Source organism: Rhinoraja longicauda, chromosome 34 (assembly GCF_053455715.1).
Source record: "Rhinoraja longicauda isolate Sanriku21f chromosome 34, sRhiLon1.1, whole genome shotgun sequence".
Classification (NCBI taxonomy): domain Eukaryota; kingdom Metazoa; phylum Chordata; class Chondrichthyes; order Rajiformes; family Arhynchobatidae; genus Rhinoraja; species Rhinoraja longicauda.
Genome location: NC_135986.1, coordinates 11,960,496 through 12,032,584, shown reverse-complemented (window position 1 = coordinate 12,032,584; position 72,089 = coordinate 11,960,496). Strand labels below are relative to the sequence as shown.

The 72,089-nt window shown below is 48.1% G+C and overlaps 1 protein-coding gene across 1 annotated transcript; it reads right to left on the bottom strand.

Moving 5' to 3' along the window:
- Positions 1–26,696: 26,696 nt before the first annotated feature.
- Positions 26,697–66,735, bottom strand: cldn15a (claudin 15a). Its single transcript, XM_078427977.1, has 5 exons — positions 66,427–66,735; positions 41,071–41,235; positions 39,746–39,827; positions 34,344–34,451; positions 26,697–31,321 (listed from the first exon to the last, which is right to left on the bottom strand). Exons 1-5 carry the CDS (start codon positions 66,638–66,640, stop codon positions 31,210–31,212), a joined length of 681 nt encoding a protein of 226 aa, XP_078284103.1. The 5' UTR covers positions 66,641–66,735; the 3' UTR covers positions 26,697–31,209.
- Positions 66,736–72,089: the final 5,354 nt, after the last annotated feature.

Here is a 72,089-nt window from a genome sequence, read left to right as displayed (position 1 = left end):
CAACTCTACCGCTGCGCCACTGTGCCGCCCTTCAGCTTAAATGGGGCTGAAGTGCTTGTTGCTGTGCCGTAAGACTATTAACGTCCACGAGACTAACACAGAATGATTATTCCGAAAGAGGCAGGGACGTTACTGCCATGCACTTCAGCCGAGACTATCTGAATTGCCAATAAATGGATGGTAGCTGCCAGTAATTCACAGCACAGTGTCACAATGCTCCCCCCCCCCCAGTTCTGCTTATCTGGACAACACTCAAAAAGTTCTTCCGAAAGTGCTCCGTAAAGTCTGTTCAAACTATGCTTGTACTCTGTACTCTTCTTAATCACAGTTGATTCAGGAAAATTAATAAAACTGTAATCAACAATTTTCCAATGCCATAAATTCGCAGAAGATTACTTTGATCACAGGGAATCAATGATTTGTAACACACAGCAATGAACAACACAGCGTGTCCGAAGGAACTGCAGATGCTGGTTTAAACCGAAGAGAGACACAAAAAGCTGGAGTAACTCAGCGGGTCAGGTAGCATCATAAACTGAGATGAGGAAAACCTTTTTCACCTAGAGAGTTGTGAATCTGTGGAATTCTCTGCCACAGAAGGCAGTGGAGGTTAATTCACTGAATGTACTCAATAGAGAGTTAGATATAGCTCAGGGCTAACGGAATCAAGGGATGTGGTGGGAAAGCAGGAACAGGGTACTGATTTTGGATAATCAGCCATGATCACATTGAATGGCGGTGCCGCTTCAAAGGGCCGAATGGCCTCCTCCTGCACCTATTTCCCATGTTTCTATGTTAAACAGCTCGGGTAACTCAGCGGGTCAGGCGGCATCACGAAAACCTGGAGTAACTAACTCAGCTAGTCAGACGGCACAATAGAGCGCAGGAACAGGTCTACTTTGATATCACTGGAGAGACTTGAATCAATGATTTGAAACACGCAATATTGAACAGTATAGTACAGGAAGAGGCCCTTCGGCCCGCAATGTCTGTGCCGAACCTGATGCAAAGTTAAACTCATTCCTTCTGCCTACACATGATCCATATCTTTCGTCCCTCTATCTATCAATGTTCCTATCTGAAGGTCTCTTAAACACCACTATCGTATCGGTCTCCAACACCTCCCCTGACAACGAGTTCCAGGCTCCCACTACATTCTTGACCCTCATTCACAATGCCCTCCAGTCTTGATATTTCCAGTCTGGCGAGAAAGGTTCTGACTGTCTACCCTATCTACGCCTCCCGTAATTTTATATCCACCTATCTACGCCTCCCGTAATATAATACCGGGCGGTACGGTGGTGCAGCGGTACAGTCACTGCCTGGTTCGATCCTGATGACGTAGCATTGTCGCACACCAGCTCCAGAGGCAAAGCTCATTGTGCGCATTGGGGTAATGGTGAACCGGACAGTACCCTGCATATGCATGCGCCTCTCCAAAGGACTCTTAAATGCCACGGTCATAGCTGCCCACACCACCAGCCCCAGCAACCCGTTCCAGACACTCACCGCCCTTTGTGTAAAAGAAACTGGTCTCATACATGGGGTTGCACAGTGGCGCAGCGGTAGAGTTGCTGCCTTACGGATTTTACAGCGCCAGAGACCAGGGTTCGATCCTGGCTACAGGTGCTTATCTGTACGAAGTTTGTACGTTCTCCCCGTGAAGTTCTCCCCGTGACCGCGTGGGTTTTCTCTCTTGCGTTTCCGCCCACGTACAGGTTTGTAGGTTAATTGACTTGGTATAAATGTAAATTGTCCATAGTGTGTGTTGGATAGTGTTAATGTGCGGGGATTGCTGGTTGGTGTGGACTCGAAACTAAAAACTAAACCAGCAATCTCCATTGCTCCAGGGAAAACAATCCAAGGTTGTCCGACCTATTCTATAGCTGATACCCTCTAATCCAGACAGTTTCGTGGCAAACATCTTCTGACCCCTCTCCAAAAAAAACACTTATTTCCTGTTGTAGGGCAATCAGAACTCCACACAATACTCCAAGTACGGTCTAACCAAAAAAATGTAAAGCTGCAACATGACTTCATATCTCTTACATCGAATGCCCAATTGGTGAAGGCAAGCACACAATTCGCCTTCTTTACTATCTATTTCCTTTGCTAATTTCGGGGAACTGTGGACTTGGACCCCATGATCCCTCTGTACATCAATGCTCTTAAGGAATCTGTATAATTCCTCCATCAAAATAATTGCACCTTTATAATTTTTGTGCTCTACCCAATTTGCCTCACAGATTAACCCTCCAGAATGCCCTCTCTGACTGCCTCCGATACATTTTCACTGATTAATAGAGCAACTCCTCCCTCCATTTGTTTCATTTTTGGAACTCAAACCAGGGAAGGACCTACATAGTGAATGGCGGGACTCTGGGGAGTGTTGTCGAGCAGAGGGATCGAGCAGTTCAGGGCCTTAAAAGTGCCATCACAGGCAGATAGGATCAGAAGGCGTTTGCCACATTGGCCTTATCAGTCAGACGACTGAGTAAAGAAGTTGGGAGATGATGTTAGGGTTGCATAATACATTGATGAGGTCACATTCAGAATATTGTGTTCAGTTTTGGCCACCCTGTAATAGGAAAGGTGTTGTTAAGCAGGAAAGGTTACAGAGATTTACGAGGATGTTGCCAGGACTCCAGAGAGCGAGAGATTGGATCGGCTACGACTTTATTCCTATGAGTGCTGCAGGAAGAGGGTGATCCTATAAGGGTGTGTAAGATCATCAGAGGAATAGCTCATGTAAATGCACAGTCTTTTACCCAGAGCAGGGGAATCAAGAACCAGGGGATGTAGGTTTAAGGTGAGGGTGGAAGGATTTAATAAGAACGTGAGGGGCAACAATTTTACACAAAGTATGGTCGGTATATGGAACGAGTTGCCGAAGGAGATAGTTAAAGCTGGTGCCATCACGATGTGTAAGAAACATTTGGACAGTTACATGGATAGGATAGTTTTGGAGGGATATGGGCCAAATACTAGTAGGTGGGACTAGTGTAGGTGGGGCATGTTGGTTGGTGTGGGCAAGTTGGGCTGAAGGGCCTGCATCCATGCTGTATGACTCTGTTTATTATTATTATTAGCCAAGTATGTTTTACAACATAGAAACATAGAAACATAGAAAATAGGTGCAGGAGTAGGTCATTGGGGCCTTCGAGCCTGCACCTCCATTCAATATGATCATGGCTGATCATCCAGCTCAGTAACCTGTACCTGCCTTCTCTCCATACCCCCTGATCCTTTTAGCCACAAGGGCCACATCTAACTCCCTCTTAAATATAGCCAATGAACTGGCCTCAACTACCTTCTGTGGCAGAGAATTCCACAGACTCACAGAAGAAATGTTTTCTCATCTCGGTCCTAAAAGACTTCCCCCTTATCCTTAAGCTGTGACCCCTGGTTCTGGACTTCCCCAACATCGGGAACAATCTTCCCGCATCTAGCCTCTCCAACCCCTTAACATACGAGGAATTTCATTTGCCATGCATCCATACCAATAAAAAGCAGCAGGACACACAAAATACATTTTTACATGAACATCCACCACAGTGATTCCTCCATATTCCTCACTGTGATGGAAGGCGAGAAGAAGTTCAATCTCTTCCCTTCTTTGTTCTCCCGCGGTCGGAGGCCTCGAGCCTTCCGTTGACGGGGCGATCTTACTCCCGTAGCTGGAGGTGTTTGGGCCTGCGCGTCGGAGCGATCAAGCTCTTGCCTCCCCAGCAATCTCAGCTCCCCCACCCCGGGCGATCAGACCCCTAGTCGGGGCTAGTCGAAACCTTCTGCGATTTGGAGCTTCCAGACATCGGTCTCTACCCGAGACCAAGAGATCCTCGATGGTGAAGTCTACAGGCCGCGGTTGGAGCGTCAATCCCAGGCAAGGGATCGCAGGTTCCGATGGTCACTCCATGCCCCGCGGTGGGGATCAAGGTCAGTCCCAAGCAAGGCCGCCAGTTCCACGATGTTAGGCCGCAGAGCGACCGGAGATATGATCCGGAAAACAATCACATCTCCTGCGAGGTAAGAGATTAAAAAACAGTTTCCCCCGACCCCCGCCCATCCCCCACATAAAACAAAGCAGTGAACATGAACACATACTTTTAAAACACACTAGAAAAACAAAAAAAAGACGAAAAGACAGACAAACTGTTGGCAAGGCTGCCATCAGTGGAACCTTAGGCCTCGATGCCCCTCTACGCCTCTATGCCACTATAACCTCTTTCACCACTCTCTCTATGAAGTCTGAAACATTGAAACCAAAGATACTAGAGGAGCAAGATGAACCACTCCGTTGAAATCGCCTGTGCTGAAGTGTAGTACATAGAGGAGCCATTTTAGTAAGCAAAACCCGCCGTCCGCTCTGCTCTCGGAGTGTAATCAGTGTTGTGGGGGAACAGTATGTGTGATGATACCATTAAAATGCAGAATATATCTCATCTATCAATTCGCAGATTTGTGTTATTTTTCTTTTAAAATGTTTCTGCAAGTTTCTGCCCACTAAAATAGCACCGTGATATACTAAGGTTTTTAGGGCCCACTGGTCTATCTTGCTCCTCTCGTATCTTTGATTGAAACCGTGGAACTTTGAGCTGCCAGTCATCTCCCTCTCACAACTAAGTCTCCGTAATGGCCACAACTTCAGAGTCGTAAAAGGACACAAAGTGCTGGAGTAACTCAGCGCGTCAGGCAACATCCCTGGAGAACATGGATAATCATAATAATCGTAATTTATTAGCCAAATATGTTTTGCAACAGGCGAGGAATTTGGTTTGCCACACAGTCGTGCCAAAAAAAACAACAAGACACACAACTGCATAAGATGTTGACATAAACATCCACCACACGGCTCCACCGCATTCCCCACTGTGATGGAAGGCAATAAAGTCTTATCATCTTTCCTCCTTTCCTCGCGCGGTCGGAAGAGTCGAACTATCGACAGTCGGGGCGATTAAAGGGCCTGTCCCACTTAGGCGATCTTTTTGGCGACTGCCGGCGACTGTCAAAGTCGTATCAGATCGCCGAACTTTTCTTTTACCCGACGACAATGACCACGACAATGCGGAGTCAGGTCGAGATTACACCGTCTTCTGAAACATCGCGAAAATTCCCACGCTCTCAATGCTTCTCCGGCGTCCTGGTTTTCGCTGAAATCACTGACAAGTCGGTAAGTACTTGAGAGTTTTGAACTATAACAGCTTGCATGGGTTACTTAAAAAACAAGCTACACTGTAACAAGGAATAAACTGGATTTACTTCCAGTTTACTAATAGCTGTATTTTTTTTTTTTTTATTAAAAAGTGATTCAGTGGATGTTTTTTTGGGAAAAGTGTGTGGGCATTCGTTGAAAATGTAAGGGAGATGCATATCTGGTTTCTGGGTTGCATATCTGGGTTGGGAGCTTACTTTAAATGTAATGGCTGAGGCCAAAAAACATCGAGAAAATTCCCACGCTTACCTGACCGTCAAACTGTCACCTCCAATCTACCTGTCAAATATCCTGACGGTAAATAATTTGGTTAAACACAAGCATTTTATGGTATTTTGAAATGACTTTACTTATTTTAATATTACATGCTTCTAAATGTATCTTAAGAGAACCTAGCGGTTTGAAAGGAAGGACAGGTAGCGAGAAGCTAATGGATCGCTACCTGTCCTTCCTTTCAAACCTATTGATCATAATCTCTACCTTCCTATCAATAACAATTATATGGATAGGACACGTTTAGAGGGATATGGAGCAAATGCGGGCAGGTGAGACTAGTGTAGCTGAGACACGTTGATCAGAGTGGGCAAGATGGGCCGAAGGGCCTGTTTCCACGCTGTGTCACTCGATGATACAATGATTCCATGACTTCGCTTGTTGACCGAATGCTCTAGATTCCCCCCCTCCCCCAACAACACATTGGTTGATACCCTACCACATAGCACCCACAAACCTCCCTGCCAGGATACTGATTCCTCACGCCCACCATCCTCATCTTTGGACACCCTGTGCGTAGGGGAGAGGGTAGGGTTGGAGATGTCCTGGTTGGGTTGCATCCTGGGCCAGGCCAAGCTGGACATCCACGGGTCATGGCACCAGGTGGAAGAGGGCTCTGCCCGAGCCGGCTGCCTGCCCCTTTTCCGGGGTCACGTCCGGGCCCGGGTGGCACCAGACAGGGTCTACGCACTGTCCACGGGCACCCTGAGGGATTTCCGGGACCGCTGGGCACCGCTGGGGTGAAATGCATCCTGGACAAGGATGGGGAAATAGTTGTTTAATGGTCTATTTGATCTTGAAGAATATTTGTTTGACTTCTATTTTGGTGGTGGGTTTTCATTTAGAAACATAGAAACATAGAAAATAGGTGCAGGAGGAGGCCATTCGGCCCTTCGAGCCTGCACCGCCATTTATTGTGATCATGGCTGATCATCCACAATCGGTAACCTGTGCCCAACTTCTCCCCCTATCCCTTGATTCCACTATTTCGTATTATTTCGTATTGTACATATTATTGTAAATAATTGAATAAATTATGTTTGGTTATTAAAAAAAGGATGCTGGTTCCCCTGCAGTTTAGGTGCACCCCGTCCCTCTTATACCAGCCCTACCTTCCATGGAAGAGGGTCCAATGATCCATATATCTGAAGACCTCCTTCCTACACCAGCTTCATAGCCATTTACCGAATGTCGGCACAGTGGCTGGTTCCATGCTGTGTGAGTCTGTGACTCTATCAACTGCTGTCTGTGTGAGCTGAATGTTAGTAAATGAGATGTTCAGTGGTCAATGTTTGCAAGGCACAGCTTGTGCTGCCCTGAAGTGTCTACTTCCTACCCAAGTGCAGGCTGTCTACCCAATGAGCCCCAGTGGTGCCCACTGTCCGAAGCCGCCAATGATTCACCCACGTCCTGCACTCATCAAGCGATCGTCAGCCTGAAACAGCCTTGAAGAAGGGTCTCGACACGAAACGTCACCCATTCCTTCTCTCCCGAGATGCTGCCTGACCTGCTGAGTTACTCCAGCATTTTGTGAATAAATACCTTGACAAGTACTTGATCAGTACGGGTGGCAAATGTTCCGGGGAGAAGGCAGTTCATTGGGGTTTCACAGGCAAAGATAGATCAGCCATGACTGAATGGCGGAGTAGACTCGCTGGGCCAAATGGCCTAATTCTGCTCCTATGTCTTATGAACTTATCAATGTTCACTCTGGTTCCCTTGTCTCAACATGCTGCCTGAATTTTTCGTTTAGTTTAGAAATACAGCGTGCAAACATGCCCTTCGGCCCACCGAGTCTGTAGCACCAAGCTGTGTTGCTTGGGAAGTAGTGTGTGGGGATTGTGTGGGGATTGTGTGGGGATTGTGTGGGGATTGTGTGGGGATTGTGTGGGGATTGTGTGGGGATTGTGTGGGGATTGTGTGGGGATTGTGTGGGGATTGTGTGGGGATTGTGTGGGGATTGTGTGGGGATTGTGTGGGGATTGTAAGGAGTAAGACCTGTGTGATCTCCCGGACTAGTTTCGATCGCCTAGCTTGGGGTCGGAGAGGAATTTCCCGGATTTTTTCCCAAATTGGCCAGGGTTTTTTATCCGGTTTTTCGCCTCTCCCAGGAGATCACTCAGTTCTTTTGGGTGGGCGGTTGGAGCGGTTGGAGTAGCGGCCGGGCGGTAGGTTTAGTAACTGAGCGCGGGGCTTTGTTTGGAGAGTATGAGTGCCAGGGCAGTTTTGTGTTCTGGGTGTCAGATGTGGGGAATCTGGGAGTCTGATAGTCTTCCAGACATCCACATCTGTGCCAGGTGTGACGAGATGGGGCTCCTAAGGGACCGTATTAGGAACCTGGAGCGGCAGATTGATGACCTCCGTCTGATCAGGGAGAGTGAGGAGGTTATAGATAGGAGTTACAGGGAGGTGGTCACTCCTAGACCACGGGAGGTAGACAAGTGGGTCACTGTTAGGGGAGGCAAGGAACAGAGGCAGGGACTAGGGAGTACCCCGGTGGCTGTACCCCTTGGAAATAAGTACTCCTGTTTAAGTACTGTTGGGGGGGACAGCCTACCTGGGGGCAGCGACGGTGCCCGGGCCTCTGGCAAGGAGTCCGTCCCTGTTGCTCAGAAGGGTAGGGAAAGGAAGAGGAGAGCAGTAGTAATAGGGGACTCTATAGTGAGGGGGTCAGATAGGCGTTTCTGTGGACGCAGTCGGGAGACCCGGATGGTGGTTTGCCTCCCTGGTGCCGGTGTCCGGGATGTGTCTGAGCGTGTCCAGGATATCCTGAAAGGGGAGGGAGAGGAGCCAGAGGTCGTGGTACATATAGGTACCAACAATATAGGTAGGATAAGGGAAGAGGTCCTGAAAGGAGAATTCAGGGGGCTAGGAAGAGAGTTAAAAAAAAAGGACTTCCAAAGTAATAATCTCAGGCTTACTGCCTGTGCCACGCGATAGTGAGAATAGGAATGGAGTGAGGTGGAGGATAAATACGTGGCTGAGGAACTGGTGCAGGGAGCAGGGTTTCAAGTTTCTGGATCATTGGGACCTCTTCTGGGGGAAGTATGACCTGTACAAAAAGGACGGGTTGCATCTGAACCCGAGGGGAACCAATATCCTGGCGGGGAGATTTGCTAAAATAACTGCGGAGACTTTAAACTAGTACGGTTGGGGGGAGGGACTCAAACACAGATAGCTAATAGGCAGTGTGTGAGGCAGGAGGCAGAAAAGGGAAACACTCAGACCCAATATGTAGGAGAGAAAGAAGGGAAAAGAAATAAACTGAGAATAAGAAATGATGGGTCCCTTAAATGTGTATATTTTAATGCTAGGAGCATTGTAAGAAAGGTGGATGAGCTTAGAGCCTGGATTGACATCTGGAAGTATGATGTTGTGGCGATCAGTGAAATATGGTTGCAGGAGGGTTGCGATTGGCAATTCCAGGATTTCATTGTTTCAGATGTGATAGAATCGGAGGGGCAAGAGGTGGGGGTGTTGCATTGCTTGTCAGGGAGGATATCACAGCAGTGCTTTGGCAGGACAGACTAGAAGGCTCGATTAAGGAGGCTGTTTGGGTGGAACTCAGAAATGAGAAAGGTTTAGCAACACTTATAGGGGTGTATTATAGACCGCCAAATAGGGAACGAGAATTGGAAGAGCAAATATGTAAGGAGATAGCAGATATTAGTAGTAAGCACAGAGTGGTGATTGTGGGTGATTTCAATTTTCCGTATATAGACTGGGAATCACATTCTGTTAAAGGGCTGGATGGTTTGGAGTTTGTAAAATGTGTGCAGGATAGTTTTTTGCAGCAATACGTAGAGGTGCCTACCAGAGAAGGGGCAGTGTTGGACCTCCTGTTAGGAAATGAGATGGGTCAGGTGACGGAGGTATGTGTTGAGGAGCACTTTGGGTCTAGTGATCATAATGCCATTAGTTTCAATATCATTATGGAGAAGGTCAAATCTGGACCAAGGGTTGAGATTTTGGATTGGAGAAAGGCTAATTTTGAGGAGATGAGAAAGGATTTAAAAGGAGTGAAATGGAAATTGTTGTTTTATGAAAAGGATATAATAGAGAAATGGAGGATATTTAAAGGTGAAATTTTGAGAGTACAGAGTCTTTATGTCCCTGTTCGGTGGAAAGGAAAGAATAATAATTTGAAAGAGCCGTGGTTTTCCAGGGAAATTGGACACTTGGTTTGGAAAAAGAGTCAGATATACAATAAATATAAGCGGCAGGGAGTAAATGAGGTTTTTGAGGAATATAAAGAATGTAAAAGGAATCTTAAAAAGGAAATTAGAAAAGCGAAAAAAAGATATGAGGCTGCTTTGGCAAGTAATGTAAAAGTAAACCCCAAGGGGTTCTACAGATATGTAATAATAATAATAATAATAATATTCATTTATTGTCATTGCAACGAGTACAACGAAATTAAAAAATAGCCAATCCTGACGGTGCGTACAAACATATATGCAATAAATGCAAAAACAAATAAATACATAAATACAATTAAATACAATTATATTAAGTACAAGATTTTTTAACGGTGTTGCCTAGTGCAAAGTTCTCGTATGGCCCTGGGGTAAAAACTGTTCTTAAGTCTGTTTGTTCGGGATTTGATCGACCTGAAACGTCGACCAGAGGGCAGATGAACAAACAGACGGTGGCCGGGGTGGGATGGATCTTTTATTATTTTGCCTGCTCTACTGAGGCAGCGTAGTCTGAACAGGTGCTCCAGGGAGGGCAGTGAGCAGCCGATGATCTTCTGGGCCGTCGTGATGACCCTCTGAAGGGCCTTCCTGTCCTTTTCTGAGCAGCTGGCATACCATGTGGTTATACAGTATGCCAGCACACTCTCGATGGAGCAGCGATAGAAGGACAACATGAGCTTCTCCTGCAGGTTGGTTTTCCTGAGGATCCTCAGGAAGTGGAGTCTCTGCTGTGCCTTCTTTACTGTGGTGATGGTGTTGGTAGACCAGGTAAGATCCTCTGCGATGTGCGTACCCAGGAACCTGAAAGCTGGTACCCTTTCCACACAGACCCCATTGATGTAGAGTGGGTCGTAATCTCCACTGGTTTTTCTAAAGTCAATTATAAGTTCCTTTGTTTTGGAGGAGTTCAGGACCAGATTGTTCACTGAACACCATGCTGCCAGCCTTTGGATTTCATCCCTATAGGCTGTCTCATCTCCTTCTGAGATGAGTCCAACCACAGTCGTGTCATCCGCGAACTTGATGATGGTGTTGGTGGGATGGGTGGGGGCGCAGTCGTGAGTGTAGAGGGAGTAAAGGATGGGGCTCAACACACAGCCCTGTGGTGAGCCGGTGCTCAGTGTAATGGTGGAGGAGAGGTGAGGGCCTATTTTGACGGTCTGGGGGCGGTTGGTCAGGAAGTCCTTGATCCATTGGCAGATGGTTTGGGAAAATCCAAGGTCGGAAAGTTTGGTGACCAGTCTGCTCGGGATGACCGTGTTAAAGGCAGAGCTGAAGTCGAGGAAGAGCATCCTCACATAGCTCCCCTGGTGTTCAAGGTGGGTCAGTGCAGTGTGAAGAGCAGTGTCGATGGCATCCCCTGTAGACCTATTTGCTCTGTAGGCAAACTGGTGTGGGTCGAAGGTGGGTGGGAGGCTGGCTTTGATGTGCTGCAGGACCAGTCTCTCGAAGCACTTTGTGATGACCGGTGTGAGTGCTACCGGACGGTAGTCGTTAAGACCGCTGATGACAGACTTTTTCGGCAGTGGGATGATTGTGGCGGACTTCAGGCAGGGAGGGATGGTGGATTTTAAAAGGGACAGGTTGAAGATTTTTGTGAAGACCTCAGATAATTGGTCTGCACATTCCCTCAGCACTCTGCCCGTCACACCATCGGGGCCTGCAGCTTTCCTGGGATTCACTGCTCTGAGCACGCGCTTAACATCATACTCCTGCACAGTGAAGGTGTTGCTGTCAGGTGCTGGAGAGGGTGTTATGTCTGCCACTGTAGCTTTCACCTCGAAACGAGCAAAGAAACAGTTAAGTTCCTCTGCCAGCGAGGCGTCGCCGTCGGCAGTCGTGCGGTTGCTGGTCTTGTAGTTGGTGATGTGCTGGATGCCTTGCCATACCCGCCGTGGGTCATTGTTGGAAAAGTGGTCCTCAATCTTCCTCTTGTAGGACGCTTTGGCATCCTTGATGCCTCTCTTCAGGTTGGTTCTAGCAGCACTGTATAGAGCTCTATCACTAGACCTGAAGGCGGTGTTACGGTCCTTGAGGAGAGACCTGACATCCTTTGTCATCCAGGGTTTTTGATTGGGATACAACCGGATGCGTTTGTCGACGGTGACATTGTCAACACAGTTTTTGATGTAGCAAAGTACAGTTGATGTGTACTCCTCCAAGTCATGATCCTCAAAAATATCCCAGTTGGTCCTTTCGAAGCAATCCTGCAGCTGCGAGGAAGCTCCTTCAGGCCATGTCTTAACAGTCTTTATGGTGACTGGAGCTTTCCTCCTGAGTGGGGTGTATGCTGGAGTTAGGAATATGGACAGGTGATCTGACTGCCCCAGGTGTGGTAGTGGTGCTGACCTGAAACCCTTCTTAATATTTGAGTAAACCTTGTCTAGTGTGTTTTTCCCCCTGGTAGCACATCTTATGTGTTGTTCAAGTTTCGGGAGAACTGACTTTAGGTCTGCATGGTTGAAGTCCCCGGCTATGATGTGGGCTGCTTCTGGATATGTGCTCTGTTGTGAGTTTATTGCACCGAGCAGGTAGCCTAAAGCTGTGCTAGCGTTAGCATTCGGTGGGATGTAGACTGCTGTTACTATAACCCCTGTAAATTCGCGAGGAAGGTAAAAAGGCCTGCATTTAACTGTTAGGGACTCCAGATCAGGAGAACAGTGGCTATCTATGATTTGGATGTTAGTGCACCAGCTGTTGTGCACGTAAATGCATAACCCCCCCCCCCCCCCTTGCTTTTACCGGAGTCGATGTTTCTGTCCCAACGAAACGCTGTACGCCCGGCTAGCTCAATGGCTCCGTCTGGGATAAGTGGATGAAGCCATGTCTCTGTTACTAAGAGAATGCAACAGTCCTCCACGAGTTTGTTTGCTGATATCTGTAGTTTTAGTTCGTCCATTTTGTTGATGATGGATCTGGCGTTGGTGAGAAACATGCTGGGTAGCGGTGGTTTGTGTGGCTGTCTCTTTAGCTTGGCAAGTATACCGGACCGGCATCCTCGCTTTTGCTTCCTGTTTCTCCTCCGCCTGCGACGCCTGTTCGTGCCGACAACTATCCACGGAGCGCCCGGTGTCCTGGCTATCTCTTCCGGTCAATAGCAAAAGGATAGTGAGGGATAAAATTGGTCCATTAGAGAGTCAGAGTGGACAGCTATGTGCTGAGCCGGAAGAAATGGGGGAGATATTAAACAATTTCTTTTCTTCGGTATTTACCGAGAAGAAGGATATTGAATTATGTGAGGTAAGCGAAACAAGTAGAGTAGTGATGGAAATTAGGAGGATTAAAGAAGAGGAGGTACGGACACTTTTGAAGAATATAAAAGTGGATAAGTCTCCAGGTCCTGATAGGATATTCCCTAGGACATTGAGGGAAGTTAGTGCAGAAATAGCAGGGGCTATGACGGAAATATTTCAAACGTCATTAGAAACAGGGATGGTGCCGGAAGATTGGCGCATTGCGCATGTTGTGCCTTTGTTTAAAAAAGGTTCTAAAAGTAAACCTAGCAATTATAGACCTATTAGTTTGACGTCTGTGGTGGGAAAATTAATGGAAAAGATACTTAGGGACAATATATATAATTATTTGGATAATCAAGGCCTGATTAGAAACAGTCAACATGGATTTGTGCCTGGAAGGTCATGTTTGACTAATCTTCTTGAATTTTTTGAAGAGGTTACCAGGGAAATTGATAAGGGCAAGGCTGTGGATGTTGCCTATATGGACTTCAGTAAGGCATTTGACAAGGTTCCACATGGAAGGTTGATTAAGAAGGTTAAATCGTTGGGTATTAATAGTGAGGTTGCAAGATGGATTCAACAATGGCTGAATGGGAGATACCAGAGGGTAATGGTTGACAATTGTATGTCAGGTTGGAGGCCAGTGTCTAGTGGAGTGCCCCAAGGATCTGTGTTGGGTCCACTGTTGTTTGTCATTTACATTAATGATCTGGATGATGGTGTGGCAAATTGGATTAGTAAATATGCAGATGATACTAAGATAGGTGGAGTAGTTGATAGTGAGGTAGATTTTCAAAGTCTACAGAGAGACTTGGGCCTTTTGGAAGGGTGGGCTGAAAGATGGCAGATGGAGTTTAATGCCGATAAGTGTGAGGTGCTGCATTTTGGTAGGACAAATCAAAATAGGACGTACAGGGTAAATGGTAGGGAATTGAGGAATGCAATGGAACAGAGGGATCTGGGAATAACTGTGCATTGTTCCCTGAAGGTGGAATCTCATGTGGATAGGGTGGTGAAGAAGGCGTTTGGTATGCTTGCCTTTATAAATCAGAGCATCGAGTATAGAAGTTGGGATGTAATGTTGAAATTGTACAGGGCATTGGTGAGGCCGAATCTGGAGTATGGTGTGCAGTTCTGGTCGCCAAATTATAGGAAGGATGTCGACAAAATGGAGAGGGTACAGAGGAGATTTACTAGAATGTTGCCTGGGTTTCAGCACTTAGGCTACAGAGAGAGGTTGAATAGGTTGGGTCTTTATTCTTTGGAGCGTAGAAGGTTGAGGGGGGACTTGATAGAGGTTTTTAAAATTTTGAGAGGGACGGACAGAGTTGACGTGGGTAGGCTTTTCCCTTTGAGAGTGGGGAAGATTCCAACAAGGGGACATAGCTTCAGAATTGAGGGACAAAGGTTTAGGGGTAACATGAGGGGGAACTTCTTTACTCAGAGGGTTGTGGCTGTATGGAATGGGCTTCCGGTGGAAGTGGTGGAGGCTGGCTCGATTTTATTATTTAAGAGTAAATTGGATAGGTATATGGATAGGAGGGGATTGGAGGGTTATGGTCTGAGTGCAGGTAGATGAGACTAGGTCAGGGAGAATGGTCGGCGTGGACTGGTAGGGCCGGACAGGCCTGTTTCCATGCTGTAGTTATATGTTATATGTTATGTTATGAGTCCGCACCTAACAGTGATCCCCACACATTGTATCTTGTATCATGTGGTCATCCCTTCTGAAGGGTCCACCATGGTCTATACTGGAAGTATCCTACACCTACTAAGGATAATTTTTAACACTATCCTACACCCACTGGGGACAATAGACAATAGACAATATACAATAGGTGCAGGAGTAGGCCATTCAGCCCTTCGAGCCAGCACCACCATTCAATGCGATCATGGCTGATCACTCTCAATCAGTACCCCGTTCCTGCCTTCTCCCCATACCCCCTCACTCCGCTATCCTTAAGAGCTCTATCCAGCTCTCTCTTGAAAGCATCCAACGAACTGGCCTCCACTGCCTTCTGAGGCAGAGAATTCCACACTTTCACCACTCTCTGACTGAAAAAGTTCTTCCTCACCTCCGTTCTAAATGGCCTACCCCTTATTCTTAAACTGTGGCCCCTTGTTCTGGACTCCCCCAACATTGGGAACATGTTTTCTGCCTCTAATGTGTCCAATCCCCTAATTATCTTATACGTTTCAATAAGATCCCCCCTCATCCTTCTAAATTCCAGTGCATACAAGCCTAATTGCTCCAGCCTTTCAACATACGACAGTCCCGCCATTCCGGGAATCAACCTAGTGAACCTATGCTGCACGCCCTCAATAGCAAGAATATCCTTCCTCAAATTTGGAGACCAAAACTGCACACAGTACTCCAGGTGCGGTCTCACCAGGGCCCGGTACAACTGTAGAAGGACCTCTTTGCTCCTATACTCAACTCCTCTTGTTATGAAGGCCAACATTCCATTGGCTTTCTTCACTGCCTGCTGTACCTGCATGCTTCCTTTCAGTGACTGATGCACTAGGACACCCAGATCTCGTTGAACATCCCCTCTTCCTAACATGACACCATTCAGATAATAATCTGCCTTTCTATTCTTACTTCCAAAGTGAATAACCTCACACTTATCTACATTAAACTGCATCTGCCATGTATCCGCCCACTCACACAACCTGTCCAAGTCACCCTGCAGCCTTATTGCATCTTTGCAATTTACATTTACCAAGCCGATTAACCTACAAACCTATAAGAAAATAACTGCAGATGCTGGTACGAATCAAAGGTATTTATTCACAAAATGCTGGAGTAACTCAGCAGGTCAGGCAGCATCTCAGGAGTGAAGGAATGGGTGACGTTTCGGGCCGAGACCCTTCTTCAGACTGAGATGCTGCCTGACCTGCTGAGTTACTCCAGCATTTTGTGAATAAATACTGCAACCTACAACCTACAAACCTGCACGTCTTTGGAGTGTGGGATGAAACCGAAGGTCTCGGAGAGAACGCACGCAGGTCACGGGGAGAACGTACAAACTCCATACAGCCTGAACCCGTAGTCAGGATCGAACCCGGGTCTCCGGCGCTGCATTCGCTGTAAGGCAGCACATGTACCACTGTGCCACCGTGACCACCCTATTAACACTAACACTCTCCCACACACACTCGGGACAATTTATAAATTTACCAAGCCACATAGCCTACAAACCTGTACGTCTGGACTTGTTGAATGTTTTCCTTTCGCTTCCGCTGCATTTCAATGAAACTTTGCTCCATTCCCTCCATTCAGCGGTGACCCGCTGTTGACCCCTAGGAGCACCAGATTATTTTATCTCCGTAATTCCACGTAAGCTCAACCTTTTCCTATCGAAACCATCTGCTGGCCCACTTGGACCTCGGGCTGGTTACATCTACTCAGTCTTGTCAGCTAATGAGTCGCTAGGCCCAGAAGTTAAAAGCATGGCAGAACATCGAACAGTACAGCACAGGAACAGGCCCACAATGTCCAAACATGACTCCAAGACAAACTAATCTCATCCCCCTGCACCTGATCCATATTCCTCCACTCCCTGCATAAACATGCGTCTATCTAGAAGCCTCGGAAACACCACTCCCATATCCGCCTCCACTACCACCACCTCCCAGCATATTCCAGACACCCACCAAACTCTGTGCATCATATCTTTTGCCCCGCACAACTCTTTCAAATTTGTCCTTCTTACATTAAAGCTAAAGAAACAAAGAAACATAGAAAATAGGTCCAGGAATAGGGCATTCGGCCCTTCGAGCCAGCAATGCCATCTAATATGATGTGTAAGAAAATAACTGCAGATGCTGGTACAAATCGAAGGTATTTATTCACAAAATGCTGGAATAACTCAGCAAGTCCGGTAGCATCTCAGGAGAGAAGGAATGGGTGACGTTTCGGGTCGAGACCCTTCTTTAGTCTGAAGTAGGGTCTCGACCCGAAATGTCACCCATTCCTTCTCTCCTGAGATGCTGCCTGACCTGCTGAGTTACTCCAACATTTTGTGAATAAATACTATCTAATATGATCATCGCTGGTCATCCAGAATCAATATTCTGTTCCTGCTTTCTACCCATATCCCTTGATTCTGTTAGCCCTAAGAGCTATATCTAACTCTCTCTGGAGTACATCCAGAGAATTGGTCTCCACTGCCTTCTGTGGCAGAGAATTCCACAGATTCACAACTCTCTCCCCCCAGGGTTGCGTCCTTAGCCCCCTACTGTACTCCCTGTACACACATGACTCTGGGGCCAGGTTCAGCTCAAACTCCATCATCAAGTTTGCTGATGACACTGTGGTGGTGGGCCGGATCTCCAACAACGATGAGAAGGCCTACCGGGAGGAGGTGGCTGATCTGGCACTCTGGTGTCAGGACAATAGCCTCCTCTTGAATGTCACTAAAACGAAGGAGCTGATTGTGGACTTCAGAAGGGCTAAACATCCAAGGAGGTACACGGCACTGGAGATAAATGGGTCTACAGTGGATAGGGTGAGCAGTTTTAAATACTTGGGAGTCTGCATCGCAGAGGATCTGACGTGGGCAACGCACATTGCCGCACTGGTGGGTAAGGCAAAGCAGCGCCTTTACCATCTCAGACAACTGAGGAAATTCAGAGTGTCTCTGAGGATCCTTCATTGCTTCTACTCTGGGGCTGTAGAGAGCATCCTGTCCGGCAACATTACAGTCTGGTTTGGGAACAGCTCTGCCCAGGACAGGATGGCCCTGCAGAGAGTAGTGCGTTCGGCAGAACGCACCATAGGAACTACACTCGTCCCCCTGCAGGACCTATACATCAGGAGGTGCAGATCCAGAGCCAGCAAGATCATGAGGGACCCCTGCCACCCCAGTAACGGACTGTTCCAGATGCTACGATCAGGCAAACGCCTCTGCTGTCACGCTGTGAAAACGGAGAGGATGAGACGGAGTTTCTTCCCACAGCCCGTCAGGACTGTCAACTTTTATAACTCCAGAGACTAAATTTTTGTCTACACTATTTATTTTTAGTAACTTATTAACTTATTATATGCTGTAACTGTAATTATTTTGTGCACAATCCGCAGGCACTGCCACTTTCATTTCACTGCACATCGTGTATGTGTATGTGACAAATAAATTTGACTCGACTTGACTTGACTCTTTGGGTGAAAAAGTTTATCCTCATCACAGCCCAAAATGAGGTCTGTGCACTCTAGTCTTTGGCATTTCCACCCTGGGGATTATGAAATGCCTATCCGTGCCTCTCATAATTTCATATACTTCTATCAGTTCTCCTTTCGAACTCTGGCTTTCATGAGAAAACAATCCGGGTTTGTCCAACCTCTCCTGAAAGCATTGTGTAGGAAGGAACTGCAGATGCTGGTTTAAACCAAAGATAGACACAAAAAGCTGGAGTAACTCAGCGGGACAGACAGAATCTCTGGAGAGAAAGAATGGGTACATATGATTTGTACCAGCATCTGCAGTTATTTTCTTATGTCCCTATAGCAACACATCGCTGGCGAGGCCAAAACCCATGGAAAATTATCAGAGTGAACTTTAACAGTGATATTTATGGCTCCGGGTGCAATTATTAATTATGGCTTATTGATTGGCTTTAAGTGATTACCACTGAGGTGAGCGCAGAGTTCAAGGACACAAACTGGGAAATATTTGCACACTCGCGACAACAGTTTGAACAAACATTTGGGCAATGTCATGAAAGGCAAAGAGACCAGTGTTGATCTGAACCGTCCTTCCGCGGGGAATATCGGAGAAGCCAGGCTGGGACTCTGTCGGGGGTGAGAATGGTTCTGCCTGCTGTTCAGATTACTGATAAGCTATCACTTCAGCCGCACTCATTTGTCAAAGAGACAGATTGTCAAGATTGAAGTACAGGGCCAAATTTATATGGGCTTAAAAAACAACAATAATTCATTGCTATCGCTGCGTAACACAGGTAGTCAATAAGCTCAGGGTCTGATAACGCTTGATCTCTCCGCCACCATTAGGCAACCATCGACAACAAGGACGTTCCTACTATTTACAATCAGGCATTTGCAAAAGGCAAGCATGTATTTTGTTGGAGGCAGTATCGGGAGAACCGTGCACCTGGTCTCCGTACCCGAGAAAGAACCACGAGACCATCAGGAATGTTTAATTGCCATGTGCCATGTCCCAAAATAATGAGCACACCAACGCCTCTCCTTCCTTGGAAGGCTTAGGAAGTTCGGCATGTCCCCCACAACTCTCACCAACTCCTACAGAAGCACCACAGAAAGCATTATGTCACGATGCATCACAGCTTAGATCGACACAAAATGCTGGAGTAACTCAGCGGGACAGGCAGCATGTCTGGAGAAAAGAAATGGGCGACGTTTCGGGTCGAGATCCTTCTTCAGACTGCATCACAGTATGGTTTGGGAACAGCTCCACCCAAGACTTCAAGAAATTGTAGACACAGCCTTCTATTGACTGCATTTGGACCTCACACTGCATCGGCGGGACTGTCGTATGTTGAAAGGCTGGAGCGATTGGGCTTGTATACACTGGAATTTAGAAGGATGAGGGAGGATCTTATTGAAACATATAAGATAATTAGGGGATTGGACACATTAGAGGCAGGAAACATGTTCCCAATGTTGGGGGAGTCCAGAACAAGGGGCCACAGTTTAAGAATAAGAGGTAGGCCATTTAGAACGGAGATGAGGAAGAACTTTTTCAGTCAGAGAGTGGTGAAGGTGTGGAATTCTCTGCCTCAGAGGGCAGTGGAGGTCAATTCTCTGAATGCACTCAAGAGAGAGCTGGATAGAGCTCTTAAGGATAGCGGAGTCAGGGGGGATGGAGAGAAGGCAGGAACGGGGTACTGATTGAGAGTGATCAGCCATGATCGCATTGAATGGCGGTGCTGACTCGAAGGGCTGAATGGCCTATTCTTGCACCTATTGTCTATTGTCTATTGTCTATTGGCAAGGCCAGCACCATAATTAAGGACGAGGTGAACCCTGGCCACCTCCTCTTCTCCCCTCTCCCACCAGGCAAAAGGTATAGAAGTGTGAAAAAGCACACCTCCAGATTCAGGGACAATCTCTTCCCAGCTGTTATCAGGCAACTGAATCATCCCACCACAGCCAGAGAACAGTGCTGAACTACTATCTACCTCTTGGATGATCCTCGGACTATTCTCGATCGGACTTTGTTGGTTTTGCCTTGCACTGAACGTTATTCGCTTATCACTTTACACTGTAAATGAATCGATTGTAATCACATATTGTCTTTCTGCTGACTGGTGAGCAGGCAACAAAAGCTTTTCACTGTACCTCGGTACACGTGACAATAAACTAAACTAAACTAAACAAAACAGCTTTACGAGAACATTAAACGCAACAACACAAGAAGTAAATATACAATTCTTCTTTCGTCTTCATCACCCATGTTTCAATGTTACATCACTGTCATCGTCCGTCCTGAAAAGGGCGCAAACTTCCGGCGACAATCAGTGGGAGCCATCACTTGTACAATAGACGATGGTGGTAGCAGAATTAGCTCAGGACACTTCCAGTTTCCAGCCCCGCGACGTGGGTGCTTCTGCTATGTCCCAGTGCCAACAAACGCTCATCGCAGGTTAACCTACTCATTCCTGGGATCATTCTGTCCAAATTGTCTTCTGTTTTTGGTACCTGTCCAAATGTCTTCTCGATATTTGTAATGCTGCTGGTCAAGTCCTAGAGTCATACAACGTGAAAATAGGCCCTTCGACCCAACTGTCCAACATCAACCAACTCTCTCTCCATCCCTCCCCTACCCAAATCGCACTAGCTTCTCATTCTCACCTGGCAAACAGCAAACAATGGCCTGTTTCCTTTATCATCGTTGCTTTGTTGCGTAACTTTCATTCATTTGTTCTATATCTGTCTACATCACCATCTCTATCTCTCGTTTCCCTTTCCCCTGAATCTGGTCTGAAGAAGGATTTCGACCTGAAACATCACCCATTCCTTCTCTCCAGAGATGGTGCCTGTCCCGCTGAGTAGGAACACGCCAGCATTTTGTGTCTGTCTTCAGTTTAAACCAGCGCACAGCATCTGCAGTTCCTTCCTATGCATGCCCCATACCACCTCTGGCAACACATTCCGTACACCCTTCACTCTCTCTGTGAAAATGTTGCCCCTTCAGGTTCGTATTAAATCATTATTCTCTCGCCTTCAACATTTGCCTTGTTCTTGATTCCCCAAATCTGGGAAAATTCACCTTATCTACTTCCCTCATGATTGTACATATCTCTGTAAGATCTGCACAAAACCTCCTGCACTCCAAGGAATGTAGTCCCACCCTGCTTAACCTCGCCTGTGACTCAGGCAGTTTGAGTCCGGGCAACATCCTCGTCAAGGTACTCTGGGTATTCTGGTCACTGGGGCCATTGCCACCGCTGTTGCCGACCTTCACTGTCTCTCTGGGGCCACCGATACTGCTGCTGCCGAACCATATCTCCACTCCAGCCCCCCATGAGCCCCCCCCCCCTAACGACTCCGCCGACCCTCGCCTCTCCACCGCCCACCAGCCTCACCCCAGTTCCAGGCTCAGCATCAGGCCCACCAGCCTCACCCCAGTTCCAGGCTCAGCATCAGGCCCACAGCCTCCACAATGCCGACTCCGACAGCACTGTTCTGACTCTGCTGGGTCCTACTGCTCCCACAGAGAATCCCACAAATTCACAACTCTCTGTGTGAAAAAGCTTTTCCTCACCTCAGTTCTAAATGGCCATTTTTGCCTTCCTAATTTCCTTCCTAAGTGTATTCCAAATCCCTTAAATTCTCAAGGGACTTGCATGTTCCCAGCTGCGTATACCTGATCTATGTCTCTGTGATATGCTTCAACATCCTCATCAACCTGATTCTTCCATCCTTGTCTTCACTCTCACAGGAGATACAGTGAAGAAACAGGCCCTTCGGCCCACCGAGTCCACGCCGACCAGCAATTCCCGCGCATTAACACTATCCCACACACAGCGGGGACAATTTACAATTTACCAAGCCAATTGACCTAAAAAACCTGTATGTCTTTGGAGTGTGGGAGATCCCGGAGAAAATCCACACATGTCACGGGGAGACGATACAAACTCCATATAGACAGCACCCAAGCACAAGAGTTGGACGTCCTATTACACCTGTACAAGATGTTGATGAGATCACACCTGGAATATTGTATACATAGAAACTTAGAAACAGAAAATAGGTGCAGGAGTACGCCATTCGACCCTTTGAGCCAGCACCGCCATTCAATATGATCATGGCTGATCATCCAAAGTCAGTACCCCGTTCCTGCTTTTCCCCCATATCCCTTAATTCTGTTAGCCCGAAGAGCTAAATCTAACTCTCTCTTGAAAACATCCTGTGACTGTGATAATCAGCCATGATCACATTGAATGGCGGTGCTGGCTCGAAGGGCCGAATGGCCTACTGCACCTATTGTCTATTGTCTATGGTGTATTGACTTGGCCTCCACTGCCTTCTGTGGCAGAGAATTCCACAGATTCACAACTATCTGGGTGAAAAGGTGTTTCCTCATCTCAGTCCTAAATGGCCTACCCCTTATTCTTAAACTGTGATCCCTGGTTCTGGACTCCCCCAACATGGGGAACATTGTTCCTGCATCTAGCCTGTCCAATCCCTTAAGAATTTTACATGTTTCTAAAAAGATCCCCTCTCATCCTTCTAAATCTCAGCCCATTCTTTCGTCATATGTCAGTCCCGCCATCCCTGGAATTAACCTGATGAACCTACGTTGCACTCCCTCAATAGCAAGAATGTCCTTCCTCAAATTAGGAGACCAAAACTGCACACAATACTACAGGTGTGATCTCACTAGGGCCCTGAACAACTGCAGTAGGACCTCCTTGCTCCGAAATCCTCTGTACAGTTCTGTGTTGAAGCCAGAGAGGATATAGAAGAGATTCACAAATATTTTGCTGGTACTGAGGGCTTAATCTATAAAGAGAGATTGGATAGGCTGGGACTTCTGCTGCTGGAGCAAAGAAAATGACCTGATACAGGTGTATAAAATCATGCTGGGCATAAAATCATGTGAGCAGCACATTGGCACAGCAGCAGAGTTGCTGTCTCACAGTGCCAGAGACCCGGGTTTGACCCTGACTACAGGTGCTGCCTGCATGGAGTTTGCACGTTCGCCCAGTGACCGTGTGGGTTTTCACCGGGTGCTCCGGTTTCTTCCAGCATTCCAAAGACGTGCAGGTTTGCAGGTTAATTGGTGTAATGTCAGGGTTAAACAGACTACGAGCTAAAATGTAGTTGTCAGCTAAATTAACAGCACCGCACTTAGAATCCTGCTTGGGATCACGAGGAGACCTGCGAGGTCACTGAGATAAGCTTTGCCTTCCCAGAGACATCCGAAACTAGCTCAGTGTCTGACAAGACACATAACTCACGCCATTATGGTACCAAGGAGTACAGCTAGCTTGACACATCACCCGTTCTTCATAGAGATAACGTTATTATATAAACACGTGCTTCTACCATGAGAGCATGAGCTTCATCTTCGGGGAGAGAAAAGAGCTTCGCCAAGAAGAGAGAGGGAGAGAGAGGAAGAGCTTGGACCATGCTGTGTGCCGCTGCCAGCCAGTGCATTTAGGAGACACAAATATGCAGAGGAGCGTACGTAGGGTTGCCAACTGTCCCGTGTTAGCCGGGACATCCCATATTTTGGGTCTTATTGATTTGTCCCGTACGGTACAGCCCTTGTCCCATATTAGGCCAGGACGGCGAAGTAGGCCTGGATATTGTAGGCATGGACACTGTAGGCCCGGACATTGTAGGCCGAGACACTGTAGGCACGGACACTGTAGGCCGGGGGCTACAGTGTAGGCTACACTGTAGGCTACAGTAGCCCGGGGGCCGCTGTAGTCCCGGACAGTGTAGGCCTGGACACTCTAGGCCAGGACACTGTAGGCCCAGACACTGTAGGCCCGGACACTGTAGGCCCGGACATTATAGGCCCGGACACTGTATATATTATAGGCCCGGACACTGTAGGCCCGGACACTGTAGGCCTGGACACTGTAGGCCCGGACACTGTAGGCCCAGACACTGTAGGCACGGACACTGTAGGCCCGGACACTGTAGGCCCGGACACTGTAGGCCCGGACACTGTAGGACAGACACTGTAGGCCCGGGCACTGTAGGCACGGACACTGTAGGCACGGACACTGTAGACCCGGACACTGTAGGCCCGGACACTGTAGGACGGACACTGTAGGCCCGGGCACTGTAGGCACGGACACTGTAGGCACGGACACTGTAGACCCGGACACTGTAGGCCCGGACATTATAGGCCCGGACACTGTATGTATTTTAGGCCCGGACACTGTAGGCCAGGACGCTGTAGGCCCGGACACTGTAGGCACGAACACTATCGGCCCGGACATTTAGGCACGGATATTGTAGGCCTGGACACTGTAGGTCCGGGTATTGTAGCAAGGGGGCCGCTGTAGTCAATGGAATGTTGGCCTTCATAACAAGAGGAGTTGAGTATAAGAGCAAAGAGGTCCTTCTGCAGTTGTACAGGGCCCTAGTGAGACCGCACCTGGAGTACTGTGTGCAGGTTTGGTCTCCAAATTTGAGGAAGGATATTCTTGCTTTTGAGGGCGTGCAGCATAGGTTCACTAGGTTAATTCCTGGAATGACGGGACTGTCGTATGTTGAAAGACTGGAGCGACTAGGCTTGTATACACTGGAATTTAGAAGGACGAGAGGGGATCTTATTGAAACGTATAAGATTATTAAGGGATTGGACACGTTAGAGGCAGGAATCATGTTCCCAATGTTGGGGGAGTCCAGTACCAGGGGCCACAGTTTAAGAATAAGGGGTAGGCCGTTTAGAACAGAGATGAGAAAAAACTTTTTCAGTCAGAGAGTTGTAAATCTATGGAATTCTCTGCCTCAGAAGGCAGTGGAGGCTAATTCTCTGGATGCTTTCAAGAGAGCTCTTAAAGATAGCGGAGTCAGGGGGTTTGGGGAGAAGGCAGGAACGGGGTACTGATTGTGAACGATCAGCTATGATCACATTGAATGGTGGTGCTGGCTCAAAGGGCCGAATGGCCTACTCCTGCACCTAGGGGGAGTTCAACGAGATCTGGGTGTCCTAGTGCATCAGTCAATGAAAGGAAGCATGCAGGTTCAGCAGGCAGTGAAGAAAGCCAATGGAATGTTGGCCTTCGTAACAAGAGGAGTTGAGTATAGGAGCAAAGAGGTCCTTCTACAGTTGTACCGGGCCCTGGTGAGACCGCACCTGGAGTACTGTGTGCAGTTTTGGTCTCCAAATTTGAGGAAGGATATTCTTGCTATGGAGGGCGTGCAGCGTAGGTTCACTAGATTAATTCCCGGAATGGCGGGACTGTCGTATGTTGAAAGGCTGGAGCGATTGGGCTTGTATACACTGGAATTTAGAAGGATGAGGGGGGATCTTATTGAAACATATAAGATAATTAGGGGATTGGACACATTAGAGGCAGATAACATGTTCCCAATGTTGGGGGAGTCCAGAACAAGGGGCCACAGTTTGAGAATAAGGGGTAGGCCATTTAGAACGGAGATGAGGAAGAACTTTTTCAGTCAGAGGGTGGTGAAGGTGTGGAATTCTCTGCCTCAGAAGGCAGTGGAGGCCAGTTCGTTGGATGCTTTCAAGAGAGAGCTGGATAGAGCTCTTAAGGATAGCGGAGTGAGGGGGTATGGGGAGAAGGCAGGAACGGGGTACTGATTGATAGTGATCAGCCATGATCGCATTGAATGGCGGTGCTGGCTCGAAGGGCTGAATGGCCTACTCCTGCACCTATTGTCTATTGTCTATTGTTTATTGTCTATTGTCTATTGTCTATTGTCTAGCTAGGCAATTTAGGCCCAGAGGCCCAGGCGCCACCTAACTGAGGTTGCCTTGCAATCCGCCTCCCAGCCCTGGCGGCCACCATTGGTGGAGCGGGAGCACGTGGCCATTGGCTGGGTGAGGTCACGTGGTGACGTTACCTTGTCCTATATTTGGGAGTGAGGAAGTTGGCAACCCTAGGTGTAAGAGTTATTTTGTATTGTTTCTTTGTTGATAGTTGATAGATTTTCTGTGTGTCTCTTGGGTTTGCTTGAATAAATAGTTATTTGTGCTCTTCGCCATGTGCTTCCTCCATTCATTGATCCGAATCCTTGAATCCTGTATATAATTTATTACAATAGGTTTCTGCAAATTGTACCTTTGTGTGCAGGATAGGACTAATGTGAACTCGGTGGGCCGAAGGCCCTGTTTCCACGCTACATCTCGAAACTAAACGGTCACAGTCTTTATCCCAAGTTAGTGGAGTCTAAAACTAGATCCCGTAGATGGAAGGAGAAAAGAGGATGGATTTAAAGGGATTCTTAGGAACATTTTTCTCACATGAAGGATGGTGCACATGTAGGATAAGAGGAAGTGATAGAGGTGAGTACACTCACAACGTTTGAAAGACATGTACAGGTTCATGGCGAGGAAAGATTCAGAAAAATCTGGCCCAAACACAGACTCATGTCGGCACCTTGGTCAATATGGACAAGTTGGGCTGAAGGGTCTGTTTCCATGTTGTATGACTCAATTACTTTATAACTTATTCACGCAGAAGGCAAACCTCCAGGAAGGTGCATAATCTGAAGCTGAAGCTCAACTATCATGCCTTGGCCAAAGTCCAGCTTCTTACAATGAAAATAAACGTTCACATGAGGTGTGTAATAATTTAAACCAAGTTTAATTGTTGCTGTAACTTAGACATACGGCCCTGTTGATCCACAATAGCCAGCCTCACAGGGAAGACAGTCACAGCCTCTTCCCCATTGTGAACATGTCAAAGATACAAGCAGTACGGTGGCGCAGCGGTAGAGTTGCTGCCTCACAGTCCCAGAGACCCGGGTTCGATCCTGATTACAGGTGCTGTCAGTACGAAGTTTGTACGTTCTCCCCAGGACCTGTGTGGGTTTCCCACACTCCAAAGACGTACAGGTTTATAGGCTAACTGGCTTTGGTAAACATTGTAAATTGTCCCTGGTGTGTGTAGGTTTAGCGTTAGTGTGCGGGGATCGCTGGTCGGCGCGGACTCGGTGGGCCGAAGGGCCTGTTTCCTCCTTGTATCTCTAAACTAAAACTAAATTAGAGGGCATAGCTTTAAGGTTTGAAGTTTAAATGAGATGTGACGGGTATGTTTTTTACACAGAGAGTGGTGGGAGCCTGGAAGAGGTAGTAGTGGAAACAGATATGATAGTGGCATTTCAGAGGCTTTTAGATACCCACATGGATGGAGGGTCATACATATAAACATGGATCTAAGAACAATAAAACACAAGAACAGGCCCTTCCACCCACAATGTCTGTGCCGAACATGTGCCAAGGCCATTACTTATCCACCTGCACAGAACCCATAACCCTCCATTCCTTGCCAATCCATATTCCTTTTACGCAAAAAGGTGGTGGGTGTATGGAACAAGCTGCCAGTTGAGGCAGGGACTATCCCAATGTTTAAGAAACAGTTAGACAGGTACATGGATAGGACGGATTTGGAGGGATATTGGCCAAACGTGGGCAGGTGGTACTAATGTAGATGGGACGTTGACAGGAGTGGGCAAGTTAGGCCGAAGGGCCTGCTTCCACGCTGTATCACTCTATGACTCTGCCCAAAAGTCTTTTAAATACCACTATCATCTCTGCTTCAACCACCACCCATGGCACTCACCAACATCCTCTGTGTAAAACCCTTGCCTCCGCACATCTCCTTGAAACCTTGCCCCTCTCGCTTAAAGCTGTGCCCTCTAGTATTAGATTTTCCCACCCTGGATAGAGTAGATATGGGGAGGATGTTTCCACTAGGACTAGGGGTCATAGGCTCAGAATTAAAGGACGTTCCTTTAGGAAGGAGACGAGGAGGAATTTCTTTAGTCAGAGTGTGATGAATCTGTGGAATTCTTTGCCACAGACGGCTCTGGAGGCCGTCAGTGAATATTTGTAAGGCAGCGATAGATAGATTCCTGATTAGTACATGTGTCATAGGTTATGGGGCGAAGGCAGGAGAATGAGGTTAGAATGGCAGAGTAGACTTGATGGGCCGAATGGCCTAATTCTACTCCTATTCCTTGTGACCCTCATGACATTATGAGATGGGCCTGGTGAAGGCGGTGGAGAGATGGTTCTGGTGAATGCGGTGTTGAGACGGCAATGAATGCCTGGAGTGCTGAGATGGTGATGGACGTCTGGGGTGGAGAGATGGTCCTGGGGAATATCATATCATATCATATATATACAGCCGGAAACAGGCCTTTTCGGCCCTCCAAGTCCGTGCCGCCCAGCGATCCCCGTACATTAACACTATCCTACACCCACTAGGGACAATTTTTCACATTTACCCAGCCAATTAATCTACATACCTGTACGTCTTTGGAGTGTGGGAGGAAACCGAAGATCTCGGAGAAAACCCACGCAGGTCACGGGGAGAACGTACAAACTCCTTACAGTGCAGCACCCGTAGTCAGGATCAGGATTAACCAGGTGAACTCACTGCCTCAATAGCAAGGATGCCCTTCCTCAAATTAGGAGACTAAAACTGCATACAATATTCCAGATGTGGTCTCACCAGGGCCCTGTAGAGCTGCAGAAGGACCTCTTAACTCCTATACTCAAATCCTCTTGTTATGAAGGTCAACATGCCATTAGCATGCCCTTAGTTGGAATGGTGAGATGGTTCTAGGCTGGAGAGATGTGTTTGAGATTGGGATGTTGAGGTGTTCGGGTGGTTGGGGTGGTGAGATGGTCTCAGATGGTGAGATAGTTGGGGGCTAGGACGATGAAAATGCTAGGAGTTGGAATTGTGATATGGTTCTGGTGGGGACTAGGCTGGAGAGATGTGCTTGAGGTATAGGAAAAAACTGCAGATGCTGGTTTAAATCGAAGGTAGGCACAAAATGCTGGAGTAACTCAGCCAGCATCTCTAGAGAGAAGGAATGGGTGATGTTTTGGGTTGAGACCCGAAACGTCATCCATTCTTTCTCTCCAGTGATGCTGCCTTACCCGCTGAGTTACTCCTGCATTTTGTGTCTACCGAGATGTGCTTGAGATTGGGATGTTGAGGTGTTCGGGGGATTGGGGTGGTGAGATGGTCTGGGATGGTGAGATGGTGTTCGGGGTTAAGATGATGAGATGGTGCTATGAATTGGAATGGTGAGATGATGCTGGGGACTGGGATAGTGAGATGGTGATCAGGTTAGCATGGGAAAATGGTGCTGGGGGTTAGCGTGGGGAGATATTGCTGGGGGTAAACATGGGCAGATGGTGCTGCGGGGGTGGGAAGATGGTGCTGGGGTTGGGGTGGGATTAATGTGCTGGGGTTAGGGTTGTGAGGGGGTTTGGGGTTGGGGTTGTGAGATGGTCTCAGGTCTGGGACGGTGTGATGCTGGGGGTTAGGATGATGAGATAGGGCTAGGAATTGGAATGGTGAGATGGTGCTGGGGGTTGAGATGGTGAGATGGTGCTGGGGTTGAGATGGTGCTGTGATGGTGACATGGTCCTGGAGATTGGGGTGGTGAGGTGGTCTGAGGGTTGGGATGGTGACATGGTCCTGGAGATTGGGGTGGTGAGGTGGTGTTGAGCCAGAGAGATGGTGCTGGGGCTTGTGTGGGGAGCAGGTTCTGGGGGTTGGGATGGTGAGATGGTCAGTGATCTGGCACAGTGGCATGAGTCAGGGATGATGAGATGATGCTCCGGTCTTGGGTGGTGAGATTGTTCCAGAGTTTGGCCAGATAACTGGTGCACAGAAGAGGGTTGGAGGTGGTCTGTGGTCTGGGATGGTGAGGTGTTATTGGGGTTGGGGTGGGGAAATGACCTGGAGATTGGGGTGCTGAGATGGTGCTTGCGATTGAGGTGGTGAGATGGCCTGTTGTCTGGGATGATGAGGTGGTGCTGGAGTTCAGGGTGGTGGGTAGGGTTGCCAACTATCTCACTCCCAACTGCGGGACAAGGTGACGTCACCGCCCCGCGTCCCACGTGACCTCACCCAGCCAGCGGCCACTTGCTCCTGCTCCACCAATGACGGCCGCCCGGGCCGGGAGGCAGGTTGCTATGCAGCCTCCATTAGGCGGTGACCTACACTGTCCAGGCCTACACTGTCCGAACCTAAACTGTTGGGACCTATAGCGTTCGGGCCTACAGCGCCCCTTGGGTCTAATATTGGATAAGGGCGGGCCCATACGGGACAAACCATTTTAGCCCAAAATACGGGATGTCCCGGCTAATACTGGACAGTTGGCAAACATAGAGGTGAAATGGTGCTGGGGATTGTGCTGGTGAGATGGTCTGGGGTTGGCATGATGAGATGGTCTTGGTGAGGTGATGCTAGGGTTTGGGTGAACAGTGGAAGAGTTGGTTCCAACACACACTGGTCAGAATATTTCTCCTGCCCCACATTGACAACACACCCGACGGGACTGTCGTATGTTGAAAGGCTGGAGCAATTGGGCTTGTATACACTGGAATTTAGAAGGATGAGGGGGGATCTTATTGAAACATATAAGATAATTAGGGGATTGGACACATTAGAGGCAGGAAACATGTTCCCAATGTTGGGGGAGTCCAAAACAAGGGGCCACAGTTTAAGAATAAGGGGTAGGCCATTTAGAACGGAGATGAGGAAGAACTTTTTCAGTCAGAGAGTGGTGAAGGTGTGGAATTCTCTGCCTCAGAAGGCAGTGGAGGCCAGTTCGTTGGATGCTTTCAAGAGAGAGCTGGATAGAGCTCTTAAGGATAGCGGAGTGAGGGGGTATGGGGAGAAGGCAGGAACGGGGTACTGATTGAGAGTGATCAGCCATGATCGCATTGAATGGTGGTGCTGGCTCGAAGGGCTGAATGGCCTCCTCCTGCACCTATTGTCTATTGTCTATTGACCCTTCACTCCCCACTCCGACTGGATTCGAACATGAGGAACAATATGACTTTTCTTCGGGAATTTGAGGCTTTTTTTTATTCCTTCGATCACTGACAGCCTTCCCACCCCCCCAGCCCATCCACCGAGAGGAGGGGGGAGGATCGCCGGCATCTCCACGAAATCGATCTCAGTCGCGTTCATCGAGGGGCAGTGCGACAGGCTGCACCGTGGAGCGTGGCGGACGGGCGTTCCCTGAGGTGAGACGGTGAACAGTGGGCTGGGGGGAGGAATTCCCCCTCTTCCCCCCACGACAGTCAGTCCAAAGACCAGGGCACCAAGGATCCAGAGGCATCGCCGTCCCTCAGACGTACGCATTCTTCCCGTAGTTACTGGAGTTGTCCACCTCGATGGGGAAATTCTGAGACACTGGCCGCAGCGAAGACCTGGGGGCTCGGTACTTGTACGAGTACTCCCTGAAACAGACACAGACGATGAATGCAAATCCACCCCAGCAATGTGGAGGAGGTAATGTCCCTAGTGGGGAATGGTGCGCATGGAGGATCAGTGTCCAAAAGGACTTTATATGTATATTAAGAGCAAAAGGTAACCGGAGGGAGAATAGGGCCCCTTAGAACCTAAAGTGCTAAACATAAAACATAAAGTGCTTATCCATGTATGGAGCCTGGGCAGATGGACAAGGTCCTCAACGAGTATTTCTCCTCAGTTTTCACCATGAAGACTGGGGATAATGGGACAGTTAATAGAAATGCCTTGAGAACAGTCCGCATTACAGTCGAGGAAACGCAGGATATGTTAAGACATATGAAGGTAGATAAATCTTCCCGGGCCTGATCAGTAATCTCCAAAGGCAACGTCGCAAGCTGGAGAAGACTTTGCAGGATCCCAGGCTGAGCTACATGAATCAACTTTAGACACATTGTGAAATGCCAGAAAACTGGAGGGTGGCGAATGTTGTGACCCTGTTTAAGAAGGGCTACAAAGAAAAACCTTGGAACTATAGACCAGCGAGCCTTTCATCTGTGGTAGGAAAGTTACTGAAGAGGGTTCTGCTGGGTAAGGTATACGTGTACAGTCAGGAACTGCAGATGCTGGTTTACACCAAAGATCGACACAAAATGCTGGAGTAATTCTGCGGGTCAGGCAGCTTCTCTGAAGAAAAGGAATTTGTGACGTTTCGGGTCGAGACCCTTCTTCAGACCAGGAAGTCTGAAGGTCTGAAGAAGAGTCTCGAACCGAAACGTCACCTATTCCTTTTCTCCAGAGATGCTGCCTGACCCGCTGAGTTACTCTAGACATAAAAGGCTGGAGTAACTCAGCGGGTCAGGCAGCACCTCTGGAGAAAAGAATAGGTGACGTTTTGGTTCGAGACGTACATGTTAAGATATACATGTATTGGGAAAGGCAAGGTTTGAGTAGGGATATCCAGCATGGTTTTGTACATGGGTGACAGTGTCTCATGGATTTAATTGTGGATTTTTGGAGAAGTAACCAAGAAGGTTGTCGAGGGCAAGGCCACAGTAGTTGTCTTTATGGACTTCTTGCGGTCTTGGATGGAACTGTTCCCAAACTAGGCTGCAAGAAAATAACTGCAGATGCTGGTACAAATCGAAGATATTAGTTTCACAAAATGCTGGAGTAACTCAGCAGGTCAGGCAGCATCTCAGGAGAGAAGGAATGGGTGACGTTTCGGGTTGAGACCCTTCTTCAGTCTGAAGAAGGGTCTCGACCCAAACTAAGCTGGGATGCATTCCGATGAAATGCTTTCTAAGACGCAGAAGCAGAAGTTCTAGAAATTGAGCCAAATAGCCTAGTAGGACTGTGACTAAAGCTGAGCTTATAGGAGGTCTGTTCAGTAGCCTCACAACAGCAAGGAAGTAGCTGTTCCTGGGTCTAGTGGTACTTGTTTTCAAGTTTTTGTATCTTCTGCCTGATGGGAGAGAGGGGAAGGGAGAATGACGGAGATGTAAGTGGCCCTTGATTATGTTGGTTGCTTCCCTGAGGCAACGTGGTGTAGATGGAGTCATGGGCGGGGGGGGGGGGGGGGGAAGGGGGGGGGTGTGAGTCTGGTCTGTGATGAACGGGGCTACATCCGCAACTCTCTGCAATTCCTTGTGGACTTGGGCAGAGCACTTCCCAAACCAAGCTGTGAGGCATCCTGATAAGATGATTTCTTCATAAGTTCATAAGTTCTATCAGCGGAATTAGGCCATTCGGCCCATTGGGTCTACTCCGCCATTCAATCATTGCTGATCTATCTTTTCCTCTCAAACCGATTTTCCTGCCTTCTTCCCATGACCCTTGACACCCTCCAAGAACCTATCAATCTCCACCTTAAAAAAATATCCATTGATTTGGTATCCACAGCCTCCTGTGGCAATGAATTCTATAGATTCACCACCCTCTGACTAAAGATATTCCACTTCATTTCCTTTCTAAAGGTATGTCCTTGTATTCTGAGGCTAGGCCCTCTGGTCCTCGACTCTCCCACTAGCAGAAACATCCTCTCCACCTTTCTGTGCTGCATCTGTAAGAAGAATGTTGACTGCCAGTGGGAATTAGTTTTGTAAGGAAAGAGCAAGGTGCCCATGTAAAACGGACGATTGGTATCGCAGTAGATAGACACAAAATGTTGGAGTAACTCAGCGGGACAGTTAGCATCCCTGGAGAGAAGGAGTGGGTGACGTTTCGGGTTGAGACCCTTCTTCAGAATCGACCCGAAAAGTCACCCATTCATTCCTTCCAGAGATGCTGCCTGTCCCGCTGAGTTACTCCAGCATTTTGTGTCTCTTCAGTTTGGAGCAGCATCTGCAGTTCCTTCCTACACATTGGTATCACAGTATCGGCGTTGCTACACAAGAATAAATCAAGCAACCAGTTTCGGAAGGGGATCGACAATTTTGGGAATTGTGGGATCTAATTCAAGGGTGTTTGTACTGATGGAGGAGTGGGAATAAGTTGGTAAGTAGGCGTAAATTGATTACTAAGGGCGTCAAATGTTACAGGGAGAAGACAGGAGAATGGGGTCGAGAGAGAAAAATAGATCATCCATGATCAAATGGCAGAGCGGACTCGATGGGCCGAATGGCCCAATTCTGCTCTGACGTCTTATGGTATCAAAATAAGTGTTGGAAGGAATTGCGGATGCTGGTTTAAACTGAAGATAGAAACAAAATTCTGGAGTAACTCATGGGACTGGCAGCATCTCTGGAGGGAAGGAATGGGTGACGTTTCGGGTCGAGACCCTTCTTCAAACTCGACTCAAATCGTCACCCATTCCTTATCTCAAGAGATGCTGCCTGTCCCGCTGAGTTGCTCCAACATTTTGCATCTATAATATTAGTGTTGTTGGACCAATATTGGTCAAGCAATTAGTTACGGAAGGGGAATGCCAGTTTTGGGAAGTGTGGGTCCAGATTGAAGCATGGGGTGCTTGTATTAACACCTGGGCCTGGGGGTTCCCCTTCAGACACTTACCCAGTTGCACCTGTGGCTCTTTTACAAGCAAGACAGAGGCAGATCCCTCCGATCAGCTGTAGCGATGCGCCGGCCCAGCCAATGTAGAGTGCTGGTCCCAGTTCAAACCTTCATCAGAGAGGAAGAGGAGCTGTGGTTAGTGGCAACAACCTCACCGTCTCTCGCTCCTTCACGCTCACAGGTTGGTGCAGCAGGTAGAGCTGCCACCTCACAGCGACAGAGACCCGGGTTCAATCCTGCCTACGGGTGCCGTCCGTACCGAGTTTGTACGTTCTCCCCGTAAGTGACCTGCGTGGGTTTTCTCCCACACTCCAACTATGTACAGGTTGCTGGGTTAATTGGCTTGGTAAAATTGTATATTGTCCCCAGCGTTAGTGTGCGGGGATCGCTGGTCGGCGCAGACTTGGTGGGCCGAAGGGCCCGTTTCCAAGCTGCATTTCTAAATTAAACTAAACGCGAGACCGGACATGCTGACCACGTGGGACAAAGCTGGAAGGCTTTAAATCCGAGTCCCACCCTATCTCTGGCGCACAGCCCACCCTATCTCTGTTACGTAGACAAGAGGCTGGCTGAGGTCGAATCGCAGCCCAGGCTAAGCCCCAGGTATACAGACACCTGCCATCTAATCCATGGTTTACCCACCCTACATTATTTGATGTACTGTGCAGAGGAACCTCATTGCCTCAGAATTAAAGGACGTTCTTTTAGCAAGGAGATGAGGAGAAGTTTCTTTGGTCAGAAGGTGGTGAATCTGCGAAATTCAGTCCCACAGACGGTTGTGGGACTGAATTTACCCACAGTCAATTGGTATTTTTAAAGCAGCGATAGATCGATTCTTGATTAGTACAGGTGTCAGGGGTTATGGGGAGAAGGCAGGAGAATGAGGTTCAGCCATGTTCGAATGTCGGAGTAGACGTGATGGGCCGAACCATAGAAACATAAAAAATACATGCGGGAGGAGGCCATTTGGTGCTTCGAGCCAGCACCGCCATTCATTGTGAATCATCCACAATCAGTAACCCGTGCCTGCCTTCTCCCCATATCCCTTGATTCCACTAGCCCCGAGAGCTCTATCTAACTCCCTTTTAAATTCATCCAGTGAATTGGCCTCCACTGCCTAATTCTGCTCCGACCACATGAACTAAAGAACTTATGAAGCTGCATTTTGATTTTTTTAAAATCTTTCAAAGCAGCAAACAAGAATAAAACATAAGTTAAAACGTTGTCTTCAGTCACTGCAATGCCCAGCTGGCACAGCGGGTAGAGCTGCTGCTTCACAGCACGAGAGTCCCGGGTTCAATCCTGACTACGGGTGCTATCTGTATGGAGTTTGTACGTTCTCCCTGCGACCGCGTGGGTTTTCTCCGGGTGCTCCAGTTTCCTCCCACAATAGACAATAGGTGCAGGAGGAGGCCATTCGGCCGTTCAAGCCATTCAATGTGATCATGGCTGATCATTCTCAATCAGTACCCCGTTCCTGCCTTCTCCCCATACCCCCTGACTCCGCTATCCTTAAGAGCTCTATCTAGCTCTCTCTTGAATGCATTCAGAGAATTGGCCTCCACTGCCTTCTGAGCCACACTCCAAAGACGTACAGGTTTGTATGTTGATTGGCTTCTGTACATTTTAATTTGTCCCAAGTGTGCCGGATAGTATTAGTGTACGGGATGATTGCTAGTCCACGTGGGCTCAGTGGGCTGAAGGGCCTGTGTCCACGCTGTAACCCTAAAGTAAAACATAAGCAGCAGCCATGTGTTCCCACTTCTGGGGCAACACTGGCTATTTGGTGTTTTCCTGATCTCCCCATTCCCTACATATCCATATGCCTATCCAAAAGTCTCCTAAACGCTGCTGTCAGATCTCCCTCCACCACCACCCCAGGTCCCCATCACCTTCTGTGTAAAAATACTTGCCCCTCACACCTCCTTTAAACATTGTCTCTCTCACCTTGAAACTATGCCCTCTAGTATTTGAAATTTACACCCTGGGGAAAATGGCTGACTGTCTACTCGATCCAGGCCTCTCATAATGTTGAGTAGTTGGCACATTGCACTATCCAAAGACCGGAGGATACAGTGTGGCACCCTGCCCTGTCCGAAGTCCAGATCAGAAGCCATACCCTGTCCAAGATCCTGAAATACAGTGTGGACATTGTGCCCCATCTAACATCCAGAAGAGGTAGTGCGGTACCATGCCCCATTCAAAGTCCAGAGCTGGGGTAGACACCATACCCCATCCAAAGTCCACAGGCACCTTGCCCCAGCACAGTGTAGAAGAATCAGTGTGGCATCATACCACAGAAGATTATGTAGACACCATGCCCCTTTCAATTTCCAGGTGTAGTGTGGGCACAGTGTCCCATCCATCTGTGCCTCGTCCAAAATCTAGAAGATGTAGTGTGGGCACTGTACCACATCCAAAGATACTATGTGGCATCACAAAATGCTGGAGTAACTCAACGGGTCAGGCAGCATCTCAGGAGAGAAGGAATGGGTGACATTTCGGGTCGCTCCACTGCGATTTCTCCTCAAGGTATGTCTACTTTGAAGAAATACTATGTGGCATTGCGCCTCATCGAAAGTTCAGAAGATGAGATGGGCACCATGCTCCATCCAAAGTCTGGAAGTTACTGTGTGGGCACTACAACCCGCCCAAAGTCAAGATGCAGTAGGCACCATGACCTATCTACCATCTCGAAGATACAGTGATACATCCAGTCCTGTCCAAAGTTCAGATCGTTAGAAGCCATGCCCTTTCCAAAATCCTGAAATGCAATGTGGGCATCGTGCCCCATCGAATATCCGGGAGATGAAGTGTGGTACCATGTTCATCCAAGGTCCAAAAGATGAGATAGACACCATGCCCCTTTCAAAGTCCAGGAGATGTAGTGAGGTACCAGGCCCCGTCTAAAGTACAGGAGATGTGGTGTGGTACCACACCCCCATCCAAAGTCCAGAAGATACAATAAGCACCTTGCCCATCCACAGTCTAGAAGACACAGAGTGGCATCATACCCATCCATAGCCCAGAAGATGTAGACACCATGCCATGTCCAAACTCTAGAAAATGCAGTGTGGGCATTGTGCCTCATAAGTTCATAGGTTATAAGAGCAGAATCAGGCCCTTTGGCCCATCATGTCCACTCTGCCATTCAATCATGGCTGATATATCTTACCCTGTCAAGCCCATTCTCCTGCTTCCTTTCCACCCGTACTAATCAAGAATCCATAAATCACCATCTTATCCATCTTAAAAAATTCCATTGACTTGGCCTCCTCAGCCCACTTTGGCAATGAATTCCACAGATTCATCACTCTCTGGCTAAATAAATTTATCTTCAATTCCTTTCTAAAGGTACGTCCCTTTTATTCAGAGGCTATGACCTTAGGTCCTAGATTCTCCCACTAGTGGAAACATCCTCCCCACATCCACTCTATCCTAGCCTTTCACTATTTGGTACGTGACAATGAGGTCTCCCATCATCATTTTGAACTCCAGTGAACACTGGTCATTGCTGTTAAACACTCATCATACTTTAACCCAATCATTCCTGGGATCATTCTCGGAAACCGCCTCTGTATGCTCTCCAATGTCAGCACATCCTTCCTCTGAAATGGGGCCCAAAACTGCTCACAATACTGCAAATGCTGTCTGACCATTGCCTTTTAAGGCTCAGCATTATATCCCTGATTTTATCTTCCAGTCCTCTCGAAATAAATGCCATTGAATGATACAGTGTGGCATTTCGCCTCATCCAAAGACCAGAAGATGACGTAGACACCATGACCCATCCAAAGTCCGGAAGATGCAACAGGCACTTTGCCCCATTGACAGTCTAGAAGATACAGTGTGGCACCATGCACATCCAACTTTCAGAAGATGTGGTAGACACCACACCTTTCAAAGTCCAGAAGATGAAGTGTGGGCACTATGCCCTATCCAACGACCAGAAGTTATTGCATGGGCACTCTGGTCCATCCAACTGTGCCTAGAATGAAGTCCTGAAGATGAAGTGTGGGCACTGTACCCCATCCAAAGCTCCCCCATGGTCCAGAAGATGAGATAGACAACGTGCCCCATTCAAAGTCCAGAAGATGTAATGTGGTACCATGCACCATCCCAAGCCCAGAAGATACAATAGGCACCTTGTCCCATCCACAGTCTAGAAGACACAGTGTGGCATCATGACTGTCAATGTCATGAAGATGTAGACACCAGGCCATTTCCAAAGACTAGAAGATGGAGTGTGGGCATTGTAACACATAGGTTAATAAGTTATAAGAGCAGAATCTATCTTTCCCTTTCAACACCATTCTCCTGCCTTCTCCCCATAACCCCTTGGCACCCACACTAAACCAGAATCGGTCATTTTCCTCCTTTAAAATATCCATCGACGGCCTCCACAGCCGTCTGTGTCAATAAATTCCACAGATTCACCACCCTCTGATTAAAGAAATTCCTCCTCATTTCCTTTCGAAAAAGGTACGGCCTTTTATTCTGAGGCTGTGGCCTCTGGTCCAAGACTCTCCCACTAGTGGAAACAGCCTCTCTGCCTCCTCTCTATCCAGGCCTTTCACCATTCGGTAAGTTTATATAGCAAGAGGATTTGAATATTGGAGCAAGGAGGTGGGCCGAAGGGTTTGTTCCCTTTCTGTATCTCTAAATTGAACTAAAGAAGGCATTGCCTTCATTGGTCGGGGTATTGAGTATAAGAGTCAAGAAGTCATGATGCAGCTCGATAGGAATTTGGGTAGGCCACATTTGGAGCGTACAGGAAAGATATGGAGGCTTCGGAAAGGGTGCAGAATAGGTTTACTAGGATGCTGGCCTGGATTAAAAGGTATTAGTTACGAGGAGAGTTTGGAATATTTTAGCTGGAATTGGCTTAGGTAAAATTGTAAATTTCGCTAGTGTGTATAGGATAGTGTTAATGTGCAGGGATCGCTGGTCGGCACGGACTTGGTGGGCCGAAGGGCCTGTTTCCGCACTGTATCTCTAAACTGAATTAAAACTAAACGAAACTAGTTCCTCTGGCAGCTCGTTCAACACACGAGGGTGGTGCAGCGGTAAAGTTGCTGCCTTACAGCACGCAGTGTCAGAGACCCGGGTTTGATCTCGACTATGGGTGCTGTCTGTACAGAGTTTGTACGTTCGCCCCGTGACCGCGTGGATTTTCTCCGAGATCTTTGGTTTCCTCCCACTCTCCAAAGACGTGCAGGTTTGTCAGTTAATTGGCTTGGTAGAGATGTAAATTGTCCCTAGTGTGTGTAGGGTAGTGTTAATGGGTTAGCGGGTCGGCGCTGTATCTCCACACGAAACTAAACTAAACTCTGAGCTCACAGATTCCTCTTACAGCCCACGCCATCGATCCATCATCAGCTCCTGCAGAAGGTGGGACTCACCTTGTTCCTGGGTAGAGTGGATCGTAGAACTGCCGTGTGATGTTAAAGGCATACCAGGAGACTGGGACCATCGCGGACAGCGCTGTGGAGAGGGACACACACAGGTAAGGAAACAGTCTGAGCCCAGTGCTCACTACCCTCTCCCCACTGACAGCACTCCAATCCTCTCAACCTCCCACCCACAGCTCCCTGTCGCCACTCTGCCCCTACCCCACACCCCCAACACGTTGAAAACCCAACACCTTCCCACCCACCCAATGCTTGTGCATGTAGAATAGATTAACATCAGCAGCATATTTGGCATGGACTTGTGGGCTGAAGGGCCTGTTCCTGTGCTGTACTGTTATATGTTCGATCAAGTATGGCATGGGCATTGTGGGCTGAAGGGCCTGTTCCTGTGCTGTACTGTTATATGTCCTATCAAGTATAGCATGGGCATTGTGGGCTGAAGGGCCTGTTCCTGTGTTGTACTGATATATGTCCTATCAAGTATGGCATGGGCATTGTGGGCTGAAGAGGCTAAATGCGGGAAGATTGTTCCCGATGTTGGGGAAGTCCAGAACCAGGGGTCACAGCTTAAGGATAAGGGGGAAGTCTTTTAGGACCGAGATGAGAAAACATTTCTTCACACAGAGAGTGGTGAGTCTGTGGAATTCTCTGCCACAGAAGGTAGTTGAGGCCAGTTCATTGGCTATATTTAAGAGGGAGTTAGATGTGGCCTTTGTAGCTAAAGGGATCAGGGGGAATGGAGAGAAGGCAGGTATAGGTTACTGAGCTGGATGATCAGCCATGATCATATTGAATGGTGGTGCGTACAGGCTCGAAGGGCCGAATGGCCTACTCCTACACCTATTTTCTATGTTTCTATGTTTCTATGTCACCTACAGATGTTGTCCAGAGATGCTGCCTGACCGGCTGAGTAACTCCAGCTTCGGTTTAAACTAGCATCCGCTGTTCCCTACCGACACATGCTTTCTATGGTGTCAGGGGTTATGGGAGCGAAGGCAAGAGAATAGGCTTGAGATGGAAAGATAGATCAGCCATGATTGAATGGCGGAGTAGACCTGAAGGGTCGGACGGCCGAATTCTGCCCCTGGAACCTATGAGCCTGTGGTGCATGTGTAGAGGTTTGTGAGAGTCACTGCAGAATTTCATCCGTCTAGTCAGGAAGGGAGGCGTTGGTGTGGACTCAGGGGGCCGAGCGGCCTCTTTCCTCGCTCTCTGACCCCATGGCCCGCTCGCCTCCACTCGTCAGGCCTCTCCAGCCGTTGACCGACACGCACGGAGCCTCCCAGGGTCAGCTCAGCCGCCCCACAGTCACGCACCTGCCACAATGAACAGCGCTCCCCCCCCGGAGGCTATCTTTGCTTTCGCCACTGGGTCCGTCAGCCCGAACTGGATGCACTGCAGCCCGAAGAGACTGATGATGGCCGCAAAGAAGCCCAAGAGAATGGAGATGATCATCAGGGCCTGGGAGGCACGGACGTAATCTAAAGACAGGGAGACAGACAGTGCAGGGTAAGGTTAGTTTGGGTTTAGTTTAGTTGAGAGATACAGTGCATAAACAGGCCCTTTGGCCCCCCCAGTCCGCACTGACCAACAACCCCCGCACATCCACACTATTTTACACACACTCGGAACAGTTTACACACACACCAACCCAATTAACCTGCAAGCCCGCACGTAAGGATGAGAGGAGATCTTATCGGAACGTATATGATTATTAAGGGGTTGGACACATTAGAGGCAGGAAACATGTTCCCAATGTTGGGGGAGTCCAGAACCAGGGGCCACAGTTTAAGAATAAGGGGTAGGCCATTTAGAACTGAGATGAGGAAAAACTTTTTCGGTCAGAGAGTTGTGAATCTGTGGAATTCTCTGCCTCAGAAGGCAGTGGAGGCCAATTCTCTGAATGCATTCAAGAGAGAGCTAGATAGAGCTCTTAAGGATAGTGGAGTCAGGGGGTATGGGGAGAAGGCAGGAACGGGGTACTGATTGAGAATGATCAGCCATGATCAGATTGAATGGCGGTGCTGGCTCGAAGGGCTAAATGGCCTCCTCCTGCACCTATTGTCCATTGTCCTCTGCTCCAGCTAGCCTCTCCTGCGGAGTTCCACAAGGCTCCATGCTAGGCCCCATTCTCTTCTCTCTATACATGCTCCCCCTTGGCCAAATCATTCAAAGGCACGGCATTTCTTTCCACTGCTATGCCGATGGGTTTCAGGGGGAGGTAAAGCTGAGTGTCATCGGCAGAGCAGTGGAAAGAAATGCCGTGCCTTTGAATGATTTGGCCAAGGGGGAGCAACCAGTCAAATTTAAACAGCCTCTTACACTGCCTTGAGGACATAAAATGTTGGATGGCACAGAACTTCCTCCAATTAAACGAGAGCAAGTCTAAGGTCATCCTATTCCCCCCCCCCCCCCCCCCCCCCCCCCCCCCCCGACTCCATCAAATCGATAACAGGCAGTCTTGGAAGCCTATCCTGCTTAGTCAAACCGCATGTCAAAAACCTCGGCGTGATATTTGACTCTGCATTAAAATTTGACAAGCAAGTCAACACTGTGGTAAAAGCCAGCTTCTTCCAACTTCGTACCATAGCTAAAATCAAACCTTTCCTCCAATTCGACAACATTGAAAAAATCATTCACGCTTTCATTTCCTCCCGCCTGGACTACTGCAACTCCCTATACACTGGGATCAGCCAATCTTCCCTGTCCCGCCTGCAACTGGTCCAAAACGCCACAGCGAGACTCCTGACGGGTACCCGTAAAAGGGACCACATCACGCCGATTCTGGCCTCTCTCCACTGGCTCCCTGTACGGTACAGAATCAACTTCAAGCTCCTCCTATTCACGTATAAAGCCCTAAATGGACACTCCCCCCCCAACATCAAAAATCTTCTAACCCCCCTCTCTAACTCCAGGTCCCTCAGGTCGGCCGATTTGGGGCTACTCACTATCCCGCGGTCTAGGCTTAAGCTCAGGGGTGACCGCGCTTTAGCGGTTGCAGCTCCTAGACTGTGTAACAGCATCCCTCTTCCCATCAGAACTGCCCCCTCCATCGACTCCTTTAAGTCCAGGCTCAAAACCTATTTCTACTCCCTAGCGTTTGAGGCTCATTGAGGAGGCGCTGTGAACTGTTTTGTATGTGCTGTTATGTTTGTGTGCTACTGTATGTTTCATTTTTTTCCTTAGTACCTAATCAGATGTACAGCACTTTGGTCAACGTGGGTTGTTTTTAAATGTGCTATACAAATAAAATGGACTTGACTTGACTTGACTATTGTCTTTGGAGTGTGGGAGGAAACCGAAGATCTCAGAGGAAACCCACGCAGGTCAGGGGGAGAGCGTACAAAACTCCGTACCAGACAGCACCAGGTCAGGATCGAACCTGGACCTCTGGTGCTGTGAGGCAGAGGCTCTAGCCCACTAACCCGCACGTCTTTGGGATGTGGGAGGAAACCCACGTGGTCCCAAGGAGAACGTGTAACCTTCACAAAGCGTCTCGGGGGGTTTGCGGGGAGACGGCAGGAGAACGGGGCTGAGAGGGATACATAGATCAGCCACGGTTGAATCGTGGAGTGGGCCTGATGGGCCACTGTCTAGCTGCACCACTGTGATAGTACGTTGGTTGTGTGGGTTTTCAAGGTAGTGACTATCAGTGTCATTTCCCATTATCATTCCACTTTAAGCTTTACTGCCAGATATCCCATTCTGTCATGACTTTATTACACAATATAATCTAATTTTATTGAGGGTGGATTATTATTTCATATTATTTCATCATATTATTGAAGGATCATCTTTCTACTGTCTGCAGCCCGCGGTTGACATTGGACTGAGGTCTGAGAGGGAACAAGTTGTCATAGGGTCATACAGCATGATAACAGGCCCTTCGGCCCATTCGAGTCCATGACCCATCCAAGCTATCTTCTTCGCTCCCTCTTGCCATAGAGGGAGTACAGAGAAGGTTCACCAGATTGATTCCTGGGATGGCAGGACTTTCATATGAAGAAAGACTGGATAGACTCGGCTTGTACTCGCTGGAATTTAGAAGACTAAGGGGGCATCTTATAGAAACTTACAAAATTCTTAAGGGGTTGGACAGGCTAGATGCAGGAAGATTGTTCCCGATGTTGGGGAAGTCCAGAACAAGGGGTCACAGCTTAAGGATAAGGGGGAAGTCTTTTAGGACCGAGATGAGAAAGTTTTTTTCACACAGTGTGGTGAGTCTGTGGAATTCTCTGCCACAGAAGGTAGTTGAGGCCAGTTCATTGGCTATATTTAAGAGGGAGTTAGATGTGGCCCTTGTGGCTAAAGGGATCGGGGGGTATGGAGAGATGGCAGGTACAGGATACTGAGTTGGATGATCAGCCACGATCATATTGAATGGCGGTGCGTACAGGCTCGAAGGGCCGAATGGCCAACTCCTACACCTATTTTCCATGTTTCTATGTTTCTATGTGTGCCGGGGCAGCAGGGCGAAGGCCACAGACGCCAATACGATCAACAAACTCACCAGGAAGGCCGGCTCCATCCTGGGGGTGTGTAGTTGGATTCATGGGAGGAGGTCTTGGAGGGGACGATGCTCCACAAACTGCGGAGCATCCTGGACAAGTTGGGAAGAATGAGGGGGGGGGACCTCATTGAAACATACAGAATAGTGAAAGGCCTGGATAGAGTGGATGTGGAGAGGATGCTTCCACTAGTGGGAGAGTCTAGGACTAGAGGTCATACCCTCAGAATTAAAGGATGTTCTTTTAGGAAGGACATGGGAGAAATGCCTTTAGTTAGAGGGTGGTGAATCTGTGAAATTCTTCGTCACAGAAGGCTAAGGCCAAGTTAGTGGATAATTTTAAGGCAGAGATGGATAGATTCTTGATCAATTTCTCCCTCCTAACACCATTCTCTTGCCTTCTCCCCATAACTAACGTGTGTCAGGGGTTAGAGTCATAGAGTCCTACAGCACAGAAAGAGGCCCTTCGGCCCATCGTGTCCGTGCCGCCCGTTACCAAACACAGTCTAATTTTAATCCCATTTTCCCGCATTTGGACCGTAGCCCTGAATGTTGTAGCATTTCAGGTGCCCATCCAAATGCCTCTTAAACGTTGTGAGTGTTCCCGCCTCCACCACCACCCCAGGCAGTGAGTTCCAGACTCCAACCACCCTCTGGGTGAAAAAGTTCTTTCTCACATCCCCCCGAAACCTCCCTCCCCTTACCCTGTATCTATGTCCCCTCGTTGTTGAACCTTCCATCAGTGGAAGAAGTTCCCCGCCATCTACCTTATCTATGCCCCTCATGATCTTGTACACCTCGATCATGTCCCCTCTCAGCCTTCTCTGCTCCAGGGAAAACAACCCCAGTCTGCTCAGTCTCTCCTCATAGCCGAGGCCCTTCATCCCTGGCAGCATCCTGGTGAATCTCCTCTGCACCCTCTCCAAAGCTATCACATCCTTTCTGGGGAGAAGGCTAGAGAATGGGTTTAGGAGGGAGAGATTGATCAGCCATGATTGAATGGAGGGGTAGACTTGATGGGCCGAATGGCCTAATTCTACTCCTATTCTTATGGCCTTATGACAAAGTGCTGGAGTAACTCAACAGATCAGGCAGCATCTCTGGAGGACATGAATAGGTATCGTTTCAGGCCTGGAACCTTCCTTTGACCCGACCCAAAACATCACCAATCCATGTTCTCCAAAGATGCTGCCTGGCCCACTCAGTTGCTGCAGCATTTTGCGTCTTTCTTTGGTACTAACCAATATCTGCAATTCCTTTTCATTTTAGTTTAGTTTAGAGATACAGCTATGGAAACAGTCCCTTTGGACCACCAAGCCCGCACCGACCAGCGATCCCCGCACACTAACGTTAACCAATCAACATGTTCTAGGGGCAATTTACAATTTTACCGAAGCCAATTAACTGACAAACCTGCATGTTTTTTGGAGTGTGGAAGGAAACCAGAGCTCCCGGAGAAAATCCACGCAGGTTACGGGGAGAACGTACAAACTCTGTACAGACAGCACAAGTTGTCAGGATCGAACCCGGGTCTCTGGCGCTGTGAGGCAGCAAATCTACCACTTCCCTTTCATCCCATTTGCCCATGGTTGGCCCTCTAAACCTTTCTTATCCATGACCCTGTCCAAGTGTCTTTAGAAATGTTGTTATTGTACCTACCTAAGCTAATCCCATTTGCTTGCATTTAGCCCATACACTTTAAATCAAATCGAAGGTATCACAAAATGCTGGAGTAACTCAGCTTGTGGCTGGCCAGTAGTGTAGGAAAATAACTGCAGATGCTGGTTCAAATCGAAGGCTCCACAAAATGCTGGAATAACTCAGCAGGTCAGGCAGCATCTCGGAGAGAGGGAATGGGTGACATTTCGGGTCGAGACCCTTCTTCAGACATGTAGCTGCCCAAATGTATTCAATGATGTTATTGCTGCTGTATCCGGCAGCTCGTTCCATATACCCAACACCTTCTGTGTGAAAAGGTAGCCCCTCAGGTTAGTCAATAGACAATCGGTGCAGGAGTAGGCCATTCGGCCCTTCGAGCCAGCACCGCCATTAAATGTGATCATGGCTGATCATTCTCAATCAGTACCCCGTTCCTGCCTTCTCCCCATACCCCCTGACTCCACTATCCTTAAGAGCTCTATCTAGCTCTCTCTTGAATGCATTCAGAGAATTGGCCTCCACTGCCTTCTGAGGCAGAGAATTCCACAGATTACAACTCTCTGACTGAAAAGGTTTTTCCTCATCTCAGTTCTAAATGGCCTACCCCTTATTCTTAAACTGTGGCCCCTTGTTCTGGACTCCCCCAACATTGGGAACATGTTTCCTGCCTCTAACGTGTCCAACCCCTTAATAATCTTATACGTTTCGATAAGATCCCCTCTCATCCTTCTAAATTCCAGTGTATACAAGCCTAGTCGCTCCAGTCTTTCAACATACGACAGTCCCGCCATTCCGGGAATTAACCCAGTAAACCTACGCTGCACGCCCTCCTATGAAATCTTTCCCCACTCACCTTAAACCTCTGTTCTCAAGTTGCTGATTCACCTACCCTGGGTAAAAGACCAGTAAGATCAATGGAGACCTACAAACTGGACCTATACAGCATAGGCTGAATATGGACTCAAACTGCGTGTCAGGCACTGGGTTAGTCAGCAGGTCAGGCAGCGTCTCTGGAGAGAAGGAATGGGTGACGTTTTGGGTCGAGACTGGGCTTAAAGCCCGGCCTGTTATAGTATCATCGAGCCTTACAGCATGGAAACAGGCCCTTCGGCCCAACTCATCCATGCCGAGTGAGATGTCCCATCTAAGCTGAGATGTCCCATTTGCCCGTGTTTATTCCATATCCCATTAAATCTGGTTAGCTCCCTCAGTAAGACAGGGCTGAGTGGAGGCGAGACCACACAGAGCAATGTGAGGTGCTGCATTTTGGGACGTCTATCATGGGCAGGACCAACACAGTGAATGGTAGGCCTCTGGGGAGTGTTGTAGAGCAGAGGGATATAGGAGTGCAGGTGCATGGTTCCTTGAAGGTCGAGTCGCAGGTAGATAAGGCAGTCAAAAAGGCTGTTGGCACAATGGCCTTCATCAGTCAGAGTATTGAGTATAGAAGTTGGGAGGTCATGTTGCAGTTGTATAAGACGTTGGTGAGACCACATTTAGAATATTGTGTTCAGTTCTGGGCACCGTGTTATAGGAAAGATATTGTCAAGCTTGAAAGGGTTCAGAGAAGATTTACGAGGATGTTGCCAGGACTAGAGGGTGTGAGCAATAGGGAGAGGTTGAGTATGATGAGGATGAGGGGTGATCTTATAGAGGTGTATAAAATCATGAGAGGATCTCTTGCCCAGAGTAGGAAAATCGAGGACCAGAGGACATAGGTTCAAGGTGAAGGGGAAAAGATTTAATAGGAATCTGAGGGGTATCTTTTTCACACAGAGGGTGGTGGGTGTATGGAACGAGCAGCCAGAGGAGGTAGTTGAGGCTGGGACTATCCCAACGTTTAAGACACATTTAGACAGGTACATGGATAGGACAGGTTTGGAGGGATATGGACCAAGCACAAGCAAGTGAGACAAGTGTAGTTGGAACATTGTTGGCCGGTGTGGGCAGGTTGGTCCGAAGGGCCTGTTTCCATGCCGTATCACTCTATGACTCTATGTTACCAGGGCAATCTCACTCCACAGAAAAAAATCCAAGTCGCAAAAGCTGGAGATTCCAGCATCTGCAATCTCCTGTGTCTGATCCTTGGTCAGGCCAGTAGGAATCACTCCGCTTTCTTTAACTGCCCCCCAACTCCTTCGCCCCCTCTCCCATACACCCAGCGTGAAAGGGGCCCCTCCGCACTGCCCCCTACCTGCCAGGTCTCATCCAAATGGAGGAAGGGCCACACTAAAGACAAGGTATGCTGGATTTGCCAGAGGAGGTTGTTGAGGCACAAGACCATAGGTTCACAAGTTCTCGGAGCAGAATTAGGCCATTCAGTCCATCGAGTCTACTCCGCCATACAATCATGGCTGATCTATCTTTGCTTCTCAACCCGGTTCTCCTGCCTTCTCCCCATAACGCAAGGAGTTAATGATCGATTTCGGGAAGAAAGCGGTACGCTTAACCCAGTTTGCATTGAAGGCGCCAAAGTAGAGATGGCTGAAAATGTCAAACTCACTGGAGTCATTATCACCAACAACTTCTCCTGGACCACCCTTATTGGAGCAACGACCAAGAAGGCACACCAACTACTGCCTCTACTTCCTCAGAAGGCTTAGGAAGTTCGGCATGTCCCCTACAACTCTCACCAACTTCTACAGATGCACTTTACAGGATGCATCACAGCCTATCATGTATCTGTACACTGTGGATGGCTCAATTGAAACCACTTATAGTCTCTCCGACGACTGGTTAACAAGCCACAAATGCTTTTCACTGTACCTCAGTACACGTGACAATAAACTAATCTGTCTGTGGCAATGAATTCCACAGATTCACCACTGGTAAAGAAATTCCCCCTTATCTCATTTTTAAAGGTACCTCCCTTTATTCTGAGGCTGTGCCCTCTGGTCCTAGACTCTACCATTAGTGGAAACATCCTCTCCTGATTCAGTCTATCCAGGCCTTTCACTATTGGGTGTTTTAATGAGGTCCCCTCTCTTCCTTCTAAACACCAGTGAGTACAGGCCCAATGCCTTCAAACTCTCGGCATATATTAACCCACTCATTCCTGGGATCATTCTTGTAAATCTCCTCTGGACTCTCCCCAAAGCCAGCACATCCTTTCTCAGATATGGGGTTACAAAACTACTCACAATACTCCAAATGCAGCCTTATAAGGCCTCAGCATTACATCCCTGTTTTTATATTTTAGCCATTAAAAGATCATAATTAGGTCATTTAACCCATCGAGTCTACTCCGCCATTCGATCATGGCTGATCTAGTTGTGCTTTGTTTACTTTGGTTTATTATTGTCACCTGTACCAAGGTACATTAAAAAGTGTATGTGTGCAAGCAATCCAATCAAAGAAAATACTGTCCATGATTAGAATCAAGCCGTCCACCGTGTGCAGTCACAGGATAAAGGGTACAACATTCAGCGCAAGATTAAGTCCGATAAAGTCAGACTTAATCTTGCAGGGGCGAGACTGGTCCTTGATGATGCTGCTGGCCTTGCCGAGGCAGCGTGAGGTATAGATGGAGTCAATGGAAGGGAGGTTGGTTTGTGTGATGGTCTGGGCTGCTGGCCTTGCCGAGGCAGCGTGAGGTGTAGATGGAGTCAATGGAAGGGAGGTTGGTTTATGCGATGGTCTGGGCTGCATCTACAACTCTCTGTAATTTCTTGCGGTCTTGGATGGAGCTGTTCCCAAACCACACTGTGATGCATCCCAATAAAATGCGTTCTCCCGCGCATCTGTGGAAGTTGGTGAGGGTTTTTGGGGCCCTGCCAAACTTCTTAAGCCTTTTTCTCCTCTCGACCCCATTCTCCTGCCTTCTCCCATTAACCTTTGATGCCCTTACTGATCAAGAATCTATCTCTGCTTTAAAAATACCCAAATGCCAGCCTCCACAGCATCTAAATGGCATGTGGACAGGTACATGGATACGGGCCCTTTAAACTCTGCTCCACTTCCAGCCACATGGGTCATTGGACCAATTAACCTGATCACAAGTTCACAAGTTATCGGAGTAGATTAGGCCGTTCGGCCCATCAAGTCTGCTCCACCATTCAAACATGGCTGCCTCCTAACCCCATTCTCCCGCCTTCTCCCCATAACCCTTGACACCCATTCTAAACAAGAATTTTTCCATCTCTGCCTTAAAAATACCCTACCGGCCAACCCCTTATAAAAGCTGGAGGACAGAGGAGGGCGGGGGGAAGTAAAGATGAGTGACCTTCGTTTAGTTCAGAGATACAGCGCGGAAACAGGCCCTTTCGGCCCACTGGGTCCGCGCCGACCAGCGATCCCCGCACATTAACACTATCCTATACCCACTAGGGACAATTTTTACATTTACCAAGCCACTTAACCTACATACCTGCACGTCTTTGGAGTGTGGGAGGAAACCAAAGATCTCGGAGAAACCCCACGCATGTCACGGGGAGAACATACAAACTCTGTACAGACAGCGCCCATAGTCAGGATCGAACCCGGATCTCTGGCGCTGCATTTGCTGGAAGGCAGCAACTCTACCGCTGTGACCTCTTTTGTTTGTCTCAAGAAATGAAGCCCACTGAGTGTGTGTGCCAGTGTGGTCACTATTGAGTTTAACTTATTGCTATGTGTACTGACGTACAGTGAAAAGCTTCTATTGTGTTATCTGGTGTCACGACTGATGCCATAAGAAGTGTGGAACAAATGCAGGCCAATGGGACTAAGTTAGCTGGGATACCTTAGCTGGCATGCACGAGTTGGGCGAAGGACCTGTTTCGTGCTGCATGGCTCTAAAGGTTCCAAGGTTTCCCAATGGGCATGAGGTGACACTCAGTAGGTGGGAAATAAAGGATATCCACCTTGTCACTGGACAGTTCAGGCCATACCATTCTCATTGTGTAACCAAAGTTATTCTGTGCACCAGACCAGTGTCTATGACTCTGTGAATGATGAGCACACACTGGTGGGAGTGGCAAATGGGCTTTGAGGCTCTGACCCAGGTAAGATTTCACTTGCACACACCATCTGTGAGGCAGTTCCATGCACAAATGTCTAAACACCATTCTTCGCACTGGAGGCCCAGAACTGTGGCACAGACTCAGTTTGAAGGAGATGTGTTTTTTATTACAGAGAGGTGGGAGCCTGGGGTGGTGGTGGAACCACATATAATTGGGATGATGCAGTGGTAACGTTAATACCTTACAGTGCCAGACCCTTGAGTTCAATCCTGACCATGGGTGCTGTCTGCATAGAGCCTGTATGTTCTCGCTGTGACTGTGTGTGTTATCTGGGTGCTCCAGTTTCATCCCACACTCCAAAAATGCACAGGTTTGTAGATTAATTGGATTCGGTAAAAGATTGTAAGCTGTCCCTAATCATATCATATCATATATATACAGCCGGAAACAGGCCTTTTCGGCCCTCCAAGTCCGTGCCGCCCAGCGATCCCCGCACATTAACACTATCCTACACACACTAGAGACAATTTTTACATTTACCCAGCCAATTAACCTACATACCTGTACGTCTTTGGAGTGTGGGAGGGAACCGAAGATCTCGGAGAAAACCCACGCAGGTCACGGGGAGAACGTACAAACTCCTTACAGTGCAGCACCCGTAGTCAGGATCGAACCTGAGTCTCCGGCGCTGCATTCGCTGTAAAGCAGCAACTCTACCGCTGCGCTACCGTGCCGCCTGACAGTAGGATAATTTCATGTTTCATGTGTCTTGTGTTTTATGACTGTTGGCAGATCAATTTCCCTCCTGGGATAAATCTCCCTCCTGGTGTATGGGATAATTGCTGGTTGGTATGGACTCTGTGGGATGAGGGGCCTGTTTGAGGAGAAGGTTGTTGGCTGTAACCTTGCCCCCCCCCCATTGACGAACTGCACACTGCAAGGGCCAGGAAGTGAGCGGGCAAGATCATCTCTGACACCTCACGCTGCCTCGGCAAGGCCAGCAGCCCAGACCATCACACAAACCAACCTCCCTTCATTGACTCTATCTACACCTCACGCTGCCTCGGCAAGGCCAGCAGCATCATCAAGGACCAGTCTCACCCCGGTCACTCCCTCTTCTCCCCTCTCCCATCGAGCAAAAGGTACAGAAGTGTGAAAACGCACATCCCCAGATTCGGGGACAGTTTCTTCCCACTCTGTCTGTGCGCAGTTTGTACGTTCTCCCTGTGACCTGCGTGGGTTTTCTCCGAGATCTTTGGTTTCCTCCCACACTCCAAAGACGTACAGGTTTGTAGGTTAATTGGCTTGGTAAATGTAAAAATTGTCCCTAGTGGGTGTAGGATAGTGTTAATGTGCGGGGATCGCTGGTCGGCGTGGATCCAGTGGGCCGAAGGGCCTGTTTCTGTTCTGTATCTTTAAACTAAACTAAACTAAACTGATAACTAAATCTGTTATCAGCCAAGTGAACCATCCTAGCAACAACTAGACTCTAGTTACTTTAGATAATATTAACCACTCTCCTTGCATCAGCAAAAGGGTGGGATGTTGTCATAGAGTCCCAGAGTCACTCAGCAGGGAAAAAGGCCCTTCGGCCCAATTCATCCATGCCGACCAAAATGCCCCATCTAAACCTGTCCCATTTACCTGCATTTGACCCATATCACTTTAAACCTTTCCTATCCTTGTTCCTTAAAAATATCTGTTACATTTTATTTAGTTTAATTTAATCTTAAGGTGGTGTGGAAACAGGCCCTTCGGCCCAACTTATCCATGCTGTCCAAAACGCCCCATCTACAACCAGCCCCATTTCCCTGTATTTGACACTTAGATAGACACAAAAAAAATGCTGGAGTAACTCAGTGGGTCAGGCATCATCTTGGCAAAAAGGAACAGGTGACGTTTCGGGTGGAGATCCTTCATCAGACCCTTATCCTTCTAAACATTTCCCATCTATGTTCCTTGAAAATATCTGTTAAATTTTATTTAGGTTAGTTTCGAGATGTAGCGTGGAAACAGGCCCTTCGGTCCATCGAATCTGCGCCGACCAGCGATCCCCGCACACTAGTTCTATCCTACACACTCGGGACGATTTATAGAGGGCCAATTAACCTACAAAGCTGCACGTTTGCGGAGTGTAGGAGGAAACCGGAGCATCCGTGGCAAACCCGTGCGGGTTTGTATGAAAAAGCTACCCAGCCGATTCCTATTAAATCTTTCCCACATTCACGCAAAGGGAAAGGATGGTGGGTGTATGGAACGAGCTGCCAGAGGAGGTAGTTAAGGCAGTACTATTGCAATGTCTAAGAAACATTTAGACAGGTTGAAGGATAGTACAGGTTTAGAGGAATACTAGACCATGTGGACCCATTGGGCCCAAACCTCTCCTGCATTGGTGCAGCACCCTCTCCTCTCCCCCTCCCCTCTCCCCCCTCTCTCTCCCCCACCCCTCCCCTCCCCTCCCCCTCCCCTCCTCCCCCTCCCTCCCCTACCATCCGCCCCACCCCTCCCACTCCTCCTCTCCCTCCACCCCCTCCCTCTCCCCCCTTGCCCTCCACCCATTCAATTCCCCTCAACCCTCCTTTTCCTCCCTCCTCCCCCCCTCCTTCCCTCCCCCCTCCCTCCCTCCCTCCCCCCTCCCTCCCTAGGAGATACATTTAAACTTTAAAATGTGAATAACTTTAAAAACATAACACCGATTTCAATGAAACTTCTTCCATCAGCGCCAAAGGGTCCACTGTGAGTAAGGTGGGCCTACAATTGTCGCACTATCGTGTACCATTTTGGCTGTAGTTCAGGAACAAACAAACAAACAAACGAGTTTTAGTATATAGATGGGCCAAATGCAGGCAGGTGGGACTAATGTAGACGGGACATATTGACCGGTGTGGGCACGTTGGGCCAAAGGGCCTGTTTTTTCCTTGCTGTATGACGATGACGAGACATAATTTACAGAGGCCGGTTAACTTACAAACCTGCACATCTTTGGAATGTGGGAGGAAACCGGAGCACCTGGAGAAAACCCACGTGGTCACAGGGAGAACGTGCAAACTGCGTACAGATAGCACCCATGGTCAGGATTGCACCCGGGTCTCTGGCGTTGTGACGCAGCAACTCAACCTCTGTACCACTGTGGTGTGTGTGTGTGTAGTTTGTACCCAGTACACGTGGTCCCAGTGTGGTTTCAGTTTCCTCCCATAATACATAATAATGTGTGTGAATAAATCACAGGGATATCGAGTTAGAAATAAACTCAATATGAGTGTACATAATCATGAGGGGAATAGATCGGGTAGATGCACAGAATCTCGTGCCCAGAGTAGGGGAATCGAGGACCAGAGGACGCAGGTTTAAGGTGAAGGGAAAAGATTTAATGTGAATCCGAGGGGTAGCTATTTTCACATATAGGGCGGTGGGTGTATGGATCAAGGTGCCAGAGGCTGGGACTGTCCCAATGTTAAAGAAACAGTTAGACAGGTACATGGATGGAACAGGTTTGGAGGAATATGGACCAAACGCTGGTGGGACTAGTGTAGCTGGGGCATGTTGGCCGGTGTGGGCAAGTTGGACCGAAGGGCATGTTTCAACGCTGTATTGTGATAATCGCCTAGACTTATGTATGAAAAAATTCAAAAAGCACAATACTCAGTTAAAACTTTTAACTTTTACACCAAGGTGGGAGAAGACACAGAGACCTGAGTGTACCTTCATTCACTCATGCACCTGCTTCCATCCTCTCAAAGAATACAGGCAATATTTATACAGCTCAAAGCAGCACAAAGCACATTCAGTAGTTTTCCACAGTTACATGACATAAGCCAGTCTTAACAATAACATAGGAGAGCTCCCATAGTATAGTTCCTTTAATTGTGTTAGGGAGTCAAACAGGAGTAAAGATTAGTTGCATAGCTAAGATGATTAGAGAGGCATTGTTGTGTGATAAGATTTAGATTTAGATTTTTAGATTTAGAGATTTTTAGATTTAGAGATACAGCGCAGAAACAGGCCCTTCGGCCCACCGGGTCCACGCCGCCCAGCGATCCCCGCACATTAACACTATCCTACACCCACTAGGGACAATTTTTACATTTGCCCAGCCAATTAGCCTCCAAACCTGTACGTCTTTGGAGTGTGGGATGAAATCGAAGATCTCGGAGAAAACCCACGCAGGTGACACGGAGAACGTACAAACTCCGCACAGGCAGAGTGGAAAGAAACTGTTCCTGAATCTGGGGATGTGCGTTTTCACACTTCTGTACATTTTGCTCGATGGGAGAGGGGAGAAGAGGGAGTGGCCGGGGTGAGACTGGTCCTTGATGATGCTGCTGGCCTTGCCGAGGCAGCGTGAGGTGTAAGTGGAGTCAATGGAAGGGAGGTTGATTTGTGTGATGGTCTGGGCTGCTGGCCTTGCCAAGGCAGCGTGAGGTGTAGACGGAGTCAATGGAAGGGAAGTTGGTTTGTTTGATGGTCTGGGCTGCTGGCCTTGCCAAGGCAGCGTGAGGTGTAGACGGAGTCAATGGAAGGGAAGTTGGTTTGTGTGATGGTCTGGGCCGCGTCCACAATTCTCTGCAATTTCTTGCGGTCTTGGATAGAGCTGTTCCCAAACCACGCTGTCAGGCATCCCAATAAAATGCTCTCTACTGCAGAATTGGTGAGAGTTGTTGAGGACATGCCGAACTTCCTAAGCCTTCCAGGTAGAGGCATTGGTGATCAGCCATGAATGGTGGAACAAACTTGAAGGGCCGAATGCCTCAATTCTGCTCCTCTGACTATGAACTCATGAACTTGTGTTAAACCTGCATCCTCTAGTTTTAGAAACCTCTACCTTAGGACTATGAGCGTTCCGTTTATCCATGCCCCTCATGATCTTGTACACCTCAAAAATCTTTAAAAGTATATTATTTGTTTCTTTCAGTCAGGTTTCCGATAACTTTCCCTACCTCTGATGTTACACTGACTAGTCCACATGTTACGCTCACATGTTGCATAAGGTTTTTGTTGTTTCCTGTCCACCAGTCCTTTACTAATATACCGTTCTGTCACAGATTGTTAAATACAAAGTGATACCTGTGTTATCTGAAGACACGAGGAACCGCAGTTTCCGGATTACATAAAAAGACACAAAGTGCTGGAGTAACTCTGCAGGTGAAGTAGCATCTCTGCTTTATTTTAGTTTAGTTCAGGGATACAGCACAGAAACAGGCCCTTCGGCCCAACGAGTCCGCACCAACCAGCGATCCCCGCACATTAACACTATCCTACACACACTCGGGACAATTTACATTTTATACCAAATCAATTAACCTACAAACCTGTACGACTTTGGTGTGTGGGAGGAAACCGAAGATCTCTTAGAAAACCCATGCGGTCATGGGGAGAACGTACAAAATCCGTACAGACAGCGCCCATGGTCACGATCGAACCCGGGTCTCGTCTCTGGCACTGTATGCACCGAAAGGCAGCAACTCTACCGCTACACCACCGTGCCGCCCGAAAGGATTCTGACCCGAAATGTTGCCACCTCATGCCCTCCTGAGATATTGCCTGACCCACTGGTAGAAAGGCTGCCTCACAGCACCAGAGACCCAGGTTCAATCCTGACCTTGGGCGCTGTCTGTGTGGAGTTTGCACGTTCTCCCTGTAACTGCATGGGTTTCCTCCGCGTCCTGCCGTTTCCATCAAAATGCCAAATATGTGCGGGTTTGTAGGTTAATTGGCCTCTGTAAAAAAAATCTCCCTAGTGTGCAGGGAGTGGTTGAGAATGTGGGATAACAGAACTCGTGTGATCGTGTGATTGCTGGTCATTATACATTCAGTGGTCCAAAGGGCCTCTTTCCAACTGTATCTCCAAAATAAACTAAATTAAACTCTGTGTACCTCTGTTATCTCTTGCTCAGAAAATCTTTAAAAACGTGTGCTAACACTACAACTGGAGCAGGGATCTCATCCATGAACTGGACACTAAATGTTGAAGTAACTCAGCGGGTCAGGCAGCATCTCAGGAGAGAAGGAATGGTTGACATTTCGGGTCGAGACCCTTCTTCAGATTGATGAAGGAATGGGTGACGTTTCGGGTCGAGACCCTTCTTCAGACTGATTTGTTTGTTTACTGTATCCTTTTTTTAAACAGAGCATAGAACATAGTAAAATACAGCTATGGAACGGGCTTATCGGCCAACAACGTCCAAGCCAAACATGATAACTAGTTAAACTCAAAGGTATTTATTGACAAAATGCTGGAGTAACTCAGCAGGTCAGGCAGCATCTCAGGAGAGAAGGAATGGGCGACGTTTCGGGTCGAGACCCTTCTTCACACTGAAGTTAAACTAATCTCCTCTGCCTGCGCGTGATCCATATCCCACCACTCCCTGCACATCCACGTGCCCATCTAAAAGCCTCATAAACGCCACTTTGGTATCTGTGTGCACCACCACTCCTGGCACCATGTTCTGGATATCATCCACCCTCTGTACAAAAACATTTGGTCCACACATTTTCTTTAAAATACGTACAGGTTTGTAGGTTAATTGGCTGGGCAAATGTCAAAATTGACCCTAGTGGGTGTAGGATAGTGTTGGTGTGCGGGGATCGCTGGGCGGCACGGACCCAGTGGGCCGAAGGGCCTGTTTCCTCGCTGTATCTCTAAATCTAAATCTAAATCTAAATCTAAACTTTGCACCTCTCACCTTAAAGATTACACCCTCTGGTCTGACTCATCCACCTGGGCAAAAATATTCTAACTGATTACTCTATCTATGTTTCACATAATTTATATACTTCTACAAGGTCTCCCCTCGTCCTCCAATGCTCCAGAGAAAACAAGCCACGTTTTTCTGCTTTCAATGCACATCTCTTACCCATTACTCAATGTTACAATAGACAATAAACAATAGGTGCAGGAGTAGGCCATTCAGCCCTTCAAGCCAGCACCACCATTCAATGTGATCATTCTCAATCAGTACCCCGTTCCTGCCTTCTCCCCATACCCCCTGACTCCGCTATCCTTAAGAGCTCTATCTAGCTCTCTCTTGAACGCATTCAGAGAATTGGCCTCCACTGCCGAATTCCACAGATTACAACTCTCTGACTGAAAAGGTTTTTCCTCATCTCCGTTCTAAATGGCCTACCCCTTATTCTTAAACTGTGGCCCCTGGTTCTGGCCTACCCCAACATTGGGAACATGTTTCCTGCCTCTAACGTGTCCAATCCCTTAATAATCTTATACGTTTCGATAAGATCCCCTCTCATCCTTCTAAATTCAAGTGTATACAAGCCTAGCCACCCCAGTCTTTCAACATATCACAGTCCCGCCATTCCGGGAATTAACCTAGTAAACCTACGCTGCACGCCCTCAATAGCAAGAATATCCTTCCTCAAATTTGGAGACCAAAACTGCACACCTTCACTGTTACCTTCACTTCTTCAAACATGCTAGTCAATACCAAAGCAAAATAGTCATTGAACCTACGGCCATGGCTCTGTTGCTGCCGGAGTTGTGTCCCCTGTCTCTTTATGGCCCTTGCCCCAAGCTAAGCTTTTTTCCAAAAATACATTTATGTTACTGCAAAAATATATTACTGTTGGTTTCAACAATCTACTCTCCTTGCCTGAGAGTCCCCAAAGACATCCAGCAAGGAAACAGGACCCTTTGGCCCAACTCATCCACACCGAGCAAGATTCACTGTCTAAGCTAGTCCCATCTGGCCCATATCCCACAACCGTTCCTATCCACGTACCTCTCCAAATGCCTTTAAAATGTTGTTATAGTACCTGCCCCAACCACTTCCTCTAGAAAATCGTTACATACACTCATTGTCCTCTTTGTGAAAAAGTTAACCCTTATGTTCCTGTTAAATCTTTCCCCTCTCGCCTTAATCCTATGCACTCTAGTTTATGATTCCCTTACCCCCATCTACAGACTCTATGCATTCACCTGATCTAAAGTCTTATACAGTGTGGAAACAGGCCCTTTGGCCCAACTTATCCATGCTTACCAACATGCTCCATCTGCACTAGTCCTATCTGCCCGCTAGTGGATACCCTATCCATGTACCTGTCTAAATGTTCCTTAAACGTTGTGTTAGTCCAGTCTCAACTACCTCCTTCAAAAACTCATTCCATACACCCACCACCTTTTGCATTAAAAAAAAATGTTATCCCTCAGGTTCTTATTAAATGTTTTCCCCCTCACCTTAAACCTGGTTCTGAATTCCCCTACTCCGGGCAAGAGGCTCTATGCGTCTACCCGATCTATTCCCCTCATGATTTTGTACACTGCTATAAAATCACCCCCTCACCCTATTGCATTCTAAGAAATAAAGCCCCACAATGCTTAACCTCTCCCTATAGCTCAGACCCTCTAGTCCTCGAAACATCCGCATAAATCTTCTCTCAACCCTTTCAAGCTTGACAACATCTCTCAATAGACAATAGGTGCAGGAGTAGGCCATTCGGCCCTTCGAGCCAACACCGCCATTCAATGTGATCATGGCTGATCATTCTCAATCAGTACCCCGTTCCTGCTTTCTCCCCATACCCCCTGACTCCGCTATCCTTAAGAGCTCTATCTAGCTCTCTCTTGAATGTATTCAGAGAATTGGCCTCCACTGCCTTCTGAGGCAGAGAATTCCACAGATTCACAACTCTGACTAAAAAAGTTTTTCCTCATCTCTGTTCTAAATGGCCTACCCCTTATTCTTAAACTGTGGCCCCTGGTTCTGGACTCCCCCAACATTGGGAACATGTTTCCTGCCTCTAACATGTCCAACCCCTTAATAATCTTATACGTTTCGATAAGATCCCCTCTCAACCTTCTAAATTCCAGTGTATGGTGACCAAAACTGAACACAATACTCTAAATTTGGCCTCACCAACGTCTTATATAACTGCAACATGACCTCCCAACTTCTACACTCAATCTATTCCTCTCATGATTTATACACCTCTATAAGATCACCCCTCAGCCTCCTATGCTCCATTTGGGGACATGCCGAACTTCCTCAGAAGGCTCAGGAAGTTTGGCACGCCCCCAACAACTCTCGCCAGCATAGACAGATGCACCGGAGAATTGCGGAGAATTGTAGACGCAGCCCGGACCAGCACACAAATCGCCCTCCCTTCCATTGACTCCGTTTATACCTCACGCTCCCTCGGCAAGGCCAGCAGCCCAGACCATCACACACACCAACCTCCCTTCCATTGAATCCGTTTATACCTCGGCAAGGCCACCAGCATAATCAAGGACGAGTCGCACCCCGGCCATTCCCTCCTCTCCCCTCTCCCATCAGGCAAGAGGTACAGAAGTGTATGGACACACTGTAAATAGCTCAATTGTAATCATGTACAGTCTTTCCACTGACTGGTTAGCATGCAACAAAAGCTTCTCGCTGTACCTCGGTACACGTGACAATAAACTGAACTCAAACTCAATTACTTGATGGACTGATGGAAGAATATAGTACATAGAGTACAGCACAGAAACAGGCCTTTCTGCCTGTAATGTCTGTGCTGAACATAATGTTTAGGAAGGATGGTGGTTTAAATTGAAGATGGAGCCGGAAAGCTGGAGTAACTCAGTGGGACAGGCAGCATCTCTGGAGAGAAGGAATGGGCGGCGTTTCGGGTCGAGACCCTTCTTCAGACGTCTGAAGAAGGATCTCACTCCAAAACGTTACCTGTTCCTTCTGCCCAGAGATGCTGCCTGTCCCGCTGAGTTACTCCAGCTTTTTATGTCTATCTTCCGAAAATAATGTTGTTCAACTAATCTCTACCTGCTCGTGATCCATATCCCTCCGTTCCCTGCATATCCATGTGCTTATATAAAAGCCTCCTTAAACACTGCGATCATATCTGCCTCTGCCACCACCCCAGAAGTACGTTCTCGGCATCATTGTGAAAAGAAAAAGCACTGCGTATCTCCTTTAAACTTTGCCCTGCTCATCTTAATTCAATGCCCTCTAGCTATTGAGGGCGTGCTGCGTAGGTTTAAATCTTGCTATTGAGGGCGTGCAGCGTAGGTTTACTAGGTTAATTCCCGGAATGGCGGGACGATCATATGTTGAAAGACTGGAGCGACTAGGCTTGTATACACTGGAATTTAGAAGGATGAGAGGAGATCTTATCGAAACGTATAAGATTATTAAGGGGTTGGACACGTTAGAGGCAGGAAACATGTTCCCAATGTTGGAGGAGTCCAGAACAAGGGGCCACAGTTTAAGAATAAGGGGTCGGCCATTTAGAACTGAGATGAGGAAAAACTTTTTCAGTCAGAGAGTTGTGAATCTGTGGAATTCTCTGCCTCAGAAGGCAGTGGAGGCCAATTATCTGAATGCATTCAAGAGAGAGCTAGATAGAGCTCTTAAGGATAGCGGAGTCAGGGGGTACGGGGAGAAGACAGGAATGGGGTACTGATTGAGAATGATCAGCCATGATCACATTGAATGGCGGTGCTGGCTTGAAGGGCCGAATGGCCTCCTCCTGCACGGATTGTCTATTGTCTATATGACACCTCCACCCTGATTAAAAGGTTCTGGCTGTCTACCTTATCTATGCCTCTGAGTTTTATATCATACTATCAGGACTCCCCTCAGACTCCGACCTTCCAGACAAAACAATCCAACTTCTCCTTATCACTAATACCCTCTGATCCAGGCAGCATCCTGGCGAACCTCCTCTGCCCTCTCTCCACATCCTTCCTGTAATGGGGGTGACCAGAACTGCACCCAATACTCCAAATGCAGCCTGACCAAAGCCCATCAGAGCTGCATCATGACATCCTGACTCCCATACTCAATACCCCGGCCAATGAAGGCAAGCATACCATTTGCCTTCTTTCGTTTGGTTTAGAGATGCAGCGTGGAAACAGGCCCTTCGGTCCACCAAGTCTGTACCGACCAGCGACCCCCACACACCAACACTATCCTACACACATTAGAGACAATTTTAAAGGTGCGTCCTTTTATTGTGAGGCTGTGCCCTCTGGTGCTAGACTCTCCCACTAGTGGAAACATCTTCTCCACCTCCACTCTATCCAGGCCGCTCACTATTCGGTAAGTTTCAATGAGGTCCCCCCTCGACCTTCTAAAAGGTGCTCTGTTTTCATCCCACACTCCAAAGACGTCCAGGTTTGTTGGTTAATTTGGCTTCAGTAAAATATTGCAAACTGTCCCCAGTGTGTGTAGGATAGTGCTAGTGTTGGGGGGTCGCTGTTCGGTGCGGACTCGGTGGGCCGATGATGGGCCTGTTTCCGCGCTGTATCTCTAAACTAAACTAAACTTGAATTGCGTTCTGTCTACTGTCACTGAAGAGCAGAGAATAAGGAGTTGGGTGAAGTATTTAGTGAACAGAGGCAAGGGAAAGGATTAGACCTTAGACTTCCCCAGTGTAAGGTAAGTGGGAGAAGGCTTTGTTAACATTAAAAGCAAAATTCCGACATAATGGTTAGATGGAGCATCTTGGTCGGCATGCACGAGTTGGGCTGAAGGGCCTGTTTCCGTGCTGTGTGTCAACCCCCACCATGATCCACTGAGCCAAGGAATCAGTCCCAAAATAGACAATAGACAATAGGTGAAGGAGGAGGCCATTCGGCCCTTCGAGCCAGCACCGCCATTCAATGTGATCATGGCTGATCATTCTCAATCATGGCTGATCATTCTCAACCAAAAATGCTTGGTTCAGTTTAAAAATACAGCATGGAAACTGGCCCTTCGGCCCACTGCGTCTGCGTCAAACTGCCATCCCCGGCCACTTACACTACCCTCTCTCCCCCTCTCCCCTTCCTTCTCTCCCACTCTCCTTTCTCTCCTTTCTCTTTCTTACTAACTCTCTCCCTCCCTCCCTCTCTCCCTCCATCTCGCCCTCTCACCCACTCTCCCTCTCTCCCTCATTCCCTCCGTCTCTCTCCCTCTCCCTCTCTCCCTCTCAGACACACACATACACACAAACACACTCCATCGGCTGCTGTCCAGTCCATTCTGTCTCTCACACACACACACGTACTCACGCACACACTCACAAACACACTTCGACCGTCGCGGTCTAGTCTATTCGTCTCGCTCTGTCTGTCTGGGAGAGGGTGCTGTACCACTACAGGAGGGGTTTGGGACCAACGGGTCCACTTGGTCCAGTAACTTTATAAATGTCTATCAATTCCCCCCTCAATCCCCGATGTTCCGGTGAAATGACTCAATGGCACGGCGGGCCGAACGGCCTGTCCCGTGCTGTACAGCTCTATGTATCTCTTTGTGTAAACCTCATCCCCAGGTTTCTGCTCACCACAAGCCCTTCACACCAAAAGGAGCAGAATTAGGCCATTAAGCCCATCGAGTCTACCCCATTTAATCATTGCTGATCTATTTTCTTCCCTCTCAACTCTATTCTCCTGCCTTCTCCCCATAATCCCTGATGCCCATACAAATCAAGAATGTATCTATCGCTGCTTTGAAACTACCCAAATGCTTTGGCCTTCATAGCCGTCTGTGGCAATTGATTCCACCGATTCACCACCCTGTGGCTAAAGAAATTCCAGCTCATCTATTTTCTAAAGTCACGTCCGTTTATTCTGAGGCATTGCGGTCTCCGGATTCTCCACATGTTAGATAGATGGAGATAAATTAGTAGACGGGGACGGGGCAGATGAAGTGTTTGTGTGTGTGTGTGTATATATGTGTGTGTGTATGTGTGTGTGCGTGCGTGCGTGTGTGTATGTGTGTGTGTGTGTGTGTGTGTATATGTATGTGTGTGTGCGTGCGTATATGTATGTGTGTGTGTGTGTGTATGTGTATGTGTGTGTGTGTATGTGTGTGTGTGTGTGTGTGTGTGTGTGTGTGTGTGTGTGTGTGTGTGTGTGTGTGTGTGTGTGTGTGTGTGTGTGTGTGTGTGTATATATGTGTGTGTGTGTATGTATATGTGTGTGTGTGTGTGTGTGTGTGTGTGTGTGTGTGTGTGTGTCAGGGCCGTCTTAACGCATGGGCCTGATGGGCATTTGCCCGGGGCCCCACGAGCATAGGGGCCCCATGCTGATCTGTGTATGTTAAGTGACTTGCAATAACTAAATACTACTTTAAAAATGTAGGTTCAATAAGCGCTTTTTTCGCAACATTTTCGGTCCCTAAGTGTTTTTTTCGCAACATTTTCCATCCCTAAGTGCTTCTCACAGCGATCTGTTTCGCAACAATTAGCTCCCTAAGTGCTTTGCTTTTAAGAAATGCCGCAAATGCTTGTTATAATAAGAAATTCGTAGTAATTTCATACTGTGACATCTAATCTGTATGGCTTACTGAGTATTACTGTGTTTTTCAAGCCTCGTGTATTGTTCAAATGTTTATCATGTTGATTAGTTGTTGCTGTACAGCATGTTTTTAATGTTTCAACACCGATTTTGTTGGAAGTGCCAATAAAATAAATATATGTTTAATTTTATCGACCATTTACATTTTTATTCCTGTGAGTAGTTGTCGTAGGGGCCCCAGTACACTGCTTTGCCCGGGGCCCATAATGCTGTAAAGACGGCCCTGGTGTGTGTGTGTGTGTGTGTGTGTGTGTGTGTGTGTGTATATGTATGTGTGTGTGTGTGTGCGCGTATATGTATGTGTGTGTGCGTGTGTGTGTGTATATGTATGTGTGTGTGCGTGTGTGTGTATGTGTGTGTGTGTGTGTGTGTGTGTGTGTGTGTATGTGTGTGTGTGTATATGGATGTGTGTGTGTGTGTGTGCGCGTATAATAATAATAATAATGCATTATATTTACATAGCGCTTTTCATATACTCAAAGACGCTTTACAGAGATTTTGAGAACATAGGGAAATGAATAAATAGATAAATAAGTAAATAAGTAAACGAACAGAGAAAGGAGACAGAAGGTGAGGTGACCTTCAGTGGTTGAAGGCAGTACTGAACAGGTGAGACTTCAGCGATGTTTTGAATGTGGTGAGTGTGGAGGAGTCTCTAACGGTTTGGGGTAGTGAGTTCCATAGGGTGGGAGCAGCGATGGAGAAAGCCCTGTCCCCCCAGGATCTGAGTTTGGTCCGGATGTGGGGGGATAGGAGATTGGCAGCAGCAGAGCGGAGGGTGCAGGTGGGAGTGTGCCTGTGGAGGAGGTCGGTCAGGTAGGATGGGGCTTTGTAGGTTATGAGGAGGATTTTGTACTGGATTCTCTGGGGGATGGGGAGCCAGTGGAGTTTGTAAAGGACGGGGGTGATATGGTCACGGATCGGGGTGTGGGTGAGTAGACGGGCAGCGGAGTTTTGAATGTATTGAAGTTTACTGATGATTTTTGAGGGTGCGCCATAGAGGAGGCTGTTGCAGTAGTCCAGATGGGAGGTGATGAAGGCGTGGATGAGGGTTTCTGCAGCTGTGGAGGAGAGGGATGGACGGAGACGGGCAATGTTTTTGAGGTGGAAGAAGGCTGTCTTTGTGATGTGTTTGATATGTTTGTCGAAGGAGAGGGTTTGATCAAAGATGATTCCAAGATTCCGGATGTGAGGGGAGGTGGATACTGGGAGACCATCAATATTGAGGATGAAGTTTTGGGTGGATTTGGTGAGCGTTTTTGGACCAATGATGATGATTTCAGATATATATGTATGTGTGTGTGTGTGTATGTGTGTGTGTGTGTGTGTGTGTGTGTGTATGTGTGTGTGTGTATATGTGTGTGTGTGTATGTGTGTGTGTGTGTGTGTGTATGTGTGTGTCTGTCCCCCTCACCGCCTCCCCCTCTCCCTCTTTCCCTCTCTCTCCCCTCCTCCTCTCACCTTCTCCCTCCCTCCTTTCCCCCCTCTCTCCCTCCCTCACCTCCTCCCCTCTCCCCTTACCACCTCTCCCTCCTTCCCTCTCTCTCCCCCCTCCCTTCTCTCCCCTGCTCCCTTCTCTCCCCCTCTCCTCCCACCTATCCCCACTCTCCCTCCTTCACCCCTCCACTCTACCCTTCCCTCCTCTCCCCCTACCCTCTGTCCACTCCCTCTCTCCCTCCCTCACCTCCTCCCCTCTCCATCACTTCTCCCTCTCTCTCCTCTCCTCCTCTCACCCTCTCCCTCCCTCCTCTCCCCCCTCTCTCCCTCCCTCACCCCCTCCCCCTCCATCACTCTCCCCCTCTCCCTCTCCCTCCCTCACCCCTCCCCTCTCCATCACTCTCCCCCTCTCCCTCTCCCTCTCCCTCCCTCACCCCCTCCCCTCTCCCCTCTCCATCACTCTCCCCTCTCCCCCCTCTCCCTCTCCCCTCTCCATCACTCTCCCCTCTCCCCTCTCCCCCTCTCCCTCTCCCTCCCTCACCCCCTCCCCTCTCCCCTCTCCATCACTCTCCCCTCTCCCCCTCTCCCTCTCCCCTCTCCATCACTCTCCCCTCTCCCCTCTCCCCCTCTCCCTCTCCCTCCCTCACCCCCCTCCCCTCTCCCCTCTCCATCACTCTCCCCCTCTCCTCTCCATCACTCTCCCCTCTCCCCTCTCCCCCTCTCCCCCTCTCCTCTCCATCACTCTCCCCTCTCCCCTCTCCCCCTCTCCCTCTCCCCTCTCCATCACTCTCCCCTCTCCCCCTCTCCCTCTCCCTCTCTCACCCCCTCCGTCTCCCCTCAGTACCTGACAGGCCGAACAGCGAGAGGAAATCCCTGCAGTTGTAGACGCCGGTGGAGTCGCTGGCACAACTCATCCACAGGTTCTCGTAGATGGTGGAGGTGGTGATCACACTGCCGTCCAGTGTGGACACCTTCCACTGGTGGTGACCCAGGCATACCCCGGTCAGCACCCAGCCCATCATCCCCAACACCAAGCTGATCGTGTCTCCCGCGGACATCCAAGCAAAACCTCCGCCCTCCCGGCGCTCAGCCTCTCAGTGTGACCGCGGAGAGGGAGGGAGGGAAGGAAGGTGGGAGAGTGGGAGGGAGGGAGGGAGGGAAGGTGGGAGAGTGGGAGGGAGGGAGGGAGGGAAGGTGGGAGAGTGGGAGGGAGGGAGGGGGAGGGAGGGAAGGTGGGAGGGAGGGAGAGAGGGAGGGAGGGAGGGAGTGGAGCTAAACCCTTCCCCGCAGCGACCTTTCATTCGACCAGGCAACAGGTTTTAAGTTGCACAGAAGGCGGGGCGCGGAGAGCACGGCAAAGGACATAGAAACATGGAAAATAGGTGCAGGAGTAGGCCATTCGGCCCTTCGAGCCTGCACCACCATTCAGTATGATCATGGCTGATCATCCAGCTCAGTATCCCGTACCTGCCTTCTCTCCATACCCCCTGATCCCTTTAGCCACAAGGGCCACATCTAACTCCCTCTTAAATATAGCCAATGAACTGGCCTCAACTACCTTCTGTGGCAGAGAATTCCACAGACTCACCACTCTCTGTGTGAAGAAATGTTTTCTCATCTCGGTCCTAAAAGACTTCCCCCTTATCCTTAAGCTGTGACCCCTGGTTCTGGACTCCCCCAACATCGGGAACAATCTTCCCGCATCTAGCCTCTCCAACCCCTTAAGAATTTTATATGTTTCTATAAGATCCCCCCTCAGTCTTCTAAATTCCAGCGAGTACAAGCCATGATCAATATGATCACTGCTGATCATCCAAAATCAGTACCCCCGTTCCTGCTTTTTCCCCATGACCCTTGATTCCCTTAGCCCTAAGAGCTAAAGAGCTAAGGGCTCATAAATAGACAATAGACAATAGGTGCAGGAGGAGGCCATTCGGCCCTTCGAGCCTGTACGCACCGCCATTCAATGTGATCATGGCTGATCATTCTCAATCAGTGCCCCGTTCCTGCCTTCTCCCCATACCCCCTAACTCCGCTATCCTTAAGAGCTCTATCTAGCTCTCTCTTGAATGCATTCAGAGAATTGGCCTCCACTGCCTTCTGAGGCAGAGAATTCCACAGATTCACAATTCTCTGACTGAAAAAGTTTTTCCTCATCTCAGTTCTAAATGGCCTACCCCTTATTCTTAAACTGTGGCCCCTTGTCATAAAGTCATAAGGTCATATGTTATAGGAGTAGAATTAGGCCATTCAAGTCTACTCGGCCATTCAGTCAAGGCTGATCTATCTCTCCCTCCTAACCCCATTCTCCTGCCTTCTCCCCATAACCCCTGACACCCGCACTAATCAAGAATCGATCTATCTCTGCCTTAAAAATATCCACTGATTTGTGGCCTCCACAGCCGTCTGTGGCAAAGAATTCCACAGATTCACCACCCTCTGACGAAAGAAATTCCTTCTTCCTGAAAGAACATCCTTTAATTCTGAGGCTGTGACCTCTAGCCCTAGACTCTCCCACTAGTGGAAACATCCTCTCCACATCCACTCTATCCAAGGCCTTTCACTATTCTGTACGTTTCAATGAGGTCCTCCCTCATCCTTCTAAACTCCAGCGAGTACAGGCCCTGTGCTGACAAACGCTCATCATAGGTTAACACACTCATTCCTGGGATGATTCTTGTAAACCTCCTCTGGACCCTCTCCCCAGCAGATCCTTCCTCAGATATGGGGCCCAAAATTGCTCACCATATTCCAAATGCGGCCTCATAGAGCCTCAACATTACACCCCTGTTTTTGTGTTCAAGCCCTCTTGAAATAAATGCTAGGTTTGAGTTTGCTTTCTTTACTACCGATTCGACTTGCAGAGAGAGGAGAAGATGATGGAGAGACTGGGGAAGGACTGAATGGGGAGGAAATTATCTGGCTTATTGCCCAAAACAGGGGGATAGATGTGATTGGCTGCGACACAAATCTCCACAGATGCTGGAAATCTGAAATAGAAGATCTGGAATAATAGGAGCTCCCTTCAAGAAGGAGATGAGGAGGAACTTCTGTAGTCACAGGGTGGAATTCATTGCCACAGAAGGCTGTGGAGGCAAAGTCAAGTCAAGTCAAGTCAATTTTATTTGTATAGCACATTTAAAAACAACCCACGTTGACCAAAGTGCTGTACATCTGATTAGGTACTATTTTTATTTTTTTTAAGTCAATGGATATTTTTAAGGCGGAGATTGACAGAGGGAAAGATAAATCAGCCACGGTTGAATGGCGGAGTAGGCTTGTTGGGCCGAATGACCTCATTCTGCTCCTATCACTTATGAACGTGAAAAGGGCAGAACCTACGCAATGAACGGTAGGGCTCCAGGGAGTGTTGTAAAGCAGAGGGATCTCGGAGTGCAGGTACACACAGTAGTTCATTGAAAGTGGTGTCACAGATAGACAGGGTGGTCAAAAAGGCTTTCAGCACGTTGGCCTTCATCAGTCAGAGCACTGGGTATAGAAGTTGAGAGGTCATGGTGCAGTTGTATAAGACGTTGGTGAGGCCACATTTAGAGTATTGTGTTCAGTTTTGGGCACTATGTTATAGGAGAGATGTTGTCAAGTTGGAAAAGGTGCAGAGAAGACTTATGAGGATGTTGCCAAGACTCGAGGGTCTGAGCTATAGGGAGAGGTTGAGCAGGCTGGGACTCTAATCCTTGGAGTGCAGGAGAATGAGAGGTGATCATAAATAGATGTATAAAATCATGAGAGGAAGAGATTGGGTAGACGCATAGAGTTTCTTGCCCAGAGCAGGGGAATCAAGAACCAGAGAACATAGGTTTAAGGTGAGGGGAGGAAAGATTTAATAGGAACCTGAAGGGGTAACATTTTCATGTACAGGGTGGTGGGTGAATGGAACAAGATGCTGGAGGAGGTAGTTGAGGCAGTGACTATCGCAACATTTAAGAAATATTTAGACAGGTACATGGATAGGATAAATTTAGAGGGATATGTGCCAAATGCAGACAGGTGGGACTAGTGCAGATAAAACATGTTGGCCAGTGTGGGCATAGTGGGCTGAAGGGCGATTTTCCATGTTGTATGACTCGAAGACTCTGTCTGGCTAATAGTTGAAAACTGGGGGATAGAAGAGAGGCTGGAACATTAAAAAAACGCAGATGCCGGAAATCTGAATTTAAAACAAAGTTCCGAAAACGCACCAAAAGATGATGGAAGATTAGCGAAGATGTGGGAAGGTTAGAGATGATGAGAGACGATGAGGGAATGTGAGTGCAAGTTATGGAAGGTGTGGAAAGATGAGGGATGATTATGGAAGGTTATGGAAGACTAGGCAAGATGAGGAAGATGGGGGAAGATGAGATATGGGAAGATATAGGAAGCTGAGAGAAGATTAGTGAACATGAGGAAAGACCAGGGAAGATGAGGTAAGACCAGGGAACATGAGGAAAGATGAGGGAAGATGGGAAAAGATGAAGGAAGATTAGCAAAGATGTGGGAATATGAGGGAATATGAGTGCAAGTAATGGAAGACATGTGAAGATGAGGGAAGATTAGTGAACATGAGGACAGATGAGGGAAATCAGGGTACACGAGGGAAGACAAGGGAAGACAAGGGAAGATGAGGGAAGATTAGCAAAGATAAAGGAAGATAAGGGAACGCAAGTGCATCTTATGGAAGATATGGAAAGATGAGGGAAGATGAAGGAAGATTAGGGAAGGTTGTGGAAGATGAAGGAAGATGAGGGAAGACTAGGGAACATGAGGAAAGATGAGGGAAGATGGGAAAAGATGAGGGAAAGACTGTGGAAGGTGAGGCAGATTAGTGAAGGCCTTCTTCTTCTTACGTTTGAGGCAGCAGAAGTTATGTAATGCCCTCCATGCGCTGTAGCCAGTGCAATGTGCTGTTGTCGAGGGCCGTGAGGTCTACCCCTCTACCAACAGCGCAGTCGAAAATGCCGTTGTGCGCTGTTTGCTGGTCTGCTCCACACACGCAGGCTGCTGATGAACGCAACCCCCAACGATGCATGTTGGCGTTGAACCGGCCGACCCCTGTGCGGAGCCGGTTCAGGGCGACCCACTCTTTGCGGGGCGTGTCTGAGCCGGGTGGGGCTGTGGTGTTCGGTGTGACAGTGAATTGAGGAGGTGGCGATGTCTGTTCCCAGCTGGTTCTCCATGCTCCTAGTATGTTGAAACCGGAGCCACAGAGGGTCGCTGCATGACGGGAGAAAGGGTGACGAGATGACAGGCGTAGAGGTCCCAGTTGCTGTGAATCCTGGGCGAGGTGGTGCAAAGGATGTTTGGCGTCTAATGGGGCCTTGCACACCAGCCTATGAATGAAGAACTCTCTGCGAAGCTTGGCGGGTGCGATACCTGCGAGCACCGGCAGGAGATCCGTCTGAATAGGAAGGAGGTAGCCGGTGAAAGTGAGGAAGGATTAGTGAAGGTGAGGAAGGATTAGTGAAGGTGAGAAAGGATTAGTGAAGGTGAGGAATTAGTGAAGGTGAGGAATTAGTGAAGGTGAGAAAGGATTAGTGAAGGTGAGGAATTAGTGAAGCTGAGGAAGGATTCGGGAAGATGAGGAAAGATGCACTGATTCTGGAGATGATGACAGGTTTTGTTGGAAAACGGCAGGTAAATAGGTTGGAATTGAAATGGGTCGGAAAATCAAAGGAGTGGGCTCACCTCACCTCACTGAAATAAAATTAAGTTTGTGAACTGACAGCCAACTTTGTATTGATTGCACTGGAGTCTGAAGAAGGGTCCCGACCCGAAACATCATCTGTCCACGTTCTCCAGAGATGCTGCCTGGCCCGCTGAGTTACTCCAGCATTTTATGTCTATCTTTGTGTCTTCATGACTATCTTCAGTGTAAACCGGCATCTGCAGTTCCTTCCTACACACAGAACAGTACAGCACTGGAACAGGCCCTTCGGCCCACAATGTCAGACCCGAATATTAATCATTCATCTCCTCTGCCTGCACGTGACCCTTAACCTTTCATATTCACACATGCACACACGCACACACACACACACACACACACACACACACACACACACACGCATGTTTATGATCTACGCATATATAAATTGTCCTCAGTGTGTGTAGGATAGTGTTAGTGTGTGGGGATCGCTGGTCGGCGCGGACTCAGTGGGCCAAAGATGTATCTCTGAACTAAACTAAATATATATATATATATATATATATGTGTGTGTATATATACACACATATATATACTGTGTATATATATATATATATATAGTGCATATATAGTAATCAAAGAACTTGCAAATGCCGCCGAACGGAGCAGTCACTGGCTGTGGCTGAAAAGAAGAGATACTGTCTGGGCTGCCACGTGACCATCTAGAGGCTAACCATAAGACACACACCCAGGGCTGATCACCCTGCGGTGGGCCTGCCTCGACTGAGGGTGTCTTGTGATAAAAGGCCGAAACACCCAGTGACTTTGAGGTACACAACTGAAGATGTGTCTGAATGGTAGCAACA

Coding starts and splice junctions, on each gene's coding strand:
- cldn15a (XM_078427977.1), bottom strand. CDS start 66,640: ATGTCCGCGGGAGACACGATCAGCTTGGTGTTGGGGATGATGGGCTGG. Junction 41,236..66,426: donor CTCGCTGTTCGGCCTGTCAG/GTACTGAGGGGA, acceptor CCCTGTCTTTAG/ATTACGTCCGTGCCTCCCAG. Junction 39,828..41,070: donor AGCGCTGTTCATTGTGGCAG/GTGCGTGACTGT, acceptor CCCTCTCCACAG/CGCTGTCCGCGATGGTCCCA.